The 64,213-nt window shown below is 38.8% G+C and overlaps 1 protein-coding gene across 3 annotated transcripts; it reads left to right on the top strand.

Annotated features, from left to right (window-relative positions):
- Nucleotides 1–10,057: 10,057 nt before the first annotated feature.
- Nucleotides 10,058–59,488, top strand: CEMIP2 (cell migration inducing hyaluronidase 2). Of its 3 annotated transcripts, none has more exons than XM_038124128.1 (24): nt 10,058–10,342; nt 23,586–23,922; nt 28,284–28,424; nt 28,972–29,533; nt 32,665–32,834; nt 34,099–34,287; nt 36,994–37,163; nt 39,607–39,816; nt 40,203–40,408; nt 40,974–41,043; nt 43,713–43,841; nt 45,465–45,553; nt 47,406–47,537; nt 48,021–48,056; nt 48,737–48,892; nt 51,562–51,739; nt 52,219–52,434; nt 53,119–53,330; nt 53,852–54,037; nt 55,141–55,360; nt 55,929–56,027; nt 57,126–57,274; nt 57,978–58,084; nt 58,828–59,488. In XM_038124128.1, the coding sequence occupies exons 2-24, from the start codon at nt 23,598–23,600 to the stop codon at nt 59,022–59,024; spliced, it is 4,149 nt and encodes a 1,382-aa protein (XP_037980056.1). In that variant the 5' UTR covers nt 10,058–10,342; nt 23,586–23,597; the 3' UTR covers nt 59,025–59,488. The 3 variants fall into 3 exon arrangements, with proteins under 3 accessions (XP_037980056.1, XP_037980055.1, XP_037980057.1); XM_038124127.1 differs by lacking the exon at nt 10,058–10,342 and adding an exon at nt 10,961–11,218; XM_038124129.1 differs by lacking the exon at nt 10,058–10,342 and adding an exon at nt 11,673–11,804.
- Nucleotides 59,489–64,213: the final 4,725 nt, after the last annotated feature.

The following is a 64,213-nucleotide window of genomic DNA, read 5'->3' on the forward strand; positions in this document are numbered from 1 at the left end:
CTGTGCCTGACTTTTCTGCCGGGAATATTAGAAAAGTCAGTAATGGTTACAAAACAGACCCCGGTTTGCATTGAATTGGACTGAGAAGATTGTTTGTGTTCAGTATGCTTTCCCATGGTAGCATCAGGCAATTCCTCTGTACTGTGTTTTCAACTAACTTTATAAATGCAAATCCATCATTCTTTTAATCTGCTGGAGTGCTGGTTGAAGTTGTCTCAAACATAAAAGGGTCTGTATCCTGTTGGGCCTCTGCTATCCTTTAAGTAGTATTTAATGACTGTACTGTTTGTGAGACAATACTGGCAGAGTCGTAGGAAGACCCTACTGCATTGTCACCTAGATCATTATCAGTCAGATAAACTTTAGAAAGAAAAAGAGGCCTACAGAGCTGGTTTTTAGATTTAGTTGTAAATAGAATGCATTCTATAAAGTTTTGTACAAAATCTGTTTTACAGAGGGTGTTTATGAGTCTTTCCAAAAAGGAAGGGACAGTAAACTCTTTAATATACCAATCCAATATATTGAAAACATATGTTGGTCCACAAAAAGTCTTGAGTTTATCCCTCTCCCATAATACAAACTAACCTAAGCCTGGTCCTTCTAATTGACCTCCTGTGTTTTGAACTGTCAATGGACACAAAAGTTTTATTTCCAAACTCCAACTTCAAAACAGAAGTACTTCATTTTTAAAGGAAAGCTTAGATTCTGTTGTAACCATAGCATTCTAAAGAGAATAAGAAGGTATACAGAGACTGTAAGGCAGATGTTATTAAACTTCAAGATATGAAAGGGTCATGAGAGCTGATAACATCAAATAAGCTTGACTTTCCACATTGATTTATGGTGCTGCTCCTTGCAGAACCAATTTGAGATTCTGCAAGCTGGACCTTGAGGCTGTCAAGGACAGGTGCATGAGGTTGTAACCAGTGGCTACCTTGGTGTATATAACATGGGAGATCACAGCTTTGGCTTCTATCTGAGTTTAACCCATTTGTATTTCAGAGGAGATTAAAAAGAAAGATTAAAACTGTTTGTGTCAGCCAGACATCAAATGTAGGAGTCTGCTGCTTTAGATTTACCCAGTCCATAGTAAGATGCAGCTTTTTCATTGCTAGTGTTATCTAAATGTTCAGAAGATCCTTAAGCCACAGGAAACTTTGTGCTGAAAGTTCTGCTTCTTCTAATTACTGTGGAAAGTCTAGGAATCATCTTTTTCAGTGCTGTCTTATTCCATAGCCATGTTCATACACAAGAAAGCTGCACTCACCTAACAGTTCTATTCAGATTTTTAATACTTCTCTAACTTTAGTTAGAGACTCTAACTTCTCTAACTAGTCCAAATAAAAGAACAAGACTCCTGTCAAGTTTTGGGTGTTGTCAACTGCATACAAAAAAGTCAGCATTTTATTCCCCCCTAAAAAAAAGAACAGTTGTAACTGTCTGCCGTCTTCTTTGAGGGAACATTTGAAAATATGGCTAGTGAAAAGGACAGCATGTATGCCAGGATAAAAATTAAATTCCTTAAAAGGGAGGAAGAAATTCCATTTGACTGGCAAGCAATTCCAGTTAGCAAGGAAGTATGTGTTCCACTCCAGGTTTGAATTGGAATATAGCACTAACCAATAGTTGTGAGGAGTTATTGGGCACACTAACATTTCTTTTTCCATTTAGTAATAAAGTGTTTCCTAATATTTCCTTTTAAAATGTGTTTACTCAGTTTCAGGATTAGCACCCATGAGACATACAGGAGCCATTCACATCTCATGTCTTTTGTTATACCAGTCAGCAATCTCTGTTATTAGGTTGACATGCATATTTTGAAACTTAATTGTAGAGCTGCAGGCATTCCAAAACAGATAGTAAGATTCTTTGAATATATTTGTATAGTATCTTGCAAGAAACTTAGACACTGGATCATAAATACATCAGATAAAATAGGATTTTGTTTTGGGGATATGAGAGATGAATAGTAAATAAAAGTTTAAACTCTGAAGACCAAATAAAGCTATGTACTTAAAAAAGTAGAGTCATTACTACTGAATAATCCTTTAGATATGTCTATAGCAACATATTCCTGAGTATTTACTACACAAACTAAACTAGATGGATCAGGTAGTACTGCTTCAAACTTGAAAATAGTCTATGAGAAGAGGTCCTAAATAACAGCCTGCAAAGATATTTGTGTCCTTTGTGTGTGATTTTAATTCATTATCTGTACATGAAGTCAATACTTTGAATGGTGGAATAAGTTTTAAAAATTAAAGTGATTTCTGTACACTCTGGCTTTCAGAAAATTTATGATTTATCATCCAATTTCTCTGATTCCAAAAAAGTGTCTTTTTTCCCTGGTTTCATGTGAGAGACTTATGAAGCTGACCAAAGGTAAGTTGTTATCAAAACAGCAAAAGAAGCAGACACAAGCCTCTTTTAAAGTCTTTCTGTTAAAATGACACACCACAAAGATTAAGTTAATATCCAATTCTGGTGGCTTGATCTGGGCTGGATGTCCAGTGTCCACTCAGCCACTCTATCACTCCTTGACTGACAGAAGTCTGTTCTAGTGCAGGTTTCCTACAGGATCACAGCATCCTTGAGGCATCACTCTGCTCCAGACTGGGGCTTCAGGCGCTACAGGTGGAGCTACAGGTGGATCTCTAATCTCCTGTGGATCTCCATGTGTTGCAGGGGCCACTGCCTCACCATGGGCTTCACCAGGGGCTGCAGAGGAATATCTGCTCCAGCACCTGGAGCACCTCCTGCCCCTCCTTCTGCAGGTCTTTTTCTCTCAGGTCTTCTCACTCCTTTCCATTGCAATAATTTACATTTATGATTTGATTTTTATCTCCTGAAGGGTGTATTATTTAAAACAGTAATGTAAAAAGTGTTAATTACATAACAAATGAAGTAAAATAACAATCTATAACCATATAATAGTCCTTTCTGCATAGCAAGACATTTGATTGAAGGTATCCATAAATTTGGGAAATTACTGTATCCTGCTCTTTGTCTTTTTGGTTAGCCAGAATGTAAATATCTAAGAGTTTATGTCCAATTGCTGAGTGCTTCAAGGAGAGGACACAAATTTTCCCAGTCTCATACAGCTTTTTGTTCTGACCAGCCTGTCCAGCGTGAATGTAGTCCATGTATAGGTGGAGGTTTAGTCCAAAGCCTGCATGAATCTCACCCCTGCAGCAGGGGCGGATGAAGGTTGCTGCATTGTTTTGGCCTCATATGAATTTTAGTCTGAACCCATTAAAAGGTCTAATCACTGTGTAACTCAGCACCACTGGTGATTCCTTATGCTTGTAAAAAGTGTAAATATATGGTGAATATATTTACATATGAAGAATATTGGAGAATATTGTCCAAATAAGTCTTTTAGACAGCCTCTATCATATGTAAAGCCAGCAAGACCTTTTCTGTGCAGTCATTACCTATGACTGTCTAGAGGCTTGGTTGTGATTTTTTTCTTGTAGATGCCCTCCCCCAACTCTGGCATTGTTTTTTCCCAGGAGATGACTTCAGTTAAGCCTTTTAATCTCTATAAAGTCTATGCTGTGTCTAATTCAGAATGAAGAAAATTGCTTGGACAGATATTATACCTTCACTGTGCTCAGCTTGAAGTTTCAGTTGAGAAATCATTGTCTAAGTTATCTTTCCTGTCAGAGTTTGTTGTAAAAACATGAAGAATGTTTCTATCTGTAGTCTTTTTCTTTCTATTTTTTTCCTGTGCTCTCTTTTCCATGCAGCTTGCTCCATGGAATTTTGCAGAGGTTAAGTCTTAATTATAAAATGTTGATGTCAGTCCAGCATGTACAACTGCCTGGCTTAGTAAATACTCTCCTACTGCAAAACAAAACAAAACAAAACAAAACAAAACAAAACAAAACCCCCAAAAAAAAGAAATAGGCTAAGGGAGTGGAACAAAAAAGCAAGAGAGAAACATAAGATTGGTAGCAAGAGAACTTGAAGGAAAATTAAAGACTCAGTAGAAAAGAACTTCCCTGACTGCATAGCCCTATGTGTAAAAAGAATGGGAAGCTTGCACTGAGAACGCTGTCTTGCCTCCAGCACACTATCGACTTTGATAGGTATTTTTTCCTGTCTTTTTTACCCCCTTATTGCTTACCTAAAATCAAATGACAGCATTTGAGGAGAAAATAGGGAACTGATGGCCTATTTTTTCCAAAGAGCTGGCAAAGGTTATAATTTTTGTGTGGCTCCTATTTTGCAATTGATACAGAACAGGAACTTGCTCTTCAGAACAGAAGATGAACAATCTGAAATGCAGCTCCTTAAAAGCTTGCTAATGTGATTGTGATAGCATATGGCATTTTCAGGTTGTTGGGAAATCCAAAGTGAAGTTTGTGTGCACAAATACAGGCTCTAAAGAGTTACTGTTTAGAAAACTACTAAGGAAACATCAATACAATATTCAATGGTGATCGACAAAACTAAAAGATTTTAGATATGATTTAGGGAGAAAATACTATGAAAAGAAAGCACTTTTTTTAAATCTAAGGTACCCATATTCTGGAGGATACTGCAATTCTCTTTCTGTCTTCTTTAAATAATGGGCAGCAAAATTGGCAAAAGAAAAATAAAGATTCTGAAATATGAAACAGTATCCATGAAAGAGACAGAAAAATATGTTCTGTTAATACATATATTATTATCTCAAAAGAGATGGGCATGAGAGAACTTGATGGAGTGTGAAAAGGATGGAAAAGGTGAATAAGGACTAACTTTCTTTCAATGTACGAGCTATGGGCTATCATATAAGTGGAACGTCTGAAAGAGATATTTCTTGTTAAAAGATAAGCCTCTTGTAAGTCATATGCCCAATGTAGTAACTACAGAGCTTCTTGTCACAGGACATCATGGATGTTAGGAACTTACATAGTTCAGAAAGCAACAGATTCTTTAATAGAAGCTAGTAAAAAGCAGCATATCAATGGTGACACAGAGTTGCAAATCACTTGAAGAAGGGGAAGTAGTCTATCAAGTTTTGATGTATGTTTACTTATCTTTAAAAAAATATATTCTTGTATTGTCTTGTCAACAGCTGTTGGAAAGAAACTACTTTGCTAGATGAATCTCTGCTTTAGTGTAGAGAGTCCTATTTTAATGTTAATTTATATTTTTTTTTTTGGTAAAGAAACAGATCTGCAAAACCAGTAATGATCATGGCACTTTCACCTCAGTTTCTTGTTTAAAGAATAGATTTTTAAAAGCAGCATGATTTTTAGGATTATTGAATATCTCAACCTAAACCAAATGTTTAAGGACCATGTTCTGCAGGATTGCAAATGCATCTCAGAGAATCAAATTATTCATTTCTCTTGGGCAAACAAATACTTATTGTTTTTACATTTGACTGTTATTCATATTAAACACTTCAGTTCCTGGAGCTTTTTTGTAAAAAAAAAAAAAATCAAAAGGTCAGGATGATATCCTATGCACAGAATCCAACAGATAACTTTTCCTGTAACAGTGATTCCCATTTGTATTTGTTCTTCCAAAAAGGAAAAAGGTTCAGTCCGTCATTTGGTGACACACTCTGTTGGCAGAAAACTGAAAATTTACTGGAAACAATCCCCTCTGATTTTACATATGTATGTTATTACTTTGTTACAAAACAAGGTAAGCATAAGTGCCTTATTCTACAATGTTACTTAAAAATGTCAAATGTGTTTCTGCTGAATTTCACAGAAGGTTTAATAAAAGAATGACATTTTGAGGACTATGGTGTAAATGTGAATAGACAAGACCAAAGCTTTGTAAGAAGACTTACATTAGTAAATCATCATGTGCAAGAAATTAATCTTGTTGTGTTTGATGGAGAGTTCTGTTTTGAACTTGGTTTTAATGCCATGGAAAACAATGTTATCTTAGTGTCCTAATGTTGCACTTTGCCTTTAATATTTTCAAATACACATTGTTTCTCCCTACATATGTTTCTTCTGGGACAAAATGAGGTAGCAGCGAATACAGGTTTTTAGAACTTTCAATATCTGGTTTTGGCACTAATTTAGAAGCATTACAAGTTTATTATTTTCCAAATGTTTAAATGCTTTTAAAATAAGTAATATTCCTGAGCATTTCACCTTGTGAAAACATTTCTATTTCTCTTCAATCAGATACATAATAAGTAACCATAAGAGCAGACCACTTAAATGAATTTCTCTACAGTGGAAGTCAGACTCTCTGTCTCTCTCAAAAATTAAAAAACTCAATTTTGTAATGTTTCTGGCTTACTTGTATGTGGATGCAAATCAGAAATCTGTGCTTTAAGCTCTGCTCTTCTTGTAAAAGTCACAAAGTTTTAACCAAAATAATTCTCTGTTAAGATAAAAACAAAAGAAAAAATTCAAGACTTAAATTTATCACATAGAAACATTATGTGCACAATTTAAAAGCAATTACACCAGGCATGAAATAAAAAGCAAACAGTCATAAATATTTCAAATTGTCTCAACCAAAGTGTAGCAGGCAATTTGTAGGAAATTTTGCACTTAACAATTTTTAGTCTGCCTTATTGATTACGGAATGCCTCATAATCAAAAATTTCTGACAGATCTTAAAAGGTCTGTAGATTGTGGCTCGTCTCATGAGCACAGCACTCCAAATTCAACTCTCATGGATCTGACTAGCCTAACAGTGTATCTGCTTACTTATTGCTTATGTTTATTGACCAAACAAGCAACTAGAATTAGCAGTCCTTATGGCTGTGTTTCTGGTCACTCACTGGCCAATCACTTTCCATCAATATTTACCTTAAATGCAAGGCAAATTTACTGTTGCACTTAGCTTGTAAAATCGACATAAATCTCAACCCAATTCACATCAAAATGAATGCTGAAGTGACTTGGAAGGTGGACACCTGCTGTGATAAGCTTTCCTAATGAAATTTTTTTTAAATATGGAAGACAATCACAATCAAATGTTTTTAATAATGTTGAACTAAAATCTAAACACAATGAGAAAGTAGTATCTGTGTTTCTTAATATGAATGAATGAATTGATTTGGAAGGGTATTGTGACTTTTATTCTAATGATATTTAAAATTGCTGCAATATGGCATTGTTGCATTTTGTCTTTCATTAAACTGCACTTTAGAAGTGTAAAAAGCAAAATAGAGCTTTCTGGTACTCATATTGGCTTTGTGATTTTGTTGTTTTTTTCTTTTTTCCTTTTGTCTCAGTTATGTGCTCCCCTTCATGTGTTCCATCTATGTATCTCTGCTTCCCCCTCCCATTCTTATTTGTTCTTGATACTTACTTTCAACAATTCTTTTAAAACCCTCATATATGAATTCTCCCTTCACCCTTCAGTGCAGCCTACAATACTCCATTAACACAAGTTTTTAAAGTATTTTGCTGATTCACTATCAACACTTGATTACTTAGGAGGAAATCTAAAAGCCACTAAAAATATATCAGGTTTTGTTGTTGGTTTTCAAGAGTTTTTCATCTTTATATGATCCAGAATCTTAAAATTCTGACAAGTTTCTCCACTGTAAAAATGTTGGGAACATACCAAGTGACAGAGGAGAATGACAGATAGGATCTACCAGAACTCAGAAATAGGTCACACTGTTTTGTTAACCTGCAAAAAGTAAGTAAGTTTCATATGGTTTTTTTTGACATACAGAAAAAAACCCACATTGGCTCTTCAGTGAGCAGGGGAAGATGACGCACTAAACCTGCTCCCAACTGAATCTGGTTTAAAATTTCCTCTACATTCCCCCAGTATGCGTTTTGCACTCTTGTCTTCTCCCTTAAACTGTTGTTGCATTTTATTAACTGCTGTTACTTTTGGTTGAAGCACAGTATGTCAAAGTAAGATCAAGTTTTTTACCAAGAGCAAACCTTCCCCTAGCCCTAGGCAGTGTTTGCATTATTTTAATAATTTAAGTTTTGTTTTGCCACAAGTGCTTAACTCCCAGATAGTTAATTAAAAATCTGTGTGGTTTTTATGATAATTTAAAACATGGCTACTGTATGGAAAAGGTACTGCAGAGTACCTGGGACATATCCCAGAAAGGCTTAGGTCAGGAAATAAACAGGTACATTTGCTCTCTTATCTAAATGGGCCAACAGCAATATTTTCTAAGGGTCTGCATAGGAATTGAGAGAATAGGACATAAGTTTAACTCGTAACTGCCTATATTAAATTATTCCCACCTGTTGCTTCCTAACTTGCTCCCTCCTCTCTCCTAGTACCTCTTTTTATTCAGAAGGACAAAAGCTGCTTCCTTCTATTTTAAAATCATTAGACCATAGTGATGGCATCAATCATCTCTTTCAAGTCCATCTTTTGTCATTTTTAAACTTTTGTTTTTACACTCTACCAAGCATTTGTCTGCTGAAACCCAAAGCAGCATGAAGAAGCAAGTGACACTGAATAGAGATGCACTAATGCTTTAGTGCACCAGTTGGTTTGATAGCGAGATTTCAAATACTCAGGAAATTTCAAAGTCCAACATTTTGCATACTTGCAGGGTTTAGGGATTGTTTTATTCAAATGTATCCATAATTTAAAAACATTATTGTTGTTTGCTGATAGTTCCATTCTGTAAGAGATCTACCGCTATCTGAAAGGAGGTCATAGTGACGTGTCAGTCTTTTCTCCTGGGTAACAAGTGAAAGGATGAGAGGAAATGGCCTCAAGTTGCTCCAGATGAGGTTTGGTCAATAATTTTGGATTTTCTTTTTCACAGAAAGGGTTGTAAAGCATGTTGGAGTCACTATCCCTCAAAATGCTCAAAAACACTGTGGATATGGCACTTGAGGACATGGTTTAATGGTGAACCTGCTTGTGGTGCTAGGTTGACAGTTGGACTTAATGATCTTAAAGGTCTTTTCCAGCCTTAATTTTTCTATGGTCCTATGATCTAGTGCTTTTATAGCTCAAAGATGTTTGTGACCTGCCTGAGACTGAAAAGAATGTATTATGTGGGTTATCTAAAATACATATACGTGTGCGCTCCTACACACATACCTAATGCAATATATTTAGTTGCAGACTATTTAAGTATGTAGAAATGTTTTATTTTATGCCCCTATACAATAGTACTGGCAAAAACATCTGTACTTGGGTATCACTGAAACGACCTTTTTTTCAGGCTTCTGTCTGAGAATGTTGATCAGAAGTCTGTATTTCTTCTTTCTTTAGACAAGTATATAAAAAAAAAGTAAATACTTTCTGTTCCTAGACTAATATCTTTCTAGTAGATAAGCAGTGCTTACCTTCAGTTTAATTTCAGCCAAAGTAATTGGCAAATGTAAGTATTCATTTTGCATATCTTTGTTGAAGAGGCAAAGTTTTACAAGTACACATTAGAATGATTGTGCTCCTGGCCTAACAAAGAAAGAAGTAGAGACACACTGTCAAAACCAAGATGAAATTGTCTTATTCATACACCTACAGGCTTTCCTCTCTGTGGTTTAGTGACCAAGGAAAGTTAGAAACTGTCTCAACCCGTTTTGTGTCTCTACAGGCAAATCTCTGTCTTGAGGCAATTACTGCTGTAACTCTTAGGCCTGAAGCTCAAGCTATGCAGTAGAGTTGCAGTCACAGCCTCCTCCTGAGCTAGTGCAGCTGCTCATTCCACCGTGGTCCCTGCCCAAGGGCAGCTGCTATTCTGGTGCAATGGTTTACAGTAAAACTGCTTAGCACCCTGCAGTCCTGGGGTGAAACATTGGAAGCAATGGATCCAACTGTCATCTCCAAGATTTCAGATTAATGAAGCTGATTTGCAGTCTGTTGTTCAGGCACTAGATGTCTCCGTGTGCTATAAGCACACCACACAGGCTATGCTTACTATGCTTTAAACAAAGAGGAAATAGCTAGAGGCAAAGTTAGCAGGGCAGTGTTCATAGACATGCAAGTGAGTTATCACTTTGCCTTCATCTGTTTGGAATATTCCCAAGGAAATAACTATGTTGGGAAATGCTTGTATTTTTTTTTTCTTCTACTGGCTCATTAGTAATGAGTGTGGCCCAACCTTGCTGCGCGGAAATGGTGGGAGGTCCCACATTTCAGAGAAGCCCGTTGTCAGATTTGCATCCAAGCTGGCAGCCTGAGGTGCCCTGAGGCTTCACAGTCCCTCTTGAATGTCTATACCAATTGATACTCTTTGCTGTGTAACAGCTTTCAGGCAGGGGTTCCCTGAAATTCAGAACTTTTTGGGCTTTAGTTTGATTTTACTTAAAAAACATTAGAACCCGAAACAATATTAAAACAACAAAAACAACCAAAAAAAAAGCAAATCAGAAAGCGGAATCAGGTTCTCCAGTCGGCTCTTTCCCCTGGTTAAACTGCCCGGACTACAACCGCCGTAAGTAACTCTGTTCAGCCTGCATGTACCGACAGCCGCCGCTTGTCTCTGCTCTCTGCTACTGTCGCCTCTCGTGCGCTCCGGGTGTCCCTCCATCCCTCCCCGCTGCCCCTCCGGAGACAGCACGCTGTCTCTTCCCTCGCTGTCGCCTGGCTCTCGTATCTAGCGCACATTCCACCCTGCCCAGGCAGCACCTGCGCGTGGAATATAACTGTGGAATTATTATTATTACTATTTATAAGTATTATTATAATTAGTAGTAGTACTACTACTGCTGCTGTTGTTACTATTACTTTAACACGGACATCGGCGTCTAACGGCGTGTCCACTATTTGAGCAGCAAATCAGCTTTTTCCACTCTGCCCGGAGAAGAGCCTTAGGTCAGGGCACGGATGCGAAGTACCCCCCTGTCTCCTCTTCCCTCCCAGGCCCGGGTGCTGCAGGAGGCGGCGCCTGGGTGCCCCGGCAGCAGCGGGAGGGCCGGAGGGATGCAGTCCCGCGGAGAAGGAAGGGCCAGGCCCAGCCCGGGCAGGGCGGCGCCGGGGGAGCGCAGAGCGGAGGTGCGGCCGGGCCGGGCCGGGCCGGGCCGGGCGAGGGGCGGGGCGGCCCCGCTCCTCCCCCGGCGCGGGGGCGGCGGGAGCGCGGGAGGCGGGGCAGCGGCGGCGGGGCTCAGCCGCCTCCGCTCGGGGCCCGCGGTCTGGGTCGCCCCACGGGGCTTGCGGCCGCTGCCAATTGCGTAAGGGCGGCAGCCGAGGCAGGGAGCGGCGGAGTTGGCGAGCAGCTGGCGGCCTCCCGCCGTGTCCGGGGCGGGGAGCGCTATGCCGCCGCCCTGAGCGCGCCGCCGCCGCCCTGAGCGCGCCGCCGCGCCGGGCCCAGGTGAGAGCGCGCCCGGCCCGGCCGGGGGTAGCGCGGGGCCGGGCCGTGCCGGGCCGGCTGGGGCGCGGGCCGAGCCGCCGCGCCCGGCCGGCCGGGCTCCGCCGCACTGGCCTCTTTTGTTCCCGGGGCCGGCGGGAGGGGAGGGAAGGAGGGGGCAGAAGGAGGGAAGGAGGCAGCGGGGGCGGCAGCAGCAGCAGCCGGCGGCGGGGCGGGGAGGGCCGGGCGGCAGCCGGCGGCGGGCGCGGCCGCCCTGAGGAACCGCCCGGCTGCCGCGCGTGCCCGGCAGGTGTGGGCCTCGCGCCGCTCCGCGGGGCCGCGGCAGGTGCGGCGGCGGCGGGGCCGCGCTCTCGGGGCCGCGGCTTTGTTGGCGCGCCTGATCGGATGCTGCCGGCATCGCGGTGGAGAGCGACGGGGCTCGGGTCCTCATCGCGGCGTGACTGCGCTGGGACTTGTCATATGCATCGCCGAGTGCTTGGGCTGTCGTGGAATGCCGTCCTTGTGACTGATAACCAACAGCTGCTTCACTTACCCAGAGGCACGGAAGAAACAGAGTTGTACATCATCGCAGCCCTTCTAAGAAAGGAAGGTGTGCGGCGATTAATGCACTGCATTTGTGCTACATCACAGCTAGATGAGGGCTGTGTGCTGAAGATAATACCCTTGTGGGTAATTAAGTGTGTATTTGGTGATACGGTTTCCTTGAAAGGGAAGAGATTTTATATTTCTGAGTAGTTCTGACAGCAGAATAGCAGCTGTGGCTCGACAAAGACAGTGTAATAAGGAGGATAAAGTAGTACTTCCTACTTTTTGTGGCATTAGTCTGTTTTCACGAATCACAGAAAAAGATTTGCAGTGGCTTAGCTACTGATGTGAAATGGCCCATGGGTAGCAGTAAGGACAAGGGAGGTTCGTCTTTGTTCTTAGGAGTCTGCAGTCCTTCAAAGTGCTTTATCTACATGGATCTTGAACACTGCCTGCACAAGTGTGAAGTCTTCTGCCAGATCAAGTTTGTTGGGCCTGCTCCTCTTGCACTCTCTCTACTAATAGACCATCCAGCAGACTATGCTGGGGACTTGACCTATCTAGGCAGGGAGGCCAGAGAAATAAGTTATATGTAAGGCATGAGAAATGCCCCCAAATACAAAGGCATTCAGGAAGAAGAAAGGGTGTGTGGAGGGGTAAGGGACAAAGACAAGGGGTGTCATGAGGTCTATGCTAAAATGAGTGTCTTCTGGAGTTCAGTGTATGGTCTCAGCGGAAGCTGTGGTGTGTGCTGTTTCGAGATGGGTACGTGTGTTTTGCAGTGGCGCACTGTGGGTTTTTAAATTACAAATATTAACACATTGCCCTTATGGTATTTTGTCGGGAAAGTGGTGTTAAGGATTGGCTGGAAGCTTTTAGCCAGTTCGTCTGACTAGTTGCTAGTTGTTAGAGACAATAACTAGTAGAAGATGGTGGCCCCTGTGTGTAAAAACCATTGTTTACAGAAGGGTGAAAGCCTCTGAACTTTTTGTAGCTGTTACAGGTCCTGTGATTGGAAGTTACCTTTTGGTGGTACAGTTCACTTTTCTTCCAAGTTTACAAACCAGGGGACCAAAAAAAGGTTGTTTCTACTTTAAAGCATGAATATAAAATTAGGTGGAACACAAGCTGTGGGACTACTTTGGTTATTTTACAGCTTTTCTTTTTTTTTTTTTTTTTTTTTTTTCTTTTTTTTTTTTTTTTTTTTTTTGAATTGATGCATATTTGGGTAGCTTGTACTTCAGAGGAAGTTAGGAGGCTTATTTCCTTAAGTAATGACAGGGGGCAGTGGGATAGGTGCTTTTCAGTCATATTTAAATACTTCAAAACACCATTCTTACCACCAAAGCTGTGAAGAAATGTCTGCATGCCTCGGACAGTTGGGACTAGAAATGTTACTTAATTATGGATAACTTTAAATGTGCTTTAAATACAAAGGACAGTCATTAACTTCCTTTATTATATGTCCAGTGTATTTCAGAAGTTTTATTAAACAGTTTTGGCATACTGTTTTTGTATGTTTTGAAGTAAGTCCAGCTTCTTTCTGTGGAAGTCTTGTTTGCAGAAAATGAGCAGTGACTCAGTTTTGTTTATCTTACTTGTTGAATATGATGGAGCTGTTTGCTTCTGTACCTGTGGGAAGGCTGTGACTACTCTCTGTGCTAGGATTGGACCTCCATCTCCTCTTGATTCTGCCTTGTACTGGAGCTGGGGGGAGCCGGGGAGGAGAGGGAACCTGGTCCCCATTGTCTGCTGGAGGCTGATGCTGCAGCTTCCTCAGCTGAAGGGCACACTTCTGCCCTGCAGCTGAAGGAGCTCCTTGGCTGACGAGCCACATCATGCATGACTTCAAGGAAAGTTATCCCACAGTGCTTGCTATGAACTGTTCTTTACCTTCCGTGTGCATGAACCAGTGATTTAAAACTTCAGACAGAAATTAGTGGGAAAATTGTCACCTAGTAAATCTTGTTTTCTGTATATTAAAAAATTAAATCAAAGGAATATAATCTGAAGTATATCAGTAAGGTTCATGCTTTGCATTAGTAAGGCTGTTCCATAGAATCACCTACAGTATGCATCAAAACATGATTAAAGTCTGTGTTGTGAATTGCAGTTTCTTGTTTGGAGTCAAATTGTGATTAGACTTGATACATTTTCAGTTTATTTTTACCGAAAGGGATTTCACCATTGATTTAATTGAAGTATTTTTGGCAAGACAAATGGGAATGAATTTTTTGTAGATGCGGGTGTAGAAATCCACAGAAATATTTTCATGGAATAGTAATACTGAGAAAGTGGAAAAGGAGTAGAAAAGTTGAGCAAAGATGTGAGGAAGAAAAGTGATGTATTTGCCAATATGGAAAGAAAATACTGACAGTGTTAAACAATGGATACTTTAGAACTTGTTACTGATTTTATTGCTTTGTTGTGAAGTAGGTTAACGGAAGGGATGTGCTAGTAGCTCTTCTGTCTTTTTGGCACATGAGATTAGGAAGAACATGTAAAAAAGAGTAGTGCAGTCATGCAAGCTACAGATGACTAGCTATATCTGGCAGGATGTTGCAGTACTTGGCAGTAGGATGTAGAGTTCTTGGAGTTTCCTAGAATGGAGTTCACTGTAGGTAAGCCAAAATAAGAGTGTAGCCACCAGCTCAGTAGAATGCATACCTAATGGTGGATTACAGGGCTTTGTTTTGCTGTTTGAAGATTGAGATTTTGCTGTTTTGAGATCCCAAATATTTTGTTTGTTTTTTAATATTTCCTTTTACAAAAGGAAAATTATAGCTTGTTTTTTCTTTTACAAAATTCTACAAACGTATCATGTTGTCTAAGTTAAGTCACTGTTCCCTTTTCACTGGGTTCTCAACTCATGTAGCTCTGTGATTTCTGAGATGCTTTAGAGCCATGGATTACATTGGCATTCAGATGCACAGTCAAGTTACTCTTCTTAGTTCATCAGTAGAAACTCTTTTCACAAGACTTTGTGCCCTCGTGCCTTAGCTGGTATGTGCTGTGTCCTTCTGCTACATTGCCACAATTCCTATAGCAAAATAAAAACTGTACTGTATTTCAGCTACTGTGTATCAGTGTGGCATATTAATGTAAGTGATCAGGTAAAGGTGTATTTTGTGTTGCTGATCTCAGCAGGCAATTGCAGTGGCTGAGTTGAGGGGCATTTGGTCCTTAGAGGAGGAGAGGTGATTTTGGAAACGTGAAGGTGAAAGACAGGTAAATGAGGTCTTAAAGTGTAGTAGAAGAATGAACACATCACATCAGGCCAAGTGTCCATCCAGGCAATTACCCAGGGTCTGACAGTGTTGTGTAATAGTCTTCTGGTGAAGCTAGTATATTGTGATGCTACTGCTTCCAGCTTGTGTTTCCTAAACTCGAGGCAGTGTTATTTATCCAATAATCCTCAACTGAATTCTCTTCTGCAACCTTGTTGCTCCCTGAACCTGTGTAAATTCTTGATGTCCAAAGCATATAGTACTGAGACAGGTTCAGAGACTTTTGTGTCAGCTTTTTTTTTTTTTTTTTTTCTGGGAAGAGGCATGAAATGTTTTTTGCATTCTACCAGCTACTTCTGATTCTATGGACCTGGTGACATATAGCCTCCCTTTTAGTCATCCATCGCCAGTATGAAGAGTCCTTTGGGGATTCAAAGAGTTCTTACTGGATGTGATTGGATGTGATTTGCAGCTCTTAATTATTTTTTAATGCAGACTCATTTACCTTGGCTTAAACAAAGGCAAGACAAAAGAATGTGGGTGTGCAGCTGCAACAATTCAGTTTTTTTTTACAGTTAAAATCTGCTGAGGCAGTCCTTCAAGTATGCAGAATGAGGGGTGACATATCATTTACTGAAGCTAGAGTTGGACTGAAGAAAAAAATTCTAAAAACTTAACAGCTTTGCCGAAGAAAGAGATCCACATGCTGATATGGAAGAGAGTGTGTTGTTATGCTGATTCTTGTTTTAAATATAACTTAAACATGATGATTAAGTGATTATGTGAGTGCACTCAGGAATGTTTTGCATATGTCAGTTTACCCAAGCTAAATATCAGATCTGATTCTTTTCCCTACTGCATGTTATTGTCTGTACTTTCATATATACCTATCATCTATTTATACGAGCTTTTCTAATTTAGTAATAGATATCTAATCTTATTGTCCTTCTCTTTGGAGTAGGATTGTAGACCCAGTGATTCAAGGTAGTGCCAGAACTCAACTTTACCTCTCTGAAGTCTGTTACCATTACTTAGAAAATTTTCTACTTTTAGGTCCTAGGCTGTAGCTGTTAGGTTGGGATTTGTGTTTTTCGGGACACTGCAGATATCCGTATACCACTTCTTATTGTCTGTATGAGAAGTAGTTCAAATGCTTTTCCCTGATTTTTATTTGGATTTTCCCCTACCATCTTATTCAGGTTCCCTTAGGTGAATGTGGCAAATCCATCACTTTTGTGTGAAAGTTGTTGACTTAAGTGTAGCTATTTATTTACTTAAAATTAGACTTGTACTCATTTGCATCACTGAGCTGAGGCCAAAGCATTCTCTAAACTAACCCTCACAATGTCCCTGTGAATCTAGTGACCACTTTTTTTCTCATGTGGCAGGCTTGGGGCCCAAGTAATCTGTGACTCATGCAGCAAGCTAATGACAGATGGGTGACTAAAATGCAAGTTTCCACTCTTGATCTCTTATGCAAATTATTAAGCATTTCATTTCTGAAAGTGGAGCAGTGAAAATTATTCCATTCATTTTGCCTATTTTTGCACATGCCATATTTCCTAGTGTGCTCTTGGATGTGCTGTATTTAAGTTGTTGATAACTCACTTGTTTCTGCATGGTTTCCTCCAGCAGAATATGCTTTTTTTTAAACTGTGAATGAAAAACAGAATACACTTCCACCAATTTATAATTTACGAAGGTAAACTGTGTGAAAAAGAAACAAAGGGCAGGAAAGTAGAATTCACTGGAAATGTCAGATACCATTTTAGAAACGCTGACTACAGTTTGCTGTGGCTGCTGGCTTATGTTTCTTTGTTTCAATGGGCAAAATCTGAAGCTACTACAGTTCTACTTGAGCAGACTGAAAATTGCAGTGTCTACTGGTCAATTTAGAATTCTTGAAAGCTTACCTAGATGTTTGGTGTCTAGGAACTGGAAAAAAACATGTCCCTTCAGTTTCTGCAGTAAGATGCATATCTACAGCACTACAAAAACCCCTAAGTTTTGCATGTAAACTTTCTGTAAGATCAGATACTTCATCTGCTGCATCAAATGCTTTGTAAGTGGAACAGGTGAGTGCTGCAGAGCTTGTTCACACAAACTGTATCTGAAGGACAAAAGCCCAGTTGTCATTGGAGCAGGGAACCATTTTTATTGTACAAATACCCTCTGGTCTTTGTCTCATCCTTAATGGTGATCTGCCAAACACCTGCACAAGAGGATAGAAATGAAATTCATGGCTGTCCTGTATGCTGTCAGCCATGGAAATGAGAGTAGTTTTACTTGACCATAATTTCATACTTATTCCCCATAGACAAGATCTATGCCAGAGTGTCTATTTACCTCTTTCCCTTGGAATGCAATCTTTACACCATCCTCTCCCCCTCTTCTCATCATCCTTTCTGATCCATAGATAATAGCTTAATTGTTTTGCATATCATCTAAACATATGTAGTCCAACTTTCCCTACTTGTATATAAGTTTGAAATTTCTTCTGAACTGGAGAGAGGCTTGTGTTCTCCAAATTTCATTAGACCAGTTGGTGAAGGTTATTTCTATCTATAAGCCTTTTCTTATACTTTAAATATAATGCATGCTTTCACTTCTGTTTCTTGATGTGTGGTATTGAAGTGGTTCTGTGATTCTGTATTTGAAAGATTTGGTTTAAGAAATATGGACTTTGCAATTTTAAATGTTTTCTACATTCCAAGAAATTCGCTAAAGATTATTAATTGCTACACAGGAAATTCAGAAAATCTAGTGCAATAGAGCTTATCTTCTAAGTTTTGTAACTTTTACCATTTTTATATCTCTGTTTCTTGCTGATTTTTGCTCTAATTTTCTTCTGAAAATGTGGAGCATGGGAGAAAACTTGGTGGAGGCATGCACAAAACACATATGTGTCTAGATGTCAATAGAGTTTCTAAAGTTTTTTTTTTTTGTAACTCAGTTGAGATTTTTCAGGCTGTTCTAAATATTGTGATTTCCAACATTTACTAACTTAGCAGTGCATTTTACTATGCACATATTCATTCCAGCTTTTGTACATGGGTAGAAAAGTAGGTTCCTTCCAATATGCCATCTGTTGTCTTAGTGAATAGGTGTAATTTCAGAATGAGGCAGGAGGAGAAAATGTGAAACCAGGAAAGAAAGCACGTGGGCACCCTGTTTGGAATGTTCTTACTGCTGAGGTTGAGATTTGTTGACCTGGGGACTTCAAGACACTTGAAGCATTGGAATTTGTATTTCTGTTATGGTTGACCAGCTTGAAGGTGTACTAAGGTGTGCATGTCATGCTTTAGGAGCTTGCCTGATATCACATTCTGTTCAGTAATTGTTTCTAATTAGGAGCTTTTTAATACTGAGATCTTGTCCCTTCCCTTTTCATGTGTTTCTCACTACCCTTTGGTTTTATACCAGACAAGTGCCTCTACCAGGAAAGCAGTAATAACTTTTGTGGTACAGAATCACTAGATTGGAAGAGACCTTCAAGATCATCGAGTCCAACCCATGCCCTAACACCTCAACTAAGCCATGGCATCAAGTGCTGCCTCTAGTCTTTTTAAAAACATCCCAAGATGGTGACTCCACCACCTCCATGGGCACACCATTCCAGTATTTTATCACTCTTTCTGTAAAAAACTTTTTCCTAATAGCCAACCTATATTTCCCTTGGGGCAGCTTAAGACTGTGTCCTCTCATTCTGTCAGTTGCTGCCTGGGGAAAGAGACTGACCCGCACCTGACTACAATCACCTTTCAGGAAGGTGTGGAGTATGATAAGAGTGAGTGAGTCTCCTTTACAGTAGGTAGAGATATCCTTTAGATAGAGTGAGTCTGCTTTTCTCCAGGCTAAACACCCCCAGCTCCCTCAGCTATTTCTCACAGAGCTTGTGTTCCAAGCCCCTCTCCAGCCTCGTTGCTCTCCTCTGGACACGTTCGAGCATCTCAACATCCTTCCCAAACTGAGGGGCCCAGAACTGGACGCAGCACGTGTGGCCTCATCAGTGCCGAGTACAGGGGCAGAATGACCTCCCTGCTCCTGCTGGCCACACTATTCCTGACACAGGATGCTGTTGGACACACTGCTGTCTCGTGTTCAGCTGGTTGTTGACCAGTACCCCCAGGTCCCTTTCTGCCTGGCCACTGTCCAGCCACACCGTCCCCAGCCTGTAGCATTGCAGGGGGTTGTTGTGGCCAAAACGTAGAACTCGGTATTTGGACTTATTAAACTTCATCTTATTGGACTCTGCCCATCCATCCAACCATTCCAGGTCTCTGCAGAGCCCTCATACCTTCCAACAGATCGACGCATGCTCTCATCTTAATGTTGTTTGCAAATTTACTACTGTGTTGCATGGGAAATATTTTTTTGTGTATGTGTTGTTTTCCTCCACCCTTTGCTCAGTCTTTTCCTTGGCAGTAATTATATACTCTGAGGCTAGACAGTGTGGTAATAGGTCAGCACTAGAACTGGTGTAGTTTGATGGCCCAGATCAACAGAAGTGTGTCATTTTTTCTGGTTTCTTTTATTTTATTTTTAAGACCTGTGATCCTTAAAATGTGCTTAAAGAGATGCATGAATTATGAAGTAAGCAAACATTCTTTACAGTGTTTTCAGATGGTGCAGGTGTGAGTTTATTAGCATGTTGGACATGTTTTATTACACTTCTGTGTTGTCAAATGCTAAGTGTAAAATATCTTGGTTTTTTTCTCACTTTTTGGGTGGTACCATGTGACGTTTTGAATTATCTGGTAAAATAAGCCAATTTCTTTCCAGGAAACCAGCCCCAAAATGAGTAACGGATAAGCATGCTGCTTGCTTCCGAGCGCACAGTCATGTCTCAGGAGGTTCATATGTTATGCCCTGGTTGTACAGTGCATATGTTTCCAGTTTTGACCATGTGGAACAATGCGGGCTTGTATGAGAGTGTTGTAGCAGCACAAGTTAAAAGCAGTGAAGGAATACTTGAGGAGCTGGGAGATGTTGCAGCCTGTTCAGCAGCTTACTGAGGTCTGCATGCTGGGGTTGCTGTCCACATCTGTTTGCTCAGTTGCTCTGTAGACGTATCCAGGCTTGCAGGTATTCACTGTTTTCACTTGGAAGCTGTGCAAAAAAAGTGTTTGGGGTTTTTTTTGGTTTTTTTTTTATTTAATTTAAGGTGGTTTAAGCTAGCTTGGCTGATGTGACCAGTATGAGAAGTAATTGCTTGCTCATGCTGTAGGAAGGGGTGCTTGAGCAGAAACCTGGGTTGTGTGGAGTTGCACTACTCTTGCAAAAAAGTGATATGCAAATAGTGCAGTCGTCCAGCAGATGGATGGCAGTGAAATATCTGAGATACTCCAGATACATTGTGGGCTGAAGCATCTGAGATCCTCCAGCTGAGTGTGCATTGGAAGCTTCTCTCTTACTGATGGGCTGGAAGCACATGCGTAACTGTGGCTCTGACTAAAAGTTGTATTCAATAATGGATTTAAAATCTTGCATAATACAGTACTGAAAGTTGAAGTGCAAGAGGTTTGGGAGTAGTGAAAAAGCAACATTTGTAAATGGCTTGACAAATAACACGTTTGTACAGATAGAACTCTGTATAAATATTATGTAATTGTTGGTTGTATACAAATAGGTTGTATATGCTGTGAGAACTTGACTGTTATTGAAAGCACTCCGAAGCAAGCTGCAAAGTAAAATACTGCACCATTCTGTGTACCACAGTACAATTGCAAAAGTGGGAGATGTTCTTGTCTGGGACTGACCATCAGGAAGAGATGCTCAGATCATGAGTTCCTTTAGGAGACCATGGCATAGGCACAGGTCAGAGGGAAACATGGGAAAATTCAGGTGCATAGGAATTTTCAATGTGGTATTTAAATAGTTCAACACTTTGGGTATTTTGTCCTGCATTTCAGTCTGTAAATGTGTTTGCAGAGTAAAATTTGTGCTGTATTTGTGGCACACAGACTGTATTTGTGCAGCCAAATAGTTGCATTCTCTGGCGCATAACTGGCCTTACAGATAATTAGTATACATGCATTTATGTGGTGCTCTCTGAAGGCTTCCACAGAGTAGAAATAAACAAGCCAAAAATTTGAATCAGATGATCAGTCTATCTTTCAAAAAAGCTAGTAACTACTCTACAAGATAGAAGGCATCCTTTTTCAGCTCGAGAATTTCAAATAACACATGAAGAGGGAAGGAAGTATTGCAATGGTTACTCCTGTTGTAATGGAAAATTGTATCGTGAGTCTCTAGAATGTACTGAGTATCTCCTTATTGGCTTAGTGTAATTATTTTTATTTTTTAATGGTTAAGACAGCAATTCTACCATCTCTTCCCACCCAGCCTTGGGGTGACCTGTATTTTCACCTGAGTGGGACAGTTAAAAACCTTTTACAATTGCCAAAATGGGTGTTGCAAACAAAGCAGAATGCTTTGTACAACACAAATTATGTTTGAAATATGACACAAGTGTTTCCAATGGCTGCTGTAATGAATGCTTTTTTTTTGTTTGTTTGGTTGGTTGGTTGGTTTTGGTTTTTTTTGTTATTTCTTTAGAGCTCTGGCAGTACTTTAGGAGGCCTTGGTGGGAAGAATTGTGGAAAAATTGTTTTGTAAAACTGTTTCAAGTCTTGCATAGCCAATCTGGATTCAGTTGCTACAGCTGAGTAGTTTAAAAACTTTTTAACTGTTGATATTACACTATAATGAACACTGTAATAATTTTGTCAGTGTCACAGAAAAATGTCCTGACTGAAAAATTTACCAGGTCTAAGGAGTTGGGATTTCAAACCATAAAAAAAGAAAATCTCAATGCTGGGTCAGATTTCATAAAATGTTTAATTAAGAAGCTAGTCCAGCATTTGTTTAGCTAGACATAAATACTGTCTTTGAACTAGCTGAAAAGCTCCATCTCTACCCAGCTTTTAATACCACATCTAAAACACAGAAATTACTTTCATTTCTGGGAGGTGATAAGTTGAGTAAAAGCACATGAGGTTAAAGCAAACTGTTCCACAGTGCATATAACTGGTTGCGCAGTTAAGTTTGACAGCAGAGGATTGGGTTTGTCAAAGAACAGAAAGGAGAATGCTGAAAATTAATTTGTTATAATGAACAGGTGCAAGAAGCACTTCTGGAGGACTTGGAATAATTTTTGCACTCTGGGATAGCTTCTCCAGTTAATGTTTCTATGCCTTCATTGTCATTGTGCATACATCTGGAGATGCATTGTCTCCCATGAAAGGGTAATCTAGCCTGTTCTATAGTAACAGCTCTTTTTCCTGGAAACAGTGGACTATCAGATTTTGCAGCATGTGGGACAAAAGGCTCCTTTGCTGCTTCTCAGAATAAGATTACAGTTGTCACATTTCTCCTTCATCAGGGTGCCTGACACTTCAGAGTATGGGTCAGACTTGCCTTTGTGAATGGAACAAAAAGAGGATCTTTATACTCTTCCATTATCAGTAGTTTTTATTTTTCCTACACTTTGCTGTTTAAGGCACATGACCTATGCCTAAATCCCCTTCAGGATTTGGTTTCAAAAGTTAGGTTTCAGTTAACTGAAACTTGAGCATCCTTCTCAAAAAATTTCATCTATAAGAAGTGTTAATCATAATGAGGAGAAAAAAAAAGCCAGCTTTGTGAATGCTCTGTGCAACACTGTTGACTGGAGAACCAGAGAAAACAGTCAAATGCAGGTTTGTGTCTTAAACTAGACAAGTGTAGTGAGTTAGAGCTGCTGCTGAGGATGGGCCAGGCAGTGATGGCACTGGTATGCTTTTCTCTTGGTGTGCTTCAGAAGAAAGATGTAAACAATACCAGTAACTGAAATAAAAGCAGCGCTCGCTTCTGGGCAATAGGTACAGAGATCTGAAGGAGGCATGTTGCTTCCAGGCTTTGTGTCTAAACCCAGACATCGCAGCAGAAAAAATCACAAGGTTTGCTGAATAAGATGTAGGTGACTTTCTTATAGAACCATTCCTGATTGAATCTTGCTGTGAGTAAACCAAGAGTTTTCTGGCTCTAGACACCTCAGCTTATTGTAAGTGTTGACTAAGTTGCCTCAGCATGACTAGAAATAAAATAGTGTTTGGTATTTTAATTTAAACAGCTTTTAGGGCTTCCGGTGTAGAAGGCAGGCTTATCTTTTTCAGCTTCTTTTCCATAAGCGAAAGTGAGGAATTTGTTCAGCTTCGGTGTACAAAAAAAATATATTTAGATATTCTTTGCATAACTGTGGGGAAGCAGGGGTTGCTGGCTTTCTCATTGTTCATCTGATTTCTTAATCTCATAACACAAGTTAACTGTGAAGATACTCAGTGAAAAATACCCACTGGAACTATGAAGAATGGTCTGTGTTGTACTGGGTTCCCACACCATATGCTTTTGAGTTTAATTGTATTGAAGACACATTTGTTGTTCCATTCACCTATACCATGGCAAGTGACCAGTAGCAGCTGATTAACAGTTTGTAAATAGTTACAGCTTCAGTGGCTGTTCTTGACACGTGTGGCTTAAAATTGCCTTTTGCTGTTGTTTCTTTTTTTGTTTCATGCATTTTGATCTGTATTCTGAAAGCCTGTCTCTTATTTTTTTCCTCCGTGTGTGTGTTCCAGTGACTTTATAACATGCAAGGCACTGATACCAGGGGGAGCTCCCCTGCATTCCTCTGTCCTCAGAACGGGAGCAGTCACAGGTCTTCGGGGTACGTCCCGGGGAGAATTGCCCCTCTCCGCCCCCCACCACCTTCGCAGAGCCATGCTGCAGCAGAATTTACCTCGGCGAGACCGGAAGCCCAGACGAGACTCCCGTCCTTACCAGTGGAGCAGCACCGCCGACAGGCAGAAGCCAACAGACATAAAAATACTCTTATTTGTTCTGCCATTTCTAGCCTTTCACTTTTTGTTGCACTGGGGATTTTTTTGGGAATAGCTTCAAAGTATGCTCCAGATGGTAAGTTCATTAAGAAAATCATCCTAGAAGTTATGCTACCTGTGAACATAACTCAATAATTCAGCATCAGGATTATTGTTGAAAGATAATAGGATACTCACTGTGATTTTAAGATCAGAGGAGGCAGAGATTGGGGGCAAAGATCAGATCCATTTTTGTTATCAGTGTTGTTTTTATTATGTATGGTTTGATTTACTTACATGAAACAGAAAGGCATAGCAATAAATAAGATTATTGGTGAGGGGAGAAAGAGGCATGAATGTTTTATAAGCATAATTATTTGTGTCTGCAGAAGCTGTCTCATCTGCTCACACAGAGCAGATGAGCAGTTGTAGACAAAACTAAATCCTGTCTGTTTCAGCAGTAACTAAGGAAGATAGTAAAAAAGTGTTAAAGTAAAATAATTTAAAAATCTTTCAGAACCTATGCTAATAGCATGTGTTTGTTTTGTTTATATGCAAATTGGCCAGGGAGCTTTTTTTATATGTTAGCCCTGATTTTTTGTTTTCAGCTCATTTTAGAAAACTGGATAACTCTTTTGAAATTTGGAGAATCTCTGAAATGTGTCAGTGGTTTTATGACATCAACAGGTCACGTGATCACAAAGTGTACATCCCTTTAGTCAATTACTCCTAGAAGATGCTGTGAGGTGTAGTTGCTAAATATTGGTAGTACAGTTTGGAGTGTGGGTTGTTTTGGTGACTTTGTTTGGAATTTTTTTTGTCTGGTTTTAAGGCAGTAGTCAGAAACTTCCTAGAAGCTAAACAGGATTTTGAATTGAAACTGTTGGCTACTGTAGTAACAGACTTCTCAGTGGCTTTTGATGTAAAATCAAAAAGATGCTGTTTCCAAAGTCAGTGTAACACAGGCTGAACAAATCAGATAGCCAACTGAAGATTTCAGATGACAGTACAAAATAAATGCACATATCCAACTCAAGTGCTCTTTGTGGTGGCTTGCTGAGATACCTCCTTGGGTGAGGTTGCTGAGCTTTCTTAATAAATTATGAAGGAAAATAACAAAACCTTAGGGACTAGTAAGTAGAGGATAATTATGATACATATTGCACTAAGTACTTCCGTTACAGACAAATTCCAGAGGAGGCTGGAGGGTGACTTACCAGTTAACACACTGAAGTACTTTGGAGTGCAGCCAAGCTCTTCTCGGTGCTGTTGTGCAGTAAGATGAGAGTTAATAAGAAGTACCACCGTAATAGGAGGAAGAATTTTACTGTGTGAGTGACCATGCGCTGGAGCAGGTTGCCCAGAGAGGCTGTGGAGTATCACTGGAGATACTCCACAAGTGTCTGGATGCAATTCCATGCAATCTGCTCCGGGATGACCCTGCTTAAGCAGGAAGGCTGGATCAGATGACCCACTGTGGTCCCTTCCAGCCCTATTTATTCTGTGATACTGTGAAACCCTGACACGACAAAAACTCCTACAGGGACTAAGGAAAGCCTGGCTGATGTTTTATTCTTGCAGTAAGGATGCTGTGGAAATTCCCCAAAAGTTCCCCAGCAGGTTGAAATGTTAATGTGCATGTGCATAATAGCTCTGACCCAAGCACGTGTGGTACTGCAGCAATCAACACCAGTTCCAGTTAGGTGTGCTTTTCTTCAGGACTAGTTGGAAATCCATATTGTCAGAACTTTTAATGGCTGTTTGAAAGGCAGTGGAAGGAATGTGACACTTGGTAGTAAATGCATGTAAATTCTAAACCTCTACCATACTTTCCCTGAAGGGAAGATGCTGCTTGTCAGCATTTCTGTTCTTGCTTATCAGCTGTTTTCTGTTTTCCTCCATGCTTCTGTATTCCTGACTCATCTAAGGAGTCCTGAACACTGGAGATCAGGGAGAGCAATGGAAATAGAATTTCCTTCCCCATTTCCCCAGGCCTCTGATGCAAGTTTAAGCTGGGAAGACAGAGAAAAGTTCTTCACTCTTGCAGTTCTCAGATGGATCTTGCCTAGAGTAAACAGGATCCTCAGAAAATTTAGCTGCCAAAATCTTACAAACTTCTGAGGAGCATAATATAACACTGATAAGTTTTTCCTAGAGGCCTGAAGAGGTCTAGACATGGTGTCTAAACAAGTAGAAAGTAACTATTTAGTTCTATTTTGGGAAGTGTTCCCTGCCTGTCTTTTTCCTGTCAAATTTCATATGCTTGCTCCATGAAAGGTTCTAGCATTGGACCTTTCTTTTGGTGAGGATGCTTTCTTGTGGATTGGATGGTGTACTTTTTCTTCACTACTTGCTGAAATTTTACTTCTCCCCTCAGCTCTAACAGAAGCTACTAAACCTGAAGGAATGATGACCTTTTTTTACAGAAATGTTTTGAAGCAGAGGCTTGACTTGAAAAATTCTCAACATGAGTGCCTAAATTTGGCAAGGTCATCACATTCTAATGGTTTCTGGTCTGTGCTTCTGTTTTTGACTTTCAAGGCAGTAACTGTTACCTGTAAAATCTACTTGATAATTTAGGAGATAACAAGTTCTAATATTTGATGTTTTCATGCAGCACAATTGCTAAGGCAGAATTTCAAAATACTTTTGCTAAACATCTGATCTGCTTGCCAAAAAGTTGACCCCACTGTGCCCCAAAAGCATGTTTGCGTCACAGGAGTGCCTGGTTCTGATTCAGATAGCTTTCTTGCTGGATTGTAATGTACAATAGATTTAAAAATAATATTTTTTTTTAGTTACTGTTTTATATGTCTTCTTTCTGATTCAGCAGGAAAATATATGTTCACTAGATCTTTTCTTCTGTGAATCACACTAAGCAGAAGTCAGCAGGTTGCTGACTCATGGTTTCCTCACACTGCCCTTTGCTACCGGCCAGGAAATAAGTGTTTCTTCACAGTGCTTGTGTGTGTGGTGTCTGCGGAAAAGGGATTAGGGACTCTGCATGAGTCAGGCAGTAGACTTGCCTTTATCTGGTGAATGCTCTTGCTGATTGCAGCTCTCCTTGCTTTTTGGCTTTCCCTCATGTTGAATTACATTTTCTGAAAGTTGTCTTCATAGGATCCTCCCAAAATATTTTATTTTGTTTTTATTTTCCTAATACTACTTGTCTGCCTTCTGTGCTTTCTGCAGTTTGCTAATTTTTCCCCACTGGTAGTCAAATCTTGGTTTATGTGGCTTTCCTGCGTTGGGAGGGATTCGAAATGTGGACAGTTATTACCAAAGGAAAAGCATTTCTGTTAGCAAAGCTAAGGCTGGCTTGTATTAAACTTGTGGATAGGTTTTAGTTTCTTTAGTTATTGCAAAAATGGACTATTTCTGATAGCATTTTGCCTCTGAAATAGCACTTCAGAAGTGTTGGTATATTTCTTCAGAAGACAGGATGTGAAAAAGCTATTTTGGCTGTTAAACTCAGTTGGCCTGCTAACATGTTTATTTTGGCAGCTTTTTGATTGTCTTTTACACAGGAAAAATATCTTTAATATTTAAATTTTTTAGTATTTATTTTTAATTTTGATAAGGTAGTCCAAGGAATCTTCTTTACAGTTTTTATAGTGTCTATGCTTCCACATTACTCAGATGCTTTATTTGTTATAGAGGTGCATAGTATAAATACCACATTGCTGTAACTTTGTCTGAAATCATACAAGCCTGTCACTTCTTGCCGTTGCCTCTCCTTCTCCGGCCTTGTAGCTCAGTTTATAGCCTGTGTAGTGCCACAGCTTTCATCAAGGACTGTGTGTGTCTTTGCTCTTTTGTAGTTTGTAGCCTGATATTTAAGCTGTCCTCCTAAGGGATACAAATGTTTAAGTTAGATCCAAATGTCTCATGTCCCAGGAAACTGCTCTAACTAGTTAGGTTTTATACTAAATATATTCAGGATGTCTTGTTCCTCCTGCAGACTTCCACTGAGAGAATTATTTGAATTATTTAAAAATAAGAAGGGATCAGCCTTTCTGACAGGGTTGAGACCTTGAGGAAGTCGGATATTTATAACCATGCTTTATAACCATGTTAGCTTAATTAGCTGGCCTAAGGCTTCCAGTGCTCAGTGATTGCTCTCTGTCTGCATTCTGCTTATCTCTTCTCATCTACTACAGGTGACCTAGCAAATAAGAGAAAAATACGATGGGGTTCAAAAGTATCTATGGTCAATAATGTGTGGTCAGCAGTAGTTTAATTCAGTAAAAGAATGCCTTCCTACCCCTGAGACTTCAGCTGTTTTCCAGGTGTCTTTTTGGCTATTCAAATGCAATGACTGCAGTGTTGAAAACACAGAAGGATGTGGGAGTGCTTTGGGGGTGACTGACCCTTTCTTACTTGTGTTCATCCTACTGCTGCCTTGATTGATGTGATGATGTTTGTTTTTTAAAAGTTGGATTTCACATTGTATTGCAGAGAATTGTCCTGATCAGAATCCTCGCCTTAAAAACTGGAGCCCTGGAAAAGATCCTGAAAAACGAGTTATTATCAAAAAAGGGGATTTGTTTCGTCTGAACTCAGACGCTACAGTACACTCTATAGTTATACAGGATGGAGGTATGAAATAGCAAGATGAACACCTTGCTTCAGTGTCCTGCGTATTTTTTACTTCTGTGATTGCACAAAAATATATTGAAACTTTTGTCTTGCAGCTTATTGACCAGTTCTCATGCTTTTTTACTTTTCAGCCTGCTGCCAGGTCAGGATTATCGTTCGAAAGATGAATTCTCTATGATGATACTCTAGTAATCTTTTCAGGGCAGCATTTATGTAGTTTTCTGTGCAATATAGGGAAAAAAGGTTTTTTAGTAGCCTGTGCAGTACTAGGTCTGTTTGTCCTCCAGTGGTAACTGTTGTGTATTAGTAATCCTACCAAACAGGCAGAAAAAGAATAGAAATAAACCAGCAAATGTTTGGAAAGATGAATCACAATTGATAGCGGTTACTTTCTCAAATATTCTTAAATATGTATAAGAACATAACAGCTTAATTCATGGGTGTGAAAAGAAATCTGTTATTTTTCTGTTGTTCTTTCTGCAAAACATGGTTATTTGAGTGTCTCTGAATTTTGCTTTGATGTACAGAAATTATTTTTTTCTTTTAGGTTTACTTGTTTTTGGTGATGATAAAGAAGGTTCTAAAAATATTACCTTGAGAACAAGATTTATCCTGATAAAGGATGGTGGAATGCTTCATGTTGGAGCAGAAAAATGCCGCTATAAATCCAAAGCAACTATTATTTTGTACGGGAAGTCAAATGAAGGTGCTGATGTGCCAGAATTTGGCAAAAAATTTATTGGCGTGGGCCCTGAAGGAACGCTGGAGTTGCACGGGCACCAGAAGGTATCATGGACTCTTCTGTCAAAGACTATATATTTCTCAGGGCTGGCCTATGGTCATTATACATTTAAAAAGAATTTTTCCCGAGGACTAAATGTTAGAGTGATCGATCAGGATACAGCGGAGGTTTTGGAAGTGCTGAAGTTTGATACTCATGAATTTGCAGAGGAAAGCTTAAAGCTCCAGAACTTACTGAAAAATGGGCATCCTGGTCGAATTATTGCTATTGCTGTAGGAGATTCAGCTGCTAAAAATCTTTTGGAGGAAACTAGAGTGACTATTCAAAATCTTCTGGGAAGTAGGTTTGTCAGAGGATTAAGTTACAGGTAAGTAATTTGTTTTCTCTTTTCTGCTGATTAAAGATGACATGCAAATTCTGCTGTGGGGGTTTTGTTGAACTCTGATAGTTCATAAAGTTTTCAGAGAGTTCTTGGTGTTGTACATAGTCCTGCAGTAATAGTGTGCAGTTAGCATTACAGACTGGTTTCTGCGTGACCGACTTTTTTACTTAGTCAAAATTACTTGCTTTCACTGTTCTTTATAGAAATTAAACTAAGACATAGGTAGATAACATTTGCTAGGTGAAGCTTTTAATTTGTATGACTTTGGAAGAGCAATGAGTGCAACTAAAGGATCTCTAAGGTTCTTTCCAAGCCAAAATGGTATTTCTAAGGGATACTAATCCCAGGTATCAAACATCTTATTCATACTCCTGCGCTGTTGAAATAAAAGTACGTTACCTCTCCATTGAGTTCTCAAAGGAGCTGACCTGTCAAATTATTTTATGATTGAAATGCAGTTACAAGATTTTTCTATGTCTTTTGATCATTCTTTTCAGTTGGTCAGGATTTGGATGGTGAGACAGTAGAAGAAGTATAACAGGAGTTAATAAAGCAAGAAACTTACCCTGCTCCTCATTGCTCTTCATTTAGTTGTTGCAAGTGGCTTTTTGCAGTGTGTGTTCTGAATTTGGCTTTGTGCCAGAGAGAGTTATCCACACTGCTCTGGGCAACACAAAGCAATGTGCCCTCATGGCCAAGGAGGTCCTGGCTAGTATCAGCAATAATGTGGCCAGCAGGACTATGGCAGTGCTGTACTGGGCACTGGTTAAGCCACACCTTTAGTCCTGTGTCCAGTTCTGGGCCCCTTACTACAATAAAGACTGATGTGCTGGAGTGTGTCCAGAGAAGGGCAACGGAGCTGAGGAAGAGTCTGGAGTGTAGTAAGTCAGTTGAGGAGCTGCTGAAGGAGCTGAGAATGTTTAGCCAGAACTAAAGGAGGTTTAGAGGGATCTTATTGCTCTCTACAAGCCTGATGAGGGTCAGCATCTTCTTCTAGGCAACCAGTGACAGAACAAAAGGATGTAACCTCAAGCTACATCAGAGGAGGTTTGCAGTTGAACATAGGAGGAATTTCTTTATGGAAAGGCTTATTAAGCATTGGAACAGACTGTCCAGGGAGATGGTGGAGTCATCATCCCTGGAGGTGTTCAAGAAATTACTGCATGTGGTACTTGGTACCATGGTCAAGTTGACAAGGTGGCCATGGATCAAAGGCTAGATTGATGATCTTAGAGGTATTTTCCAGCCTAAATGATTCTGTGATTCTGTGTTGGCAATACAAGTGAAAAGTATACCTAGTCTGTTGTTGTTCTATTGGGATGGTGTTGTGTAACGTCTTTGTATTGTCCAGTGTTTTCCAGGAAATTGGTCATTTGGTTTTTCCATTCTATTCTTATCCCTCTCTATCCCCTGACATCTGGATTCCAGTTAGTTTCCTCCCTGTGCTTTGGCAGAGGCAGGGTGGCGTGTCAATCAGGATGGCATGTTCTGACCTCAGTTCCCGTCAGGATTACATTTGTGTTACTGGCTGTGTAAGCACAGGGGTGTGGAATGGAATGCTCTTGCCTCTGAAAAAGTTTGGCCAAAAGTGCCAAGACCTGGATGTTCTATAGTAGAATACCACTTCCTGAAAGCAGCAAAGCCTGTGTGCCTTCACATTGCTCATGCTGTGGTGCAGCCAGCCCAGCATGTCCTGAGAGGTGTGTATTTCTGGGGTTTGTCTCTGCCCATGACCTCCACACCAGTTTGTCTGAAATAAGGAACTCTATCTTGTAACTGGGAAGAAGCAGCCTTTTTTGCCTCTCTGCTGAGCTGATTCTTGTCTGCTTTCCTTAGTCGGTAAAGGCTCTGTAAGCACATAAAACTGTTTTATTCTGTTGTGGAAGATAGGCAAGAAGCGGTCCCTGATGGCTCGCTCAGGAAAAGCAGGGTCATTTTCTTAAACCTGTAATGGTAGTGAAAAAAATGTCAGCATGGAGGTGAATACTCCATTACAGCCCTCTCCCCTTCTACTTCTTTCTGCAACATATGGAATGCAAAGCATGCATCAAAATAACTTTATTTTAGATGTCAGTATGTGAAATGTTCAGCTTATTTGCTGCTGCTACTAAAAAGCTAGCCCAGTATGTACTATTTCTGTGAACATGTTAATGCTAAAGTGTTGTTTGGCTTTTTGATCCCAATCAACAAAAACATCAAGAAGGGTTAAAATAAAGGCAACTGGATTGAAGGTGGGTTTAATATCTGCCTTTGAATTAATCATTAGCAACAGACTGCAGTCCAGCTAGCTGACACTGTTTTCACTTAGGGTGAATGATTCAACTTTAATGATGCAAAATTGTCTGGCTTTTTTATAGATGATCTCTGCTGCTTCCTTTGCACACATGGTTATGGCATTACAGAGCAGTAAAGGACAGCAAAATAAATTTGTTTTTTTGAACTTGGTGGCAGCTATCTGTGGTGCGTGGTTTGCTTTCAATTTCCAAACACTCACACATGAGTAGTATATTGTATGAAGATTGAGTAACAGCATGCATTTCCTTTTCTGGGTCTGAGCATACTGAAAGATTCAAAAGATGTTGCCTGTCCGGCATGGGGGCGAGCACCAGTGGCTGTGGTGGTGCTGGCTGTGTCCATCCCTCTGGCCTGAGGACCATGTGGTCCCCTGGAGTCCTGACTGCTCTTTTGGGGTGTTGGTGGCAAATGGCAGGGAGCTGTGGCAGAAACATTGGCCCTGACTCCTGCTCCTCTTGGACCCTGCTAAAGCTGTTTGGGAGTAGGATTCTGTCACACTTTTGTCACACATCTGTAGCAATTTGCTTTTGGAAAAATGTGTATCCTGTTGAATGTTTTACTAAAAATGTATATAAAAGCCCTCCCCACTAAGAGCTCTTGTTTGCCTATTTGTGTGTAGGACACCCAGTTATTTTAAACTTTTTTTTCTCTGCTGTTGTGTCTGCCCATTGCCTTCTACATTTTGAAGTTGCATTTTAAAATTAATTTGAAAGAGCAAGCAGAAGGGTTTTTTATGACTTCTATACTCCTTGCCTTTCCTGGTTTTGTAAAGAATTTTTAAAGGGCCATTATAATTAAACATTTACTTTTGATTTTCACAGGCAAGCCTGGGCTATAGTTGGTGTCATAGGTGGTGGAAATTCTTCCTGTAATGAATCAGTGAGAAACTATGAAAACCACAGCACTGGTGGGAAAGCTCTTGCTCAAAAAGAGTTTTTCACAGTGGATGGTCAGAAGTTTGTTGTGAGAGCTTACAGCGAATGGAATGATGGTAGGAAAGTGTTATGTGAAATTCTACATTTGAGGGGAAAAAGAAAAAATACTTCATATGCTTTTTTTCACTAAAACTTCTGGTTGCAATTTAAATTTCTGAGTGCTGCTATAAATTGTTTTTTCTTGCTATGGATGAAATAGGAGGACACAGTTCTTCAGTACTACCTATTTCTCACTCTGTTTGTATGCGGTATGTGAGCAGCATAATATCAAGTCTTAAATTCTAGTATATTTAGATGAAGATAGGGGTCTTACAAGTTTTGACACTTTTAAAATTTATTTTCATAATTTGGCACATCATGTAGATTTTAAATCTAAACTTCTGAGATGTTGATTATGGTACAAAAAAAACCCCAACCCAAACTTCAGAAGCCAAAAGAAATTTTTTATTCTTGTTAAAATTTTTTGTTGCTCTTAGAGTGCTGAAATTTTAGGCAGCTGTTCTGATACAAAGTTGAATCTGTGGTATAAAAAGCTAGAAGACTTGCCACTTGCTTGCTTTTATCCTTCATTATTTTTTTTAAATTTAAGATATCTTTGATCTGAGTTTTTATGGGTAATAATCTCTTTCTGTTTTTAGAATTACTAAGTGCTATTGTGTTTTCCTCAAAAATTTATTATGGTAGTTATACATTTATTTGTTAGGCAGTTGAGCTATTTGGTACTACCCCTTTACTGTTCTTGATAGCCCCATGAAAAGGTAAAGACTTACATTTAAAAACACCTACCAAAATACATCTTTTACTTACTGGTGCTATCGAGTTAGGTTCAAGAGTTAGCAAAAGTAGCTGAACTTATGCAAATTCATCATAAGCCAGTGAAATTCTTTGTGTGTGCAATTTAGTCTGCCAAACTGTTCTATTAGTTGTGCTTAAAAAATTAAGTCCTTTACTTTGTTTTCCATGTCCTTGATTACATCTGTACAGTTTAAAATGGCAAAAAAATGTCTCTTGAAACAAGCAAAGGTAGCTGGACCTACAAGTTACTGCCATATGTTACTAGGGTTTTTTGCAGGCAAAAAAAAAATCATAGTTTGTTTCAGTCACCATTAGTTCTGTGTTTTCCCTTTGTTTTGTTTGAGATCCAGTAACTAAACAGGCTGTAAAGGTATCTCACACTGGCATGTTTGAGGGCAGAGCTGTACTTTAAAGGGCTTTGGGGCCTGCAAAATCTCTTACATATTTTGTTAGTATCTTCTTGGGAATAGTTTCATATGAAGGTGAATATAATCTTTGTTTCCTTTTCTTTTATTTTTTAATTAGGTGTCCCAATATCAGGCTTCCAGGTGGAAGCGGTGGGTGGAGTAATACTGAATCTTCTGGATGATGTTAGTAGTTGGGAGCCTGGAGACAGGATTGTGGTTGCGAGCACTGACTATTCAATGTATCAGACAGAGGAATTCACCCTCCTTCCCTGTACGGAGTGTACCAAGCATCAGGTTAAAGTCAAAGGTATGGGAGCAGTCACCACCTGAAGATCTGTGTAGAGTATGTATTTGCTGCTAGAGAGGCCTTTACAGTGTAAGCAGTAAAGAGCAGCCTTTTCTCGAATCGTTGTATGGCTTTGTTACCACATACATGGACATGTAGTTCTCCTTGCTAGAAAATGACTCTGTATGTCAGGTCTGCCTCACAGCTCACCATGCTGACTTTACTTTCTCATTTCTTCCCAGGCTCATTGAATGCCTTTTTTTTTTTTTTTTTTTTTTTTTTTTTCCTTTTTTTTTTTCTTTTTTTTTTTTCCCAGTAGGGTTAGGCTTGTTTTACTTCCTTGGCTCCTTTGGCTCCTTTTCACAAGCTTGAATAGCTGTTGTGGTCATTTCTTGTTTCCCTTGCCTTTAGTGTCATTCTCATCTTTTGAACTGTTATCATTATAATTTTTTTCTGTTTCTTTTGTTATTAAAATAGTCAAAATAAAAACAGGAAGAAGAAAAAAATAAAATTGCAACCTTTGAACCTGTACCTTTTTTCTTTTTTCCTCCTTTCCCTCAGTCTCCTTTTTACCACCTCCCCAATAAAATGGTTGTAAAATAAATGGCCCTTCCAAGATTCTGCTCTCACAGGATATCCCTGAGTAGTTGCAATCTGTTTTTCCTTTGGGTGTGATGCACAAGTAAATGGTCATGCATGTTGTTGACCATTTCCTTTTTATTATCTGAGTCATTCTGCTTGACATCATAAGAGCCTCCCATGGGACTGGCTTGCCAGCTATGCTGGCGTCTCTGTTTTCCTTCTGCTGCTCCACACCTGCTCCATGGTGCTGCCCTCCCCCTTCGTGTCCTCCAGCTTCTGGTCTGGAGCTTCACTTCTTGCTGCTGTTGGGCTGCAGCATCAGTCCTTCGCACAAACTAACAAGTATTGTTCTGCAATGTTAGTTTGCAGCAGCTCATGCGTGCTCTTCTCAGTCTGGTATTGTCCCATTAATTTCTGCACAGTGCAACTTCCTATTCTTCAAAGTGCTCTCCTTCATTCTCAGAAGTTTTCTGTCAACACCCTCAGATTTCCCTGTACACCTCTGCGTTAAGGGACTGCCAGTCTGGCTGTCCTGCTGGTGGTGAAATTTGCTTCTTGCACATTTCTTAGCATGGGTCACGTATGTTTTACTGCATTGAGAAATCTCAAGTATGAGGAAAGCATATCCGTGTTTACGTGATTACACCATCAGAGAATACCAGTTTGAGTGAAGCTGCAGAGCTAACTTAGTGCTATTGAGCATGATATTTCCTGGGCTTTGTTCTTAAGTGTCATGTGGTGTGTTTTATGTGACACAGTGTTTTAAAGAGGAAACTTAACTGGAAGGTTGCAGTATGAAGTTTAAGAAGTTTCTTGTCACCACTGAGTAGTGTGTGTGTAGACTCTGTTTCATCTTGGAAATCATGTGCTGAGAAAAAGCAGCTGCTTTGAAAGGTTAAAAAAAATCCAATTTTTACAAGATATGGTGTAAACCACAAAATCTTGGTGCTTTTTTTTTTTTTTTGAAAGTAAATCCTAACTAAAAAGATATAAAGAAGGTGAACTTGCAGTCAACTTTCTCAGTTGGGGTTCTTTGCCACCCTCGAGGTAGTTTTCTTTGTCATAGTAATGTATACAGTTTTAAAAAATCCACATGCCACCCCACATATTTGTTCCACAATGAAAGAATTTTCTCTGTAATGGTAAACTTTATATGCTGATGAATGTATAATCTTTTGAAAATATTCCTTGCATTGTTTTACTAGGTTTTTTGCTGGTTTCACCTTTCTGTAGTAGGAAAACCAGTAAGTATTGTGTTGTAGGAGCTCTGGTTGTTCTTTCTGCGCTTGATTTCTTGAGTTTCTAGTCAAATATAGGGGGAAACAATCGGCAAGCCTTTAGGGAGAGGCTTACGGTCCCATTTACGGACGTCTCTTGTCTCTAAATCCTCAGAAGCAGATATAGTGTTGGTGTCACTTTTAGTTCTGCTTCATGTTGTGGTAGTTTAGGCTTATATCTTTTTTTTTTAAGGCTTGGAGGGGTAGTGATAATCTGTATTCAGGGTATCAGTAAATGCATAAATGCATTTTTTTAGGTTTACAGAACCAGATCATTTTCTTACTTTCAATGAGAAATTGATTGAGTTTTTGAAGACAGGTACAAAACCAGACTATCTTCTTTTCCCTAATTTCCTCTTTCTTCGATAGCTATTCTGAAGATGCATAAAGAGGAAATTCAGTTAGGAAAGCAAATCCTTTGTTCTTTTAGGAGGAGATCAATGCAACATTTTCAAACAATGTTTTGGCTTCACTTTCAGTTCTTAATTTGTCTTTGAAACAGATTAAGCAGCCAGCGTATTTTTTTCTTTTAAAGCAAGTCTGCATCTATGTTTCACTAAAAGTTTGATACATTGGATTAATAAACTCTTTGTTTTTTTCCCATTCTGTTCACAAACTGTTGTATCAAAACTATAAGATGCACTTGCAAATAAAATATTGATATTTTTTGAGGATTGATTTCTTATTAAAATGAAAAATACATCTACCACAAGAAAAGCTGAGACCAGCATGTTAAGGAAGAGGAATGCATAGGTTTTGTTGTTGCAATTATCTTTCTTATTTGTTTAAGTTGGTTCTGGTTTTAATCAGTGGTGCCTTTTTTTCCTTTTTTTCTTTTTCCTCCACTTCAAAACTTGTTGTTGGACAGAGAACCCTCAGTTTCCTCATGTAGGAGAAGTAATTGATGGAGTGGACATGAGAGCAGAAGTTGGAGTTCTTACAAGAAACATCCTAATAAAGGGGGAGACAGAAAATACCTGCTATCGTGAAAAGGAGTGTCAGTTCTTCAGTTATGATACATTTGGTGGACATATCAAGGTTTGAAAAACATTTTAAATTAACTTTTTGTCATAAAAAGGCATATTAAGGACAAAAAGATTAATGTTTAACTTCAAGAGATTTGAAAACTAAAAGAACATCAGTTTATTCAGTTGCTTTTTGTGAAAATTACTTCATTCTCGGCTTTACCCAGATTAAACTCCTCAAGACTTAGTCTGCAGAATTGAAGGAAGGGATATAATGCTCAAACTGTTCTAGAAACATCCAGCAGGTACTGTAACATTGTATGTCAGGGATTGAACAAGTCAGGGATATCCATGCATGTGCATCCTATAACATTACAGAATAAAACTTGACCTCCTTTATATTTCTCTTCCTTCCTTTCACTGCTTTTGTACCTCCCCAGGTGATGGGCATTGAATCCTAATTCAGATTTCCCATCTGAACCCCTGAGAACTAGAGAAGCATCGACGGGGAAGAAACTGACTTGTACTGTGGGGTTTTGTATTTAGTTTCTTACAAGTCTGAAAGTACTAAGGCTCTATAAGGGAAACTGCTTCAAATTTCTTGTATTATGAATAAACAAAGCTGAGAGAAAGGAGTGTAGTATTTAAATATTATTATTAAATACTAGTATTTAAACTGGTATTCAATTACATTTTTAGATGAAAGATTTGATCAGCAGTGCTTCAGTGATGCTAGAGAAGTTTGAAATGTCAAATTTTAATTGCAAATATATTTGTGTTCATTATGTGGTCAACACAATTTAAATCACTTTCTAATGTATTTGGATACAGATTTTAATTTCATAGTGGTGGCCATAAGAGAGGGAAAGAAAATAAGCCCTTTCCTACTATGTGGCAGGCTTTGTTTTGTGGAAGAAGATAGGTGGACTCAAGATGTCAAGGATTCAAGATAATGTAATGAAAGAAGATAATGACAAGCTGTGAATCTTTCTAAATGTGACCAAAGTATAAATAAGCAGACCTTCAGTTGTCTGGAAGGTAGAAAAAACAAACATTTTGACTCGTCAGAGTTAAATTGTTCCCAGGAGACTGAGTAGTGAGTGTCTACTGCCAAAGCTAGACTTCAGCACTGAAAGTATTTTTGGCTTATGCTAATCTTATATGCCCAAGCAGAGGGATCCTAGATGTTAAGAAATGTAATAGCTTTTGAACATCCTGAATTTCCTACTGGTCACTAGTTCAGTAGCCTAAAGGGAGCTTAGTAACAGTGAGGAGAGGCAATGGTTTGCACTCTTGGTGCTTCTCAGTAGTTAAGAGCCAGAGATTAAGGATTCCTAAAAGGTCCGGTTTTGACCATCCCCTCTATATGTTAGGTATGCAAACCCTAAGACTTTAATTAGAGGAGGAGGAAAAAAACTTACTGATTTCCCTATGAAAATGGATATTTTTGATAAATACTCAGTACACTAAGTTAATGAAATGAAGTTACAAAAAAAAAGTAGGGCTTGTTTTGGTTTTGCTTCTGTTTTTTTGTTTGGTTTTTAACTCAGGTTAGCTCCTTGCAGTTTAGCTGTTGCACTTGGTTTATGCTTTCATAGCTGGTTAGGTGGAAGAAAATACTTTCCTGCATTACTGGCACAACCCTATTATGGCTTTACTTCGTATATAGTAACATTACTGTGAAGTTGTATGATTGTGAGCATTATTTAATATATTCCTTAGTAAAGACATTTCTCTGGAGTGCAGTGAACAGTTTTGGGTTCTCATTGCGATGAAAATGTAGATGCATAGGTCTGTGTCCTGGAAAGGTGATGTGGCAGTGTGTGATGATGAGTGATGGGGAGTTGAGAGGAGAGATCTTGTTGCTGTCTTCAGGTACTGGTGAGGGTTCTTGGAGTTGCACAACAAGAGGACAAGAGGCAATGGGACCAGGCTTAAAGAAGGCAAATATTGCTCATATACTGGGAAAATGAAAGGGTGGAACCAATTGATATCATGAGCGTCTCTGTGACTGGAGGTATTCTCTGAGCAGGTGTCTTATGAAGCTGACCCAGCACCGAGCTCTCAACTGGGCTAGGTATCTCAAGAGGTTCCTTTGAAGCTGCATAATTCTGTGGGTTTTATTCAGCTAAGCCTGTCCCAGATGGATCGTGCTGGTGCAGCTTCTTTACAGACACACCCAGGTATGGGTGACTTCTGTTTGGTTAGACAGTACATGTAAGAATATTTAATCTGTCACCTGGTAAAGTGTGGCAGTATGTCTGATGGAATTCCTCTGTTGTAGCCACATGGAGATTTAAATTTTGAAATTATATGTGAAGGATACAGTTTTGTAAGGCTTGTTGTAGAGCAAGACAGTAATGTTTGTTATAACTTTTATTGTGTTGGCCTGTGGTAACTGCACACATCTAGCTTCTGTACATCTGGGGTAGATGATGTATTTACTTAAAATTTCCATTGATTAAAAAGCAAATTGGTTTTTCCCTCTGGACTTTATTTTTTTTTTTTTTTTTTAGATTTTGAAGAATTTTACATCTGTTCACCTTTCCTATGTGGAATTGAAGCAAATGGGCCAGCAGCAGATTGGAAGTTATCCTGTTCACTTTCACCTTTGTGGGGATGTGGATGAAAAAGGAGGATATACTTTTAAAACTTATCTGGAAGGTCTTTCCATTCATCACTGTTTTTCCAGATGTGTGACTGTTCATGCAACTAATGGTTTGCTGGTAGGTGCAGAGAGTAAAACCTATTAGATAAAGAGCATTTAGATGCCAAAATAATCCCATCCCTTATGCAAATCCAATGCTCAGCAGTAGTTTTCTTGTTTCAGTGGATAAATAAATTACTACAAACAGTAATTTAACAGTTCTCACCATTCTGTTTTTCAGATTCTTACAGCAGCTAGCTGTAGGACAGCTGTAAAGCAGCTAAACTCTCCAGACAGCACTGTGTTTGTAAGGGATGAATAAAACTATGTGCTTGAGCCATCTGAGCTGCTGATACTGACAGTTTACTCTGCAGCTGTGCCAAGATAGTAAAACTAGATGGTATTTGTCAAATAAATCTCAGTAAATGCTGTTACTACTGACATAATGGACTTGTATTTCTACAGATAAAGGACACCATTGGCTATGACACACTAGGTCACTGTTTTTTCATAGAAGATGGCATTGAGCAGAGGAATACTTTGTTCCACAACCTTGGGCTAGTCACAAAACCAGGCACTCTTCTACCTACAGACAGAAACAGCAGCATGTGTATTGGGATTAGGGATAAGGTATATGGAAGTTATGTCCCAGTACCAGCCACAGACTGCATGTGAGTATGTCATGATGAAAAAGTAAAACCCAGCCAGCTGTAGTAGTTAAAGTGCTGATGATCTTTTGACAAAGTACAGGTGGAAACATTTTTATCTATAATTTAATGAATGTAGTTCATATAGTTCTGGTATTTAAAAAACAGCAATAAAAAATAGCACTTAGTCTTCTATTGAAGAAAAAATATATTTTATAGGAGCATTGTTGTTTCTTGTGATACTTGGGACCTTAGAAATCTGTCAAACATCTTCAATGCTGCGTAAATGTATGCATATTCTGAAGTTGTCACCCCTATTTTTTCTGAATGCTGCTTGTTTCTTGTGAAAGCTTCTTAAAACAGTTTATCATTGCATGGGATAACTGCACAACATTAAGTATAATACTGTGCACTGAACTAAAAAAAAGGCATTTTTGACCTCTAGATGTGGAAAGTTTTGTGATTTGTATTTTGAATCTGAAGTAGTTACTTCATCAATTTACCTTTTTCTGATGATGGTAAAAAGGGAAGATATTTCTGTTGGAGATAGAGGTGTTCTTTACTAACTAGTTTCTGAATAATATTTCAGGGCCGTTTCAACATTCTGGATTTCTCACCCCAACAATCATCTTATAAATAATGCAGCAGCAGGCTCACAGGTAACTCATATAGGTGTGATTCATGACAGACTACTCATGTCACTGGTGTTTGTAAAATCTGTAAAATTTGCACTGCCAGATACATATTTATTTTCTTTTCTCATATATGCATCTTTTTATGTTTGGCAGCATATTGGCAATGAAAGTGCAGGGTATGTCTAGATGTGCATTTAAGTGATGCCAAAAATCTTTGTTGTGGCTGCAACAGAGAAGATCTCTTCTTCTATGTATTTAATAGACCTGACAGTAGTGTCAATGTAGAAATGTAGTAGTGTCTGTGTAGAAATTCTTTAATTTTCACAGAATTGGTGCATTCCATATTAAGTCTTCTGTATTTTCTGTAGGTTGTCATGAGTTTTGTGACAGCTCTGCAAGAGCTGTAGTCACTGAATTGAAAAATTACTACAAAAAGGTGTTCGTTGTGTAAGAAACAGCTAAAATGCTTCGTTTCTGTCAGTGGTTAGGCGATTGTTTCCAGCCAGTTACTGCTGATACAGTTTTGCTTGTTTGAACCTTATATTAGTGCAAATATCTTATCATAGCTGCCTGTGATATAAAGATCTGTACATACTGTGAAGGGGGCTGGAGCCTGTTATATAAAGGATGGGAGGCTGAGATATGTAAGGTTTTTAATTGGATTTTTCTGAAGAGATCATTGGGAACGGAAAACAGGGAAGGTTGTTGTTTGTTGTTGCAAAGGCTCTGGTGTTGGAAGAATATGAGCTTGTGTATTTTTAGGCACAGATATCATTTATATATAAATTATAACATCTATATAAGTAAATAATTTATTTATTAGCAGGTAACTGTTATTAATAAATAGAATAGGGTTCAAAATACTTAGCTGAATTGAAATACCTGTGGTATTAAAAATATCAGAAAAGTTAGTTCTGTTTTTTGTGTGGTCTAATTCTTGTTGCCTTTATTGTAGTGGGTTTGTTTCTGTTTGATTTTTCGACTGTCTGTCACTAGGAGTGATCTGGTCTCACCTCCCAGATTAAAGCAGTTCTTTTTTGTCCAACACAATGTCTTTCTATTTTGCCTGCTTTATGTAATATATCTCATTTAGGCTTTGCAGACTAAGTTAAACAGGTTTTTTTGCTTCTTTATCTGGTGCTTAAGTGCTGCAAAGTCTTTTTCTGCCTATGTAGGCCATCCCTGTAGATGTTACTTGCTTTTGTTAGCAGAATGTGCCTGACTGGAGCAAGTGTTTGTGTCTTAAAAAGTTTAGCCAGTCTGGTGTACGTCCCTTGCATGGATGTAAACACATTAGTATTAAGGGACCACAGCTTAATTGTTTTGGAAATAGAATAATTCAACTGTGTTCATACAGACTCTGCACTAGGGAACTTTTGCTGGTATAAACTAGAGCAATTCACAGCAAAATAATTCCATTCCTCCCCAAGATCCTTAATTATGCAGTGAAGCCTACTGTAAGGCTCTACAGGCAGTAGATGTTTCTTTTATTTTGGTGTATATGAGAGAGAAGAGAAGAGGAAAAAATCCAACCTTTTTCATATTTCTGAATGCTTGCAGATGCTTAACAAGCTTTTAAGTTTGTCTAAGGCTATTTTTCAAGCATCAGGGTGTGTTTTGGGTAAAATTTATTTGAGTCTGCCAAACGCAGAGCTGTACTTAATTGTATGTGAGGTAAGATTTTGGTATTTTTAGTAATGGAACATCTGTATTTGCCTTGTAATGGTTAATCACCAGAAATGTCAGTGCATCATCATTACACACTGGGATGGTAACTTTAGTGTAAAGTAGAATTTCCAGCACTCATTGGAAAATTAGTGTATTCTTGGAGTGAAATGCATGAAATCTTTTAAGCCAGGGTGAATTGGCTTTATCCATGTTTCTTGAAAAGGTTGATGACTGCTTTTCATGAGATGGAACACCCAGTGTTTCTTTAGCTACCAATTAATTTTTTAATGTGCCTTGTGGGGTGATTCTTTTTTTTTTAAGGGAACACAGCCTAGGGTCAGGCAAAAGTTTTGGTGTCTGTAGGTGTCTCCAATGCAGATGTTGTCATGATGCCACCTCTTGTGAACGCAGATGTAACTGAGAGGGAAATTTTGTGAGTTCCATTTAGCAGCTAAATCCAGCTTCTTTAAGAGCAGAGATAAAAAAAGAAGTGTAGAAAATGAACAGATACTAAAATTATTACTGCATGTCATTGGCACAGTGCCCCAAACTGCCCAGATTTCTTGATGTGCTTTTTTTAATGTCTACTGAAAGCTCTTGAGGGTTTTTTTGGCTGTGCCATTTAAATTTTGATGGGAGCAGAGATGAACCAACCTTAACAGACTGAAAAAGTAAAGATAGGAGGAATGATTTTGAGTATCTTACTGTGAGTAGTATTATCTACTAGTAAAGGAAAGTCTAGTGTGTGGTATGACATAACAGAAATGCAGAAGTTACATTAATTTGAACACTTTTCTACTTTGAAATATTAGAACATCTTAAATATGTGGTGTTGAATGCCTTCACTGAGAAGCAAAACACTTTTTAGTTGATATTGTCCACTATAATGTAGCCTTATTTGCAAAATCCCGTGTTTTCACTGGTTAAATTTTTGTTGGGAGTCTTTAATATTTTAAAGTACACACCAGCACCAATAATAGTATCAGAATCACTTATAAGTAATATTATTTTCTCATTACTTGCAGGATGCTGGAATATGGTATTTGTTCCACAGGGTTGCTACAGGAGATTCTCACAGTCTAGCCATCGAAACCAAATCAGAGCTTACACCCCTAGGAATCTTCTATAACAACAGGGTTCATTCTAATTTTAAGGTAATGTAGTATCTTATTAAAAAAAGATGAAGTTTTTGTCTCTCAGTGTTCTATATTACAACTTGTCTGTTTGCATTTTAAGCTGGATAGGAGATTAGATTTTGTGCTGTGTTTGATCTCTACTGTAGAACGATGTATTATCAGCATGGGTGTACTTTCTAGTTGCATTTTGGATGTTCAGTGCTTCAGAGCCTTGTAAGATACAAACAACTAAAATCCATTAATACGTCTAATAAAATACTTTTTTCAGAAGTAGCATTTCAGATGCTACTGTTTACAGCTTTGTTTCCTACTCTGAAGAAAGCTGACCCTTGAAGAATCAAAGTTTATTACAGCAGTGATTCATCTAATAGCTTGCTGCAGTAGCTACAATTTATTTTTCTAAGTCTCAGGTGTTTGCACATGGTGATGCAGTCTCTGGATAGAGATTAAGGTTTAATATTGCCTTCAGGAGCTCACTTATTTGCAACAGTTTTCTTATGAAGTTCTCAGCCTACAGTCATTGAGGAGTGTTCTGTTAGTATGACTTTTAAACCTTTTCCACATCTCAGCTGAAATTTCACTTCAGGTGAAATCCTTCAAGTATTTCATTTGGAATCTAGTTGCTGTGTGTATGTATAAATATAATGACATTTACAAAGCTACCTAACTGTAAATAATTACTTATTTGTGTTTGTTTGCTGTGTGAGAGTCTCATAGCTTGACCATTGAAACCTCATAAAATCGTTGTTGGATTTTTTTTTTTTTGCCAAGTGAAACTGATTTTGCCTTACAGTTGTCTGGGATATCAGGAAATGATGCAGTGTTTGATGGAAGTTGTGTTAATGTGTTTGGGACTGTAGGGCATTTTATTTAGATTGGAATTAGAACATATTGAATACAAAAGTGCATTGAGAAGAAAAGGTTTTCACCTGTATAGCTATTATCATCTTTAAACAAGGGTAGCAATTTGTGTGCTAAAGTTCCATGTTGAAGGAGAGCTCCGCTAGCAGGTCTGAGAATCTGCTTGTGTATAAGACTCAGTTGTAATCCTGATTTGGATTAGAGGTGAAAGCAGTCACAGGTATTTGTACATAATTCAGGTAAAAGAGCACAAATGCTTCCTCATGCTTTTATTTTCTCTAATTTATTTCATACTGGATTATTGAGTATCAAGCTTATTCCTGCATGGATCAAAATAATATTTTATGGTGAAGGTTGTTTAGTTTTAAAGTGAAACACAAAGGATTTTTCACAGTGGGTTTTGGTGTTCTTTTTCATTTATGAGAATAATTTAAACTCACCACAAGATTGGCTTCCAGGTTTTCCAGAACAGCATCTGGTAATAAATGGAAAACCTCAAGTAGATGTTGTGAAAGAAATCTGAAGTGAACTTTGATCATTTTCCATTGCCTTTTTTTAAATCACAGATAATTCATATCATTTTAGCACCGACTGGTTTATTACATTAATTAGCTTGTTTTCTGTTAGACAATATGCCAGTTGAAGTTGAACTGAAAGATCTGAAGCTGAACTGAGAGTTTCTAATATGTGTAGAGAATGCAATGCCTAAATTTTTTAAATTTCATTTTTACTTTAATTTTGCATATTACAAATTTACTTTCCTTTCCTTTCTTATTTCAGGCTGGTTTGTTCATTGATAAGGGTGTTAAAACAACTAATGCTAGTGCTGATGATCCCAGAGAATACCTCTGTTTGGACAACAATGCAAGGTAAAGAATATTTTCTTTCAAGTGGGTGAAAAATGGCAAAGTTTTGAGATGGCTCTTATATCCACATGGGGAAAAACTCTTTTAAAACAATAAAATAATTTATAAATTATAAACAAGCAGTAAGTTCATATGTGTTCTTTTCCTTCATTTATTAATCTGTTTTGGGAACAACAGAAATGCTGTCTCTTAAAGGATTTGTGTTTCTTCTGAGCTTTTGTTCAGGATAGTTTCTCTCCTCTTAGAGGACATTGTTTTAAACATGCTCTATTGTCATGCTTAAAATATTTTCTGGAATTGCAGCTGGTAGGAAAATATTCCTTTAAAATATAGTCTTCTGATCTATAACTGAGTTTTAACTAATTGTTAGAAAAAGGCTTCAGTAGTGCATCCACTTATCTTTCCTACTGCTGAATGTTTCTGCTGTTCCTTCTAGACTTGGAAGTCATAGCTCGGTAGTACAGTTGTTCTGAAGGCTCTTTGCAGAGGTGGTACAGTCAGCCACATTTTCTTCAGTTTACAAAGTGAGAGAAGGTAATGGACAGTCTAGGAAAGTTCCAGGTTATACTGTGCCTGCTTAGTGTTGTCCTGAACTTCAAATAAAATAGCCTGGGATACTGGTTATATGAGTATTGGGTAACTGTATCTGTCAACATTTTATTGTATTAACTAAGTATTAGCACTGAAAATATGGTTCATAGATTCTTTAATGTCAGTTTACCTGTGTTTAAGACAAGGACAGCTAAATGACTGCTGCAAATGCAAAGAGGAAAGTTTGAAATTTTGATGATACTCAATACTTTGTAATTTGGAAATGAACTTGCTAGTTCCATGTTTTGACAGAAAATCCATATAACCCTTGTGATTTACCTCAGTCATAACAGGTAATTGAGAGGAACTTGAGAGGGGCAAGCTGCCCTCTGAGAGTCTCTAGTGTGTTGAGGATGCAAGAAACTCAGTGCATGAAATGGGATTGTGTTTCACAGCAGAAAGAAAAGGAATGAGACACTGCATAACTTATGTGAGGTCCCTAATCACTGTACATGGAACCAGACTTGAGGGATTTAAATGTTAATTGAGAAGACTGAGTCTATCAAAACCTAACATTTACTTATCTTCCCATTTCTCCCTTGGGCAGATCCAAATCTGAGCAAAAGAGTATCAGGTGATTGGGATGACAGACATAGGTATCTTTACCCGCTCAAAATGCCTGTTTGCAGTTTTTTGAAGTATATTTTTTTTTGTTAGGGGTCCTGGGGTAATCAAGTGAAAATATTGCCAGTTCTTAATCAGACTGTTTCGTCCTACTATTTAAACTAGATTCCAGTTGTAATTTACTGTACAAGACCATCTTGGTTGCAATGCAAAAAATACCTCAGGCATGCCCAAAGAAGCAGCATCGCTGTATGTCAGAAAAGCTTGAAACATTTGAAGGATCAGTTAGACAAATGTCCAGACTGTTCTTGCATAACTAATGTCAGCGCTGTGTGTCCTTCCAAGGAGCTTATAATTCCCTTCATCAAACTTTCACATTAATGCTTCACTACAAGTGGGGAGGCCAGGAGGAAAAGGGGGATAAAGGGAGGCTAAAGAAACTTAGAGAGACTGAGCAAGAGCCTTTGAGAATTACTGGAAAAGACGTTTCACATTCCTGCTTCATGGTATCCCACAGACGCTTTTGTAGTATTAGCAAGGATCAGAGATGTACCTGCTTTTAGCTTCTTTCGTTCCAAACATTAAGCAGAGTGATATTTGCCCATCGGATGATTGTTTGTCTTTCAGGTTTACTCAGCGCAGTATATATGGCAGATGTAAAATAAAAAGTTTTCTTGTACTGAGCGTTTATCTCTCCCAGGTTTCGACCTCATCAAGATGCAGACCCTGAAAAGCCCCGAGTTGCTGCCCTGATTGACAGATTAATTTCTTTCAAAAACAATGATCATGGAGCCTGGGTCAGGGGAGGGGATATCCTCATTCAGAACTCTGGGTAGGTATTTGGAAGCAAACAGCTGTATGCTGTTTTCTCTGAGACTTTGTTTATGAAAGCGCATTACAACAGGGTTATAGGAGAGGATTGATGGTTAACTTTAGGAACTTTTCAGTATCACCAGCTCTCATACCATCCCACAACTTCAAATATGCAAGTTTATATGTGATTAGATGAGAACCTGTCTTAAAGAGCAAAAAAACCAGCTGTTAAAAAGAAGCCTGAGAGTTGGTAGAGACAGTAAATGCAGGGTGGGATTTCTATTGTCTCCCTGAAGCTCTCAAGTCCTGTTTAAAATGTGTAGAAAATTATTTTACTACTTTTTAACAACCATGCTTTTAGAAAAGTTAACTGTGTGGTGGTTATATGTTCCATTAATAGAAAAATTCAAGCTTTTTTCAGTGCATAGCAGGATGTGCTCTTACATTAACCAACTGTAGGATAATTCAGAAAAAATAACTGATGGTTTGGACTTTCTTGTAGGTTTGCAGACAATGGAATAGGTTTGACATTTGCGAGGTGAGTACTTTTTTAATAATTTCTGTATTTCCTTGCATCGAAGCTTAGAAAGTCTACATATATCTATTAAAATTATTAGGTATGCTTTCATAAAGCTGCAGTTTGACTTTGGGGCCTGATTGTATTTCCAGTCGTGCAGATCATGTTATAGAGGCTGTAAACTGGCACAGCTGCCAAAATTTCCACTTTAGTTCAGCCTGTGCTTGACTTACACCACAGCCTCTTTACCAGAAAGGTTATATTTATCCAGGTATTCTTGGTAGTGTATGATTCCTTAGGGAGTATTTTTTTTCCTCCTGAACAGCTGAAAGTGTGTAATGGAAAAGAAAGGGGGGTGAGCATTTAGCAGCGGTAGAGTCTCTTTCTAATGAAAAATATCAAGTAACTTAGGTAGTGAGCTGAAATTACTGCTGTTGAGATTCTGACAAACTAGTTCTAGGACTGGAAAAGTGGGCTGTAAATAAGAAGATGCTCCACTACAAAGAGAGTTAAAAATTTTAAAGTTTGGCTCTGCTGAACATTTCAGTGAGTTAGCCTCTATTAATGCTAACGATTAAATGTATTGCCCATGAAGTCTATAGTGCTTTGGCTGTTACAGAAGTAAAAGTGGTGTTATGGCTTGGTATAATCATCTGCTGGAGAGTCTTGGCTAAAGATTTATCTTTGATATGCTTTGATAGTGATGGGAGTTTCCCAAATGATGAGGGTGCCAGCCAGGAGGTATCAGAGTCGCTGTTCATAGGTGAGAGCAAGAATTATGGGTTTCAAGGTGGACAAAATAAATATGTGGGAACTGGAGGAATAGACAACAAGACACGCACTCTGCCTAGAAATCGGTAAGTATGTCATGAATGAAGGAAGTAGAAATACAAGAAGAATTTGCTGTATCAGATGTAAAGACCCTTCTTGGTTGAGCTGTCAGAGATTAAGACTCCATTGAAAGTGATGCTCTCTTTTTCTTTTTAATGCTATGTGTGCAGCTGTGTCACTCTCACCTTTTTACTGAAGCAGGTTCATTTGATGCTTGCACAGGTTACTATTCTGTAGAAATTTAAGTTATCCTACTTAAATTAAACCTTAGATTTAAAAAGTATTTGGGTCTAGAAGAGAGCTTTCAGGTTAGAAAATTTCAAAAGTCAGCTTGGGACTAGAGACTGCAGTCAGTCTGTGACAAATCAGTCTGTGACCATGATCCTTCTCTTTTCTCTTTGACTTGCACTGGTGTTTGTTTAACATAATACCAAGTCCTACTCTTGCCCCAGAATAAGAAAGAAGACTGTTTTGGTTTAAGCCCAGCTGTACATTGAGTCCCATGTAGCCACTCCCCTTTGCCCAGCTCCTCAGGTGAGAAAGACAAAAGACAGAGATCTCAAGCTGAGACAAGAACAGTGTACTGGAAACAATGAGATTAAGAATATTAACAATAATAGCAACAATATTAATAACAAAAGTATACAAAACAAAGGTGATTTTTGTGCAAAAAAAAAAGAAGCAAAAATGCTCACCACTTAACCTGGCACTGGGTAGCCCTGAAGACGAAGAGCAAGATGGCCAAGAGACCATCAGCACCCCAAAGTGTTCTCCTGGTGGACAAATCCTTTGGTCAGGACTGGTGTTACCCCACTGCTTCCCCAGAAAAAGGAATGGTCTCCCTTCAGAAAATGAGAAGGAGTCCCTTTCCCCCACTTCCTAGCCATGATGAAGAGGGTATCAAGTAGCACAATGTGTTGGCCATGCCCACAAGGCTCTAGGTTCTGTCCCCACACATCCTTGGCCAAGTAGGACAAGGGGTGAAGTGGGGCCTGGCCACCCTAGTTTTTTGCAGTTCAGCCGTTTAAAGAGAAGTTAATGTGGTGGTGATATGAAGTATTCAGTCTTGTTGAGTGGAACCACCTAACAACTGAGGCTGGAAGGGGCCTCTGGAGGTCATCTTGTCCGACTCCCTTGCTCAAGAACTGTCACCTAGGTCTCAGGTTCCAGGACAACGTTCAGGTGTCTTTACTATATTTCCAAGGGTGGATTCTTCATAAATTTCCTGGGCAACCTGTGCCAGTGGTCAGTCACTCTCTCAGTGAAAGGTTTCTCCTGTTGTTTAGCAGGGACATCTTATTTTTCGTCTTGTGCACATTGCTCCTGGTCTTGTCACTGGGAATGGTCTGGCTCCATCTTCTTTGCACCCTCCCTTCAGAGGATTGAGATTCCTGCCGGAGGCTGTTTTGTTACAGGCTGAGCATGTCTCCTAGTGTTTCTTCCCATGGGAGATGCTCCAGGGAAGATGGCATATGCTCCAACAAAGATGCTCCTTAATCATCTTTGTTGCCCTTTGCTGCACTTTCCAGTATCTCCATATCTGCTTTGTGCTGGCGGCAAACACTCCACATTGTCGCTTCACCAGTCCTGAAAAAATGGGAAGTATCCCTTCCCTCAGTTTGCTGACAACACTTTTCACAGTGCAGCCCTGGATATTTTTTGCGTCTTTGTGGCAAGGGCACATGGTTTGGCTTATGGTTAATTTTGCTTCCTCTAGGATGCATAAGTCCTTTTCATTGGCACAAGGGATTGTTGCTCTCAATGTACAAGACCTTGCATTTTCCCGTGTTAAACTTCATGAGGTTCCCATCTGCCCATTTGTCCAGCCTTTCAGAGTGTCTGGGTGATAGCACAGCCCTCTGCTGCATCAGCTGCTTCTCTCTATGTTGTGCTCTCTGCCAGCTTGGCCTATAGACTATACTTGGCCAAACCATCCAGATCACTAATGAAAATAATGAACAAGACTTGACTCAGTACTGACCCCTGGGGTACATCACCCATTATTGGTCACCAAGTAGACTTTATACCATCACTTTCTGGGCCCAGCTATTTGTCCTGTCATCCTGCCCATACTTCATGAGGATCTTATGGGACACTGTGTTAAAAGTATTACTACAGTTTTGGTAGACCCTGTCCTCTGCTCTCCCACTGCTCTACCAGGCCAATCATTTCATCACAGAAGTTTATCAGCTTCTCCTTGGTGAATTAATGCTGATTATTCCTGATTACTTTCCAGTCCTCCAGGCATGTGGAAGTGGTTTCTAGGATTAGCTGCTCCATCATCTTCCTGGGGGTCACTTTAAGCCTTACCAGCCTACCATTCTCTGTGTGCTCTTACTCAAGTTAGAAGTGACATTTGCTTTCTTCCAGTCTGCAGTCACTTCCAGTGGCCATGATCAATCAAAGAGCAGGTGGTATTATTTTTCTGCTGTATTTCTCATATTGAAAAGGGGGCACATTTGCACATGGAGAGTGATAGCTCCACTAACAGGAAAATTTAGGAGTAGGGGATTTTTTGACTCATTAGAGAAGTTCAGAAAGCTGTATTGCCTTTGCTAAATTCTATCTTGTGAATCATTCTGTAATTGTTGCTTTATTGATTTCTGAGAAGAGATATATTTGACACAGATTCAAGTGTACCATAACTTTGTTATGTTGCCATTTGGATGGTATAAATATTTGCTTGCATCAACAGGACATTTCCAATCAGAGGCTTTCAGATTTATGATGGACCTATTCACCTTACTAAGTGCACATTTAAAAACTTCGTGCCAACTCCAGACAGGTTTACCAGTGCAGTTGGGTTCTTGATGAAAAATCCATGGCAGATGACTCCAAAAAATAACATTTCTCTCGTGAAGTTTGGTCCAAACGTAAGTTTACTACAAGTTTTCCTGAAGTCTTGCAAATGATTTTCTGGCATTTAACATAAACAAACAAGAGCTGTAGGTCATCCTTTCTATGCATACCTACTTCAGAGTTTTATCTCCTGGCTGGAGGTCACACCTCCTTTGTCTCCTGACCAAAAAATCCAATACCAGCAGAGAGGTAGGATATGTTACACTAAATGATTCATGGCTTGTGGTAAAGTTGAAAAGAAATTCTTATAAGATTTTTAAAGTTTGGTGTATCCTTAGTAATGAGTTTTCCGCAGCAAATATTAACACTATTCAGAAGCAAGAGCTGGCCTGAGCCTATTAGCAAAACCAAGCATGTCTGTTTTGCAAGATTCTGCTATCCTTACTGTAAAGTTTTTGATCAGCTTTGTCAAATTCCTATGTTTCTGCACATGTGAAAATGTTAGTCTGTGTTTCACCTCAGGAAAAACAAAAACTTTTATTGTTGTTGTCAGGTTTCTTTGAAAGCCTTCTTTGGGAAGCCTGGTCCCTGGTTTGAAGAAGGAGATCTGGATGGTGACAAGAACTCAATATTTCATGATCTAGATGGCTCAGTGACTGATTACAGGGATACCTATGTGGGCCGAATGGATAATTACTTGATTCAACACCCCAAATGCATTAACATCACAGAATGGAGTGGAATGGTTTGCAGTGGGAACTATGCACAGGCTAGTACTTTTGCCTTTCTCTTTGGGGCAAATCTATAATATGAACTACTTGTGGAGTCAGGTAGTGTAAGAAATAAAAAATTACCTGTCTTTGGATTTCAAAAATGTTTGACTTTTAAAATATTCTGTACATATCATACTTTTGAGCCAGTTGTGTATGCATCATGCTTCCTCTCAGCAGACTGAGGGTGCAGTATCAGATAAGATAAGACTAAATGCAAGATAAAACTAAATGTGTTTGCCAAGAATTCTGTGTTGTAGCTGTATTTACCAAAAGATACTTGTGTTGAAGGTGTCTGCTTCCGCACTAGTTCTGTCTGCTTTTTTTCACAGAGTGGATTTTAAGGTGGTGGTTTGTTCATTTGTTTTCTAGAGATGTTAAATAACACCTTCTGAATACGAGTCTCACAGGTTTGATTCCCATTCTAGTTCCTTCTCTGTGTGGCCAGGTGTTATAGCTGATTTCTTTTTTCTCCTCCATACCCTTTTTTGTCTGTAAGATGAGAAAAATCTATAATAGTTTTTTAAATAGGACTTCTATTCAGGACAGATTTGTTATTACATAACTCAGAACATCAGATTGCAGCATTTTGGTTAACAATGTCCTGGTTGTGCTTCACAATTTCGTTTTCTTTTGCAAAGAGACCAAATCTTCCTATTTTCACCTTCTTAAATGTGATATAGGTTTATGTCCAAACCTGGAATGGACAGAATCTTTCCATGACTATTGTCCGAGATGAGTATCCAGCCAATCCCATGGTTCTTCGAGGTATTAATCAGAGAGCAGCTGCCTTTCAGCAGTACCAGCCTGTGGTGATGCTCCAGAAGGGCTATACAATACACTGGAATGGAAAAGCTCCAAATGTCACCTATCTGTATCTCATTAACTTCAACAAGTATGTTTATTTTCTTTCATGGCTTTGATCCATAAGGCAATACTGAAGTTATGTCCTGCAAAGTTATTGTGCGTGAGTTTGCAGCCATCTGGAAGACCAGAGCTTGGATTTGGTTTTTTTTTTCATAGTTACAAATACGAAAGTATAGGATTAAACAACAGATCACTTGAAGTTAAATACTTGTCCAGTACAGTGTCTTTCAGGAAAAACCTTTGGAGAGGATGATGTACCAATAGTGAAGTCGAGCAGAATTGCAGCTGAATAGCTTATCATACTTGATTTTGTTGGCAGATGAACTTATTTAATATTGCTGAAGTATATAATCAAATATATCCTGGGAGAATCAGTTAGTAAAATGTTTAATGAAAGTCTGCAGATTTGATCATCTGGTTGAGGGCTTGGGAGCTTTTTGTGTTCCTGTTTCTTTTTTTTTTTTTTTTTTTTTTTGGAGTGATCTCTTTGCTCTGTATTGACACCTGAACTGTTCCTGCGAGGACTCATACATTTTATATTGGTTTTAGGAATGACTGGATTCGTGTTGGTCTTTGTTACCAACCAAAACCAGATTTTCTTATAGTGTTGGAAACCTTTCAAAGGCGGTCATCTGCTCTGTCAAGCAAAGTGGAGCGCTACATGCCTGTATCTTCAATGATGGAGCTTGAAAAGAATCGATCAGACAAGAGGTTTTACTTTGACAACAGTACTGGGTAACTCTTGTCATTTGACTCTACTGGAAGATGTTGTTTAACTTTGAAATGTCCAGTATGAAAGTCTTAAAATCAACTGGTTGAGGCACCTGCATAAGAGGAAAGCTGTTGAGAAGGACTCCAAAACCCTTTGGAAAAATGTTCATATGTCTGTAAATCTCTAAACTACCATGGTTGTCATTGAAATACTTTCCATGAGCACCACAGTGGCCAAATATATTTCCTACCCTATGTTTGGGGAAAATATAGTATCTAGTATACTGCAGAGCAGTGCCTTTTAGGATTAATTTTTAGTCTTCAGAGAAATTATCTGTTTTCTTGTTAAGCAGAAAATTCTGTAAATTTCCAAGCAACTTTCTCTTCCAATATGTAAAGATTATATTTTTGAAAATCCTGATCTGTTTTCAGCTGTCTCAAAAGAACTTAAAAGTCCTAGTCTCTCTTTCAAAAGTACTTCTCACAGAGGCCACTAAGATCCTTCTGAGAGGTTTTAGATATGGTCAGCTTCCAGTAAATTAAATCCTGTGTACATCAGTTGTGAGTTTTGCAAACATTGATTCTAAATTTATAATTTGTTCTCTTATTTATTTTTTCTGTTACCTGCTACTGTGCTTGTCTGTAATAAATACACAAATGAATGCGGTTTTTGAACAGACATTTATGTTGCTTTGTGTAACAGTTTTTCATCCTAAATTGCCTTTCCAGGCATTTGAAGTAGCACAACTATATTGTTCAGTGTTGATGGGTGAAACTGAATATTTCTGCTGCATGTCTGCAAAGATCTATGAGCAAGGAAAAAAATCATGCTTTGCAATTTGGTTTTAGTTTCCTGTTAGCCACTGATCTGTGGACTGTTTTTTTTCTTTTCAAAGCATCTACATTTATACTGATGTCTCCTTTAACTGTGGGGAATTTTAGATAAGTTGCTAGAGATTTCATAACTCTAGTGAATTGTAAATATTTTGAAACCTTTGGATAGTGGTGCAGAAGTGAATACTGTAGTTTGTCTGCTTCTGAAAATCATTAAATACAGCTGCTAAGATTGAATATAAATACCTGTATTTCACCAGTTAATTTAGATTATTTTTCCCCTTTTTGTGTAGATTACTGTTTTTATTTCTTCAAGCCAAATATAATAGGGATGGTCACAGTTATTGCTCATCTCAGGGATGTGAAAGGATCAAGATTGTGACCAAAGATTCATCAAAAGGGATAAGTAATTGCATGGCAAAAGCTTACCCAAAGTACTACCAAGTACCAACCATCATAAAGAAGATGCCAGAAAAAACTACTGTACCGTGTTCAAAATGTGGCACAACTCAGGTAAAATAAAATAAGCTAAAACTTTCATGAGCTGTAGGATTGGTGATACTGTCTACTCAATCTAAGTCCAAATTTCAGTCTTTCAGCACAGAATACTGCACTTATCAAATTACAGTGGTCAGCTTGTTAATCTTCTTGGACTCCTTGAAGGTTTGGAGTCCTTTCTGTAGCACGAAGGTTTCAAGGCTTTTTTTTTCTTCTTTTGTGCAACTCTTGCTCCAAGTGCTACAAAAAAGGGACATAAGTGATGTCTTGCACTGCAGTATTGTCTGTGCTACATGGAGAGCTTTGCTGCAGAGATCTACATGGCAAACCTTATCTCTGTTTGGATCTTTGCTTATTAACATGAAATTGTCTCAGCTATACAAGCTGAGAAAAATATTGAAATTAAGATAAAATAGGTTACATCATATATCATTAGATTTATTAGTATTAATAGTAACATAAATATAGCCACTGACAAATGGTTATATTTGCTTTGGAGCATGGGCTGTCTGTTGTAAACTGGCATAATAAATTGTTGAAGAAACATTAATATGTGTACTTAACTGTTTTGTTTGATGTCCAGATGGTGTTCACCAGTGACCCTCACAGAAACTACCTCCTTGTGCAGATTAATTCATCTGATGAAAAAGAGTCATGCAGAGGTCAGCAAGCATTTATATATGTAAGTATTCTTTATGGTTTTCTTCTTAAATATCACTATAGCAGTTTGTATTGTAGCAGTTGTACAGCTCTACATAATGCAGATCTCAGTTTTCTTCACTTGAATGAAAAGATTGATTAATTGTTTAAAAAATAAAGTCAAAACCTTATGTTTAAACATTAGAAAGTGAGGCTTCAAAGCTCCATTTTATGTTTGAGTCCTATTTGCTGAAGAGAAAAATGTTCCCATTAGAGTTTAAAATATTCAGCTTATGTTTAAATCTGTGTAGGTATACATTTATGGCTAGTTTTGGAAATAAATAGAGCACATAAACTAAAAATTTCTTAGTTAAATCTGTTTTGTTGAAATTGTCCTTGTGCAAGCAGATTAGTAAATTAGTGGGATGGGTCACATGAGCTATTAAGCTTTGCTGAAGTCCTCTAAATGGCAGTTTCTGAAGAATCAGTAGATTTCTGTATTTGTTCTGGTGTGGTCCAGATAAGCCCAGTGATGTGATACTGTATAACACGTAGTTTAGTTTAACTTTTCCATTCAGATACTGAAGTAGACTTGCACATGAAGGTGAAATACCACTTAGTCTGCACATGCCTTACATTCTGCAGTGTCATTGTTGGCCTGGCTGAACCTTCAGTTCAGATAGACAAATAGCACATGAACAGCTTAACCTTTGCAGCTGCAAACTTCTCCAGGAATGTGTGTACCATATCCAAAGCAGTAGGAAGAAACTGGGCTGGAGCTAACCTGCTGCAGGGATTAATTAACTGTATTACTGTAAAGAAGTCCAGGGGATTCAGTATCTGAATTTTATCTGAATTTTAGCTTCCCAAAGCAGGAGCAATGACTGAGGCAGGTAGTAAGTCATCTGGAATGTGCAATATTCCTGTAGAGGCTACAGGCTTAAGACTCCCATGCAATTTCAGAAGTCCCTTTAAACAGCGCCCTTTCAAAGGGAAAACTCAAGAGTTTCTAGGGAGAAGCAAGTATTTGCAAGGAAATTACTGTGTCTAAACTAGAGTAAGATTGATTAACACTGAATGTAGTAGAATTGCTGTTTGATTTATATTAACTTCTTTTCTCTCTCTTTTTCTTCCCATTCAGGTCAATGACACCATGTTTTCCTTCAAGGATAATGGAATACTTATTGTTGTAGTTGATGCCTGCACTGGCACAGTGTTGGGAAACAAATTATTTTCTGGAGTAGACATTAGGCATGTAGATGGATATTTAAAATCTGGAATTCCACAAAGGTATGTGCAATGACCAGTCATTTCCAGTATGTCTGGCAAGCTGTTGCTCTGCTCTCTGACAAGGATTTGAATAATGATGAATAGATAATGATACCTGGGTGCTGAAAGTGAACAAAACATATGTCTAAATTCAGGCAAAAGGAGAAACAGAGGAGCAATTTATTGGACAATGTAGTCTTATTTAAGAAAACAAAGCAGTTTTGAACACTTAAAATTTTTCTGGTGTTGCATTTTTCCTCAAAAATAATTTTCTTTAATGAAACATCATGTAATAACACTGCTTTGCTTAAAACAAGAATAGCTGTTTGTTTCATGACAGTGGCAAGGACTATGTGAAAGATGTCATACTGTTCTCTCCCTATAGGAAGAAAATTCTTTATCACTAAATAAAGATAAAGAGTTCGTGTCAGAAAATAATCAGTATTTTAGTTTTCTAATTTTGGATGATACCCAAACTTGATTTTTTGAGACAAAATGCTAAGCTGTGTTTAAATAACACTTTCCAATGATTTTGAAGTTAAATTTAAAGTAAATTTAAAACAAAGAAATTCTAAGTACTGCTTTCAGAAAGGGTTGACTATTTCCATGTCATAAGTACTCCTAAGGAATTGGACACTGAGGGCAGCTTGCTGGAAGGGTGTGTTGCAGAATATTAAAAAAATATGTTTATAATAGCTGCTGTGTCATGCTGTTCCTGTTGCAGGTCTATCATTCTGCTGAGCACAAGAGGTGATGTAGCAATTCCTAGTAATTTAGCTGAAGCCTTAATGTCCCTGGGGACAGCGAAACCACCTTATCTTCAGAACAATGGTTGGTGGAAATGTTACACATTTCTTTGACACCACCTTGGTCTTTGTGTTTATGTTGGTGTGGTGGGTTTCTTAGGAGGCGTGTGAGAAGGATGCAGCTGGTGGAGGGTGGTTGCCAGTTAGCTCTGGTGTGGCTGCTGTGTGTCAGCTCTTGTTGAGAGAGGAGGTGGGCAGCCCTTTAGCAGATGGGGCAGAAAACCTCTTTATCCCATTGTGTGAAGCTTGTTGCCAACAGAGAAGTAACTAGCAGTTCTTTGTGCCTGTGGATCACACAAGAGTCCCAGGCTTTCTTCCCAAAGCCTGTATTTTGTGCCTCACCCAGCAAATGTTTCTTTAAGCAATCTCCTGTGCCTGCCTAGTATTTCCTGTTCTAAAATAACTTGAAGCTAGAAATGAGAAGCTATTGGTATTTTGAGGGATGATGAGTTTATAGGCCATAGGGGGTAGCTCTCATCCTTTCAGAGTGATGCCACAAGTTGTAGTTGAGAAAGCAGATTTTATAACTGTCCAATTGGCTGTGTTTTCAAATTAAGATTTCAGGGTATTTAATACTAAGTATTGAGACAGGAAATTGCAAATCATTATTTCCTTTTAAAGTGCATGTGAAGCTGAGAGTGGATAAATGTCCTGAATAATGTGGGGGAAGGAATTTTGGGGGAGCATGCCTTTGCCTACCTAACCAGTCCTGTATGATGCTGCAGTGAGCTTGGCTGGTTTGGTAATGCTGAGTTTTTTCTGTCACAGGAAGCTTGGCCTTTCTGGGCTTCAGAGGAAACATTAAGCCATCCTGGATTAAGCTGTTTACCAGTCCTGCTGGGCATGGGCTCGTTCAGATAGAAAAGTATATCCCTCTGCAACTGGAAGAGTATGGCTGTGCCAGAGCAACTAAAAGCCGTCAGAAAGACCTCGAGCTTCTGAAGAAGGCTGCACGATCTCATTAAAGACTAAGATGTACATAAAATCTGGGGAAAAAATGTGAACTAACTTATTTTTTAATTTATGGCATTTTAAACTATATTGTTATCCAAGCAAATCATGTTATTGTTTGAGAGATGTTTGCCAGCATTGACTGCTTGAATGCCAATCTGTGCACCTTCTAGTTGTACAAAATATTAAAGAATTTATTACTATTTGTATAAACAGGTTTCAGAGATTTTTCAGATGTTTGTATTTACTGTAAACAAGTTCCTTCTGTTTAATACTCCTTTTGATGTAAGAGAGTATTCATAAAAGCCTTAAGTTTTTCGTAACAGGTGTTGGAGTGCATTTTCGGTTACTTGAAAGAGTAACATCAATGCCTTCATAAACAGCTTGGTCATTATAACTTAAGCATTTTTTTCTCAGCTGTTTGGGTGTTTCCATGGGAGTTTTTCTGTCAGCTCAGTTACATTCTCAGTCTGCTTTCCAACATATTAAAACCCAATTTCCCCTGTGCATAAGGCTGACTCAAGGGATTTTTAACTGCAGTAAAAATTTATGCTTTCCTATGTGAAAGATGGAGAAGGAATTCAAAGATCCAGCCTGGGGCTGGGTGAGGATTGTGTACCATTCAGCAAAGCTTTGCAAGGCTTTGTGTACAAGCACGGCATACAGAGCAGGAAATTACTTCTGTTCTTTAGGATCACTGTTTATTATTCCCTCTAAATACACAGGTGGGACTGTAAGAATTACTTTAATAAACAGTCTAGAAGTTAAGTCTGCAGTCTTGAGTACAGCTTGACTTCAGCTTAGTCTTTTAAAGCTTTTAGACAGAAGGGCAAAGCTGAGTTATTGTTACTCTCAATTTGTTAGGAAATGAGGTTTCTACTCTTGCAGTGGTGGATTTTTTTTGTTTTGTTTTGATTATGTTATTTTTTTGTTGTTGTTTTGGGGGTTTGTTTTGTTGTGTGTTTGGTTTTGGGTTGGTTTTGTTTGTTTATTTTTGGTGTTGGTTTTTCTTTAATTATTTTTAAGGCTATATCAGCTTTAACTTCTAAGTGAATGGGAAGTGCTCTCAGTTCATTAAGTCATACCTTCTGCCTTAACTTTGATTCTTTTAGTATACTTATGTTGTTGATTCCTGTTGACTTTATATTAGGTCCGTTGATTTAATCTGGTTTTGTTGCAATTATTTGGCTCTGCCAATAGTGTGAAAATCATTTAGAATAGCAACACAGGTGCCCTTTTCCAGGATCTTTGTCTTTGAAATTAAATTTCAGGGACAGTAAAGATGCATTTCATAATAGGGACAATAGGTGCCATAGGGCTAAAATGTAACCCTAGTTCTAATAAAACTGACATATTTCCTTCTTCTTGTATATGTTCTCATTCATTCGAGCTGGTATAATGAATCTACCATTCATAGGTGCTTTGTGCTTTGAATTCAAAGTAGAGTGGCTGTTGGAAATGAACTATACGGCTGTCTTCTCCAAAGATGTTGAAAAACTGTGGGGATGTTTCTTTGTGCTTTAAAGGAGAAGAGGCACAATATCAAACATGTTACTCTGTTCAATTAAAATATGCTACCTCAGTGCTGCAATTAAACTGCCTGGTCCAGTGTAGTTTCCTAAGTGAGAAAGGAGGGGGTAAGAAGTATGACACAAGAGTTCAAGTTAACCAATAGATGACCAATACTATTGTCATTGTAAAACCAAGCCAAATGGATGATTGTGTATTTTGCAGTTGTTCTGATGCACAGTTCTCTTGTTATGTTAAAAAAGAAGTAATTTTGTTAGGGAAAGCTGTGATGAAACTTTACGACTAACTGTAATGTTCGGTGTTATTAATGCAGGGCAGTGATGTAAATGCTCTGAGTGCAGTAGTGATAGTGTTTGGGGATTAAAATGGCTTTAAGGCTTCCTCTGTTCTCATGCTCAGCAGAGAAATAGTGATGAGGTAGTGATCCTCAGGCTTGTGAAGTTGGCCATTATTTATGATATTCTGCTGTTCTAAGCGCCTTGTAAAAATTGTCCTTGGAAGTGTCAAGAATATTCTGATGTAGGGTTTACTGATGAACAATTGGACCTGAAGTTTAAAGTGTTTGTCTTTTGTGTAAATTTAAACACTTGACAGATAGCATAAATAAATTTTTACGTCTGACAAGGCAATAACATTATGGGTGTCTTCTGTTCTTGTATCAAGTAATTTTATAGTGTGTGCTGTGTCAATAATACAAACTATCTTATTTCAACACTGGTTTACTTGTGAAGTTTGCGGAGTATATCCTACTCTTCATTCACAGACAAGCTAGCAACACTGGTGGTGACTGAAGTTATGGGCCTGTCTTGGAAGCCACATATCTCAAAGCCTGTCTGAGCTGCTGAGTCTACAGTCATTTCAGCTCGGGAGAGTAAGGAGCAGCATTGTTACTGACTCAGGGGCATCCTATCCATGTCTTTAGCTGCCTGGTGGGGGAGTGAAGAAGGTGAAGCTAACTATTCTCAGTGGGGCCCAGTGGCAGAGAAAAAGTCTGTGGGGACGCATTGAAATGCAGGCAATTCCACAAAAACAAGGAAAGTTTTTATTGAGTAGGTGGTCAAGCACTGGAATTGATTGGCAGTGCACCTGTGGAGTTTTTTTATGGAGGAGCACCTTTAACTGATCCTGCTTTGGGACAGCAAGTGTCCTGGGCCCTCTCCAGTGATGGTTACCAGCCAGGTGATGCTGTAATTGTGGGAAGTTAAGGCCACTGATGTACCTAAGCCTCTCTCTTTAAGTGCACCAACTGTTGCAGCCTGCAAGGACTGAGCAAGACACTTCTCATGGCTGAAACGTGGTGAGTGCCCATAACCATGGCATTGTAATTGATTCTTCATGCTCAGGCTTTGTATACAAATATATTGATTTCCATTCCTGGCTCAAATTATGTCATCCTGCAGTAAAGAAATTTAAAAAAACCCCGAAAACTAAGGAACAAATTCCTTGGAACCAGTAGCAGATTAAGTGTGCTATCAGTAAGGCCCTCTCTCTGGCCAAAGGTACCACTGGTAATCCAGTATATGAGGGACAAGAGACCCATCCCCAATGAGCCAGGGCAATGGCAAGGACATGCTTAGGAAAATAGAGACTTAATTTTGTGTATTGTGGGACAGCAGTGACAGCTGAGGCCCCAGATAACTTCTGACCCATGCCATGAGTTTCCTGTTCAGGGCAAGTCCCATAATTTCCTCTACTTCCCCTCAATTCCTTTTCAGCTTACGTAGGAAGGATGTAGATCTAGCCATAGTCATCCAGCTCTGACTGAAAAGCTCAGTCAGCTGGGTTTGATGCTATCTGGATCTGTAGCTGCACTGGTCAATGAAGGTCTTAGTGTTTGTCATGGCTGTATGTTTAAGGTAATTCTTATGTCACATTAGTGCCAGAATATCTGTAGAAAGCAGTAACTTTTTCTACTTCAAAATGTGAGCTTTACCCAGTCATTATTTTTCTATGCCTTGTGCTCATACTTGTTCTAGCACTTATGGGAAGGTTTTGACCCTTCCTAGAGTTTTTTTCTTTCCTAATGCCTTTTCTTTTCCCTGTGTCTTGGGCTAGTTAAAGTTCTAAAATAATAGTCAGCATTGAAGTACATAAGGCCACCTCTGGCTTGAGAAAATTTATGCGCTTTTTAATTGTATGGCTGGGGACTACTGCAATTTTGCAGATCAAATTTGTACTACCAATTTTAACTTGCTAAATAGAAGAAAAGGGCTTGTCTGGCCACTGACTTGCATGACAGGGAGTGATAAGACTGGCAAGTCATAGAATTCCCCTGGTATTTTTTTTCCATTTTTCCATTATGAAATCTTGCCGGGGGGGGGAAGTAGTTTTTGGATATAAGAGGAACAATTATAGACAGAGAGGATTACTACCACTATCTCCTAGTACCTGAAGGTACAGGATTGCTGGAGAGGGACTTCTTATAAGGGCATGTGGTGATAGAACAAGGAAGAATGGCTTCAAACTGAAAGAATGTAGCTTTAGGTCAGATATGGGAAAGAAACTTTTTACTGTGAAGATGGTGAGGCACAGGAACAGGCCCCCCAGAGCTGTGTTCCTGGCAGTGTTCAAGGCCAGGCTGCATGGGACTGTGAGCAGCCTGATCTAGAGGAAGGTGTCCCTGTCCAGGGGGCTTGGAACTGGATGATCATTAGATCCCTTCCAACCCAAGAGAATTCTATGAATCTGTGACTTTTGGAAGACAGCAGTCTCAGGCTCTTCTGAGATCAGCCTAGCCTTTTTGATACATCATCTTGTGCTTTTAACCCATAATGAAAAAATGAGAGAAACTTTAGCTTTTCTTGAGAGGTTTGTAGCTGTCACATTTGATGTATTAGTGAGAAATTGGCTTGGTCAGATCACAGAGAAATTTCAAAGTAATCAGTCTGTATTAACTTTCTCCTTAAAGGTGAACTTCTAAACTTTTTCTGTTTCTGTTGTATTTACAAGTACAATGCAGACTTAACTGCTTTGTCCGGAGAGTGAATTCTTCGTTTCATCTTTTTCCAAGGTGAATAGGTTGACAGTTGAATATTCTAATTTATAATATTTTTTGAGAAATTGTTCACAGAACATACAAAGGCGTGACTTTATATATAGTTAATTCTAAATGGAGAATAAAAAAAAATTAGTATTTCAGGATTATTTTAATGTGTGCAATTATTCTATGTAGAAAAGTTCTTTGCTAGAACTGCTATAAGCAGATGGAAACACAACCATCTCTTTCCATGCAGCATTTCCAGTGAAATGCCTTTTTTTTTCCATTTTTTCAACAGATACCCCAAAGTCAGTTCAGGGTGTGTTTTGTGTAATTGGTAGCTTTTGGGGATGGATCTCAGATGATATCATCTTTTTAATATCTGTGAAGTTCATGAGCAGAAGATGGTTTATTCCATCTGTAGGGTGTGAACCATGATCTAATAGTTTTCCTTCAGCTCCAGTGCAAATGACTGGTGTATGTTGGTAGTAACAGCAAAAAACACTATAGTTATCTGTGGTCTCATTTCTACTTCTGAAAAATTATTCTGTGATGAGCATCACTCAGTAGTATATATTGCACATTTTTGCTTTTTAATTTTTTTAATAGTGTAATATAAATTTCCATATGCAGCAAGTTTTGGTTAGATTCTTGTTTTTAATGTTCTTCTATTGATATCAGGTTTTTCTGTCCTTC

This window comes from Motacilla alba, chromosome Z, assembly GCF_015832195.1.
Source record: "Motacilla alba alba isolate MOTALB_02 chromosome Z, Motacilla_alba_V1.0_pri, whole genome shotgun sequence".
NCBI lineage: Eukaryota > Metazoa > Chordata > Aves > Passeriformes > Motacillidae > Motacilla > Motacilla alba.

What these genes read in the sequence shown, in the direction of transcription:
- CEMIP2 (XM_038124128.1), top strand. Translation starts at nt 23,598, where the DNA reads ATGCAAGGCACTGATACCAGGGGGAGCTCCCCTGCATTCCTCTGTCCT. An exon ending in TTACAGCGAATGGAATGATG is followed by an intron (nt 32,835 to 34,098) that starts GTAGGAAAGTGT and finishes TTTTTTAATTAG; the next exon opens with GTGTCCCAATATCAGGCTTC. An exon ending in GCAGTGGGAACTATGCACAG is followed by an intron (nt 52,435 to 53,118) that starts GCTAGTACTTTT and finishes AATGTGATATAG; the next exon opens with GTTTATGTCCAAACCTGGAA.